Source organism: Poromitra crassiceps (genome assembly GCF_964638095.1).
Source record: "Poromitra crassiceps genome assembly, chromosome: 14".
NCBI classification, from domain to species: domain Eukaryota; kingdom Metazoa; phylum Chordata; class Actinopteri; order Beryciformes; family Melamphaidae; genus Poromitra; species Poromitra crassiceps.
In genome coordinates, this window is record NC_139633.1 from 19,499,323 (window position 1) to 19,570,897 (window position 71,575).

General features: G+C 45.2%; 3 protein-coding genes across 4 annotated transcripts; 2 read left to right on the top strand and 1 right to left on the bottom strand.

The window, feature by feature from the left end:
• Positions 1-2,041: 2,041 nt before the first annotated feature.
• On the top strand, positions 2,042-6,668 carry LOC310789050 (putative G-protein coupled receptor 21; the record flags this gene model as incomplete). The annotated part of the gene is made up of 2 exons (XM_083650653.1): positions 2,042-2,840; positions 6,391-6,668. The coding sequence occupies 2 exons, from the start codon at positions 2,042-2,044 to the stop codon at positions 6,666-6,668; spliced, it is 1,077 nt and encodes a 358-aa protein (XP_083506779.1).
• Positions 6,669-18,878: 12,210 nt separating this feature from the next.
• On the bottom strand, positions 18,879-25,145 carry cyb5b (cytochrome b5 type B). Its single transcript, XM_083650930.1, has 5 exons — positions 24,762-25,145; positions 24,117-24,245; positions 22,762-22,788; positions 21,954-21,985; positions 18,879-21,842 (listed from the first exon to the last, which is right to left on the bottom strand). The coding sequence occupies exons 1-5, from the start codon at positions 24,960-24,962 to the stop codon at positions 21,752-21,754; spliced, it is 480 nt and encodes a 159-aa protein (XP_083507056.1). The 5' UTR covers positions 24,963-25,145; the 3' UTR covers positions 18,879-21,751.
• Positions 25,146-27,401: 2,256 nt separating this feature from the next.
• Positions 27,402-52,682, top strand: dhx38 (DEAH (Asp-Glu-Ala-His) box polypeptide 38). Of its 2 annotated transcripts, none has more exons than XM_083650568.1 (27): positions 27,402-27,660; positions 29,702-30,048; positions 30,242-30,444; positions 30,572-30,718; positions 31,493-31,655; positions 32,484-32,602; positions 32,706-32,782; positions 32,876-33,031; positions 33,179-33,340; positions 33,583-33,690; positions 34,202-34,326; positions 34,490-34,627; positions 34,931-35,117; positions 36,063-36,248; positions 36,730-36,870; positions 37,819-37,929; positions 38,266-38,382; positions 38,508-38,615; positions 38,722-38,834; positions 41,216-41,424; positions 42,003-42,157; positions 42,650-42,805; positions 47,686-47,820; positions 48,340-48,465; positions 48,867-48,962; positions 49,229-49,350; positions 51,147-52,682. In XM_083650568.1, exons 2-27 carry the CDS (start codon positions 29,705-29,707, stop codon positions 51,226-51,228), a joined length of 3,786 nt encoding a protein of 1,261 aa, XP_083506694.1. In that variant the 5' UTR covers positions 27,402-27,660; positions 29,702-29,704; the 3' UTR covers positions 51,229-52,682. The 2 variants fall into 2 exon arrangements, with proteins under 2 accessions (XP_083506694.1, XP_083506695.1); XM_083650569.1 differs by having other exon boundaries at positions 30,245-30,444.
• Positions 52,683-71,575: the final 18,893 nt, after the last annotated feature.

The following is a 71,575-nucleotide window of genomic DNA, read 5'->3' on the forward strand; positions in this document are numbered from 1 at the left end:
ATACATACAGTGCCTGTGCCTGCCAGAGATAATGACAAGAATAAGAATATACTCATATGTTTTTCTGCCATAGCTACTCGTAAAGAAATCAGCGAAGAAAGCAATGTCAGCGCTGCAATTTATGACACTAAAAATATATGATCAATGCAAATTATTTAAATAAGTGATGATTTAAAATAAATGATTGATTACATTACATGATGAGGCTGAGCTGCATGTTGAACTTTCCCTGGAGATTCCTACAGAGAAGACATCCATCACTTTCTAAGAATCCAGCAGCACGCAGCAGCCCAGAGGCTGTGATAGTGAGCTTCATACACGGCACACACAGGGGTGTACAAAATATACAGTGTATATGGCCCTGAGATACGCTTTGGCAACACACTGTTCAGCTACAACACAGCTGGATCCCCCGGAGAAGAACTGCCAGCCATCTTGCCTTTGATATATGTGCTTGTCACTGTCCTAATGAGCGGATTCCTCCTGGCGATGTCCAACACAGACAGAGCCGGGAGGAGGGGATGGACTTATCGCTCTTCCTCACGGGCTAATATTCTGCCTCTCCTTCCCTCAGCGTACTGTATGCTCACTTCATTCCACAGCCGCCTGCTGCCCTGCATGCTCCTCACCTGATTCTGTCTCCTTTTAATAGGATGCGGAAAGTCACACAACACTTCAAGCACTCAAGGACTGCTGGAGCTCAGATGAAGCCAGATGTTACATGCAATGACAATAAAGCCCAACCTTGAATAAATAATTTGCCTCTAGTTATTTTACATCTTGAGTGTTTGCTTTAGCGAGCATGCTGTGCGGGTAAATAAAATGTGGTGAAATGACATGATTCAATAGTCTGTAACGTGTTGATTAAAACAAGCACAGAATACAGATGACAACCAACCAAAACCAACAGTTTGTTTTCTATCCTTATATAAAAAAGAATCCTGTGGTAGGCTACTTCATATGAGTGAAGTCCTATGAATTCATTGGACAGGAACCTACTTGTCCTATGGCAATGTATGCCACCTGTTGTACTAAAGGCCTTGTCATTACCACAGAATGTGGTTTTCCTGTGATAACACCATTTCCAAGTGCCACAAGTCATGTAACCCAAACTCCTGTATCTTCTATAATATGTCTCCCCTAGTAATTGGTGTTCTGTCAAAGTAAATAATAAAACACTAGAGATGAATGGTCAATGTGCTATGGTAAATCGTACCACACAGATACCACACATTAAACTACTCAGAGAAAATACCCATAGGCAAAACTTTTTTGCCTTTTCTCATCTATTCGTTCAGTCAGCTGAGTGGATGACTGCCAATTGCAGTCATCCACTCAGCTGACTGAAAATAATTGCAGTCTGCAATGATAGCCTAAATCGACTTATTACGTTACCCCTAGGGGCACGTGGAACTACTACAGGGGGTACTTGCAAAAATTGAAAAATGTAAAAATAAATCAGGAGGCACTAATTGCAACTCTTTCACTCCATTTCTTATTTTGTAATGTTATATTCTTCAAAAGGTGGGTTATCATTCATTCATTGCATCTATGCTACAGTTTTCTCTTGCACTTGTAGTGCAAAATGTTGTAATAGACCCTTTTCACGGGGGCCATTTTGTGTCGAAAAGGCAGGGTAAACACAAGCAAAACACTCATGAATGTTTCCAAATTCCAATCATGGTTGAAACCCTCATTAGTGTTTTGCTTGCACCTGCGTTTACCCTGCATTTTGGACACAAAATGGCCCCCGTGAGAAGGGTATATTGGGTAAAGGGGGTAGTTTGGATTCAGAAATCAGGGAAAGGGGGTTCTGACGTCAAAAAGGTTTGAGAACCACACTGGCCTAGGCGTCACCCAGCGCTGATTGCCACAATGGCGCAGGTGTGCGGCTGATTGTTGAGGCAGTAGCAGCCCTGCTATGGGTGGCTGTAGGCCAGCTTTGTAATGTAGGCTAAATCCGCATTTTGTTTACCTTTCCAGTATTTTTGACTCACGTCCAGCCTAATTGAACCAAACCAATGCCAAGCTGTAAAGGAAAATGCATGCGACGCTCAATTTCTCAACTGATGCGGACTCAAGCCTGTCAAGTCTGACTCTGGAGGACATCCAACTGACTCACCGGCCCATGAAAGTCATCATAATCACCTTCATGGGCGTGATGATCACTCTGGGAAACATCGCAGTCATCATGGTCATCGCTTCCACCGTGGCTGGCTGGTCAAGAAACTCCCGGTACTTCCTCCTCTCTCTCACCGCTGCTGACTCGGCCTTTGGACTGCTGGTCATGCCCTTGAACCTGTGGGTGAGTCTGCTGAAGGACTACAGCGAGGGGCCAGACGCACTGTGTCACGTCGTGGCCTTTTGCAATGCCACGGTGTACTCCACCTGCATGTACACACTGGCCACCATCAGCCTCGAGAGGTACATTGCGGTGTTTTACCCTCTGAAATACTCGTCTCTAATGCCAAGGAAGAGGACACTAGGCTTGATTGCGTTCGCTTGGTGCTTCCCTCCGATTTTACTACTGCCAATCTCGTTCCCAAGTGGCGTCATCGAGGTTCATTTTTCTACGGCGTCGCTGGTCTGCAATCCGTCCTACTATACAAACGTCGGGTACTCTGTAACTTTGATGTTTCTCATATTCTTGCCCTGCTCCATCGTAATGACATGTGCAAATTTGAGCCTGTGGTGCGCCGCCAAGAGGCAGAGGGTGAAATTGCGCATATATGACCGCGGTCGTCGCAGCAGGCGTGACATAGCATCCAGAGTGCTGGTGCCTGTGATGACAGCCTACTACACCTGCTGGACGCCCTGCATGGCATCTATGATCTACAATGGTAAGCAGAGGGGTTCAGTGAATATAACACCCAAGTCTAAAATTATTATGCATACATATATGCCTACTGTGTGTGTGTGTGTGTGTGTGTGTGTGTGTGTGTGTGTGTGGTGTACGTACTGTGTACATTGATTGAATATGACTAAAGCCTTATAAACCCCTTCCAACCCCCCAACAAAAGGTCGCAGTATGCTGGGGGTCATGTGGACTGCAGAGTTAATGTGATTTTGGCTGTATGCTTTGTAGGTTGCAGTTGGTGTTATCGTGCTCATGAATATGCAAATTATTGTGAACTTGAAAGAGTTAACCTTAAGCCAGGGCAAACTCTGTATTTAATTAAAAAAAAATCAAAGACACAACAATTCAATTTGCAGTGACTGGAATGATCCAAACCTACAGCAACACAATTCAATCCTAATCACGTTTCTCTGTAAAGGAAATTAACTTCACTGCTCCAAAGTTGATGTCAATGTGTAATCGCCAATGTTTGGAAGTGGATGTCTATTTTATGGATTTTCCATGAATAATAATTGTAAGTTGTAACCTTAATGACTTTAATAATATGAGCTGTGTTGACTGGTGATGGTGTTGAAGTGGAGGGGTGAGGGCACCCAGGTCACCAAACTGAACCAGTGCTGAGGTAGATGTTTGGGTTCTGCTCCTCCGCCATCAGTGCAACCAGTACAGAATCATATGAGTTGAATTGGCAAATTTGATAATATATCAATTTAAATGGTCACATTGATGTAGCTTGCACATCAGCATGATGGAACATGCGTTTCCTATAGAGACAGTCTGTGTCTCGTCGTGGACCCTGGGGTAGCTGGCTGGGGGCGTGGTCAGGGTGGCGTAAATCCCCCGTTCTCCCCATTCAGCATAATTACCATTTAGCTGCTAGCTCAGCCCAGGCAGACACAATCAGGGATTCAACCACCGCAGTAAACGCACATCTGAACAGACGTCTATGTCCCTGCTCTAGAATCCCCAATCCTGTAGTGTAGAGCCGCAGCACCGTCCTTTGGTGAGTCAGCCAGTTGTGATATATTGGGGGTTTTACCCCACCCACGCACCAGCCGTATAACATTTTGTGGGCATTTCATCTTCCCACTTTGCCTATTGATGAGCAATACCAGTGAATAAGATATAGCTTAGTTTTGACATTCTGTAGTATATCCATCTGGATAGTCTTGTAGCAATCCCCGTTAGTGTTAAGGAGGCAGGAGACTTGTGTCAGTACAGGCTTTTTATTGCAGCTTAAACAGCGACTCTTCTAGCGGTCACCACGCTATGCACCAACCCAGCTTACTAGAGATCTGCGGCTCGCTCAGGAAAACCCACGTTTTCAACAGGAAGGCTACAACCAATGTTCCGGCTGGAAACATACACGCAACCTCAGTTCCTAGTCAGACATCAACATTACCCCAAACCAGGATCGCCACATTATTAAATACTGAGAACTTCACAAGTCTATGAAAACCACTCTAGCTAAGATTTCGGTGTAGCCAGGTGCTTTAAAAACATTATTGCAGCCCTAATCTAATGTCCTACTATGTAGCATCATCCATGCTCTCTGTGCTCTCTGTATACACAAATTGTTTGGGATCCAATTTACCCTGCAAAGACTGAGAAACTATGTATGCAAAATCACTCCTAACCGCCACATAAGCACATTAAGACGTTGGCAGAGCCAGTGGACGTTGTTGCATTCAGCTGTCAAAATGTACTTGGCACCTATCTCACAGTGATGCGCACTCTCTCTGCAGAGCCACACTGACGCCAGCATCTTCCTGCGTCTGTCGGCACTCTCGGAAGCTTCGGTCCTCCTAACCTGATCAGAGGGGCCTGCAGCACAGTACAATTGCAACTGTTATGGACAAACGTGAAGACAGATTGTTGGAGAGCATTGATATGAGAGCATATGCTTTTGGGGAGCATAGGCAGCATTGGGGCAGCACAATGAATGTGTCAAGAGATGTGTTTAGATTGTAATCATTTACAAAGCAAGGCAGTTTTGTTACTGACAAGGTTTTAAGCCTTTTTAAGCCTGTCTTGTTTTCAACCGCACCAGGTGAAAACCTTCCCATGAGGGTAAAGGAAAACGCTAGTCAAACTTCAACAAGGGCTTTGTTAATATTGCAGTAGCCATTTTTTATAGTGTAAGTTTCTTATGGCCACACAGATAAGAATAGAACACAAAAGTAATTGCATATCTATGACTTCTATGCCTTTTTAAATAATACAATGAATAGCAATACATTTGATGGATGTTTTCTGTCTACAGATTTCAATGGGGAAATTAGATGAGAAAAATGTCCATCCGATATTTATGTCATCGTTTAAGCTCTGTAGCAGGAACTTATTGATTTTTCAAGGTTAGTTTTATGACTCAGACTTTTGTTGACTTGTTCTCATTAATCCCTGCCATGTGCGGCATACTGTCTCCGAGTAATGAAGAATGCAAATTGAGCGATCTGATATGCATGAAAATCCCCTCAAAATAAAGCTGACAATGTTCACTTTGACCTCATAAATTGTGCTGCTGTCCAAAGTGGAGTGTGCCTTATCGCTCATTTTGACATTTTTATTTTTTATTATAAAGTCAATGGGTTTATTATAGACCAGCCCATTATGGACTGCTTTTTAGCAGCAGGCACGTGCAGAGGGGGGTGCTAGGGGGTGCCCGAGCACCTGCCCGATTTCAATTAGCAGTGGTGGATACCTGAAAGCCACACTTGAGTAAAAGTATATATATCTTAGCAGAAAATGACTTTGGTAGAAGTTAGTCACCTATTAGAATATTGCTTGAGTAAAACTCTTAAATTATGATATTCACTGTACTTAATTATCTAAAGTAAAGTAAATGCTGCTAATAACGAGGGCAATTTCGCAATAGCTGCGACCACATATGCGAATTTCCGGACACACACACACACGCACGCACACGCCCACGCACACACACATACACACACACTTTTTGAGTGTGTTCTATTAATTATGTATGTAGCTCTTACTGTTTTATATTCCTCTGTTTTTATGTTTGGGGACTGCGGATAGAATCTAGCCTCGTGCTGAATCCACCACTTTTTACACTTTTACCATGTTTCAGGTGACTGTATCTGTTTCATGTTTTATGTGTTCATTAATTGTGCATTGTCCCGTCCAAATAAACAAATAAAGTCAAAGTTAAAGACACACTCACTCACTCACTCACTCACTCACTCACTTGACCTCTATGCCAAATTTCACCTCTACCCTTGCCGGGCTGCAATTCGAAATTTGCGAGTCTCCACCATAGACATTTTCGTGCAGATCTCTAGTAAATACTAAAGTAAAGTGTAGAATAGATACTCCCCCAAAAATACTTACTGTAACAACAGTATTATTACTTTGTTACATTACACCACTTAGTTTCACTTGTAACCCATTTTGTTAGAAGTCAAAAACCTGGGAAGTGGGAAGCTTGTCTTATGCGTTAACTAATATGTTGTCACTTCTTTATTACTGGGACACTTGCCTATAGTTATATCCCATGCTGTCTGTCTGTCCCACAGCAGTCTCAGGTAGCAGCGTACCGGAGTGGATGGAGTTTGCGGCGGTGTGGCTGCCGACCTCCAACGGTTTCCTCAACTGCATCTTCTACTTCTGGATCAACCGCAGCTTCCGCAGGAAATTCCGCCTCATCTTGCAGAGGCTGTCTCTGTCCCTCTGCCCCGGGCTGGCCAACAGCCTCGCGTGCTGCACCGCGCCACAGACCAGTGTCCATGAGCGCTCCTCCAGTGTGTCCTCCACCTGCACTCTGCTCACCCTGGCTGAGGACTATCGCAACTGAGCAGCACCGCTGGCACGGTAAAGGACATGGTCATGGTCATGGTACAGGAGATGGTTCAAGGGTTTTTCTATTGTCTTCCAAACTTCTCAGGCTGGTCAACTGAGGCCAAGTCATTGGCATAACCATGCATTAAGGCATCGAGCGTTTCAAATAGATGAACGGGTCGCTGAGTTGCTCAGGGAGATGGGTTGATACAGAGTGCTGTCAGGCTAGCAAGTCTTTGAAATAACTGTCTCCATCATCACAATTTTGATTAACTTGGATTATTGTATATTTCTTTATTGATTTATTTTTTTTAACAATTTTCAATCTCCGCAATAAGTGTTCTATTGAGTAGAATGCATGTATAATTTATAGTTTATTTTCTTTTTTTTACAGTGTTTTCAGAATTCTGTGCACTGGTAAAGAAAGCCTCTTAAATGACATTTTAGTTAATTTTATAGTTAACCATCCATCTGTATCAGCATAGCCTATGCCCTATACTGCATTTGATATGGTGTCAGGTGTTTTCACTCGTTGCTTTGGCCGCCAACATATTTCACTTCAAACATTTTACATGAGTCAATGAATTAATCACAAGAAATTGATATTTTGACTTCAATTCACGAGACAATTTTTGAACTCACGTTAGCCGATGTTACAAGCACTTTGAAAGACTCAGGCCATCCACCCCTTCTTCAATTTAAAATGCAATTCAAAGACCTTGGCATATAACAGTTGGGTCAAGTTAACCTTTAAGTCACAGTATTCCAGTGTACGCAGGGAGAACATTAATTAAGCAGCTACAGTGTAGAAAGGTCACTCCATTTGTGGCTGAGAAAGATAACTCATCTGTGTTTGGGTAACTTCTGAGGCTGAGGTTGTTTATTTTGAGATGCTAAGCATATAATCGACCTCTCTGTATGTTCTGCTATGTACTGAGGCATCAATTTGGCAATGTTCATGTTGCCATTGACTAGCTAGACTTTGCTGTCATGGTGAAGATTGATTTCGATCTGAAGTTGATCACCAGGAGTTTTCTGTAACACTGGACAAATTTTCATTTTCACAAAAACATATTTAACAAAAATTTAATTTCATAATTGACCAAGAGTTTTATTCAACTTATTTTAGCTCTCTGGATGCTGTTTGTTTGCACCAGCATTAAAGTTGGCTCACTGGTAAATAGCGGCCCTCTACGTGAAAATATAATAATGTGTTGAGCATATGGAAATATGCCACTTTTACTAAATAATGTGAGAAAATGAATGACTTTTGTAAATACGTGAATATTATTTTGTTTATAAAATCCTAATATTACAAAGAACTAAGTGATCGCTTTTGATAAGTGTTAGATTATGAATGATTCATGAAATAAAGTATTATGCCTTTGACCTGCATCTTCATTTACCGTATTCTCAGTTAAATATTTACACAATTGTCTCTTTAAATGTATAGTTTGCATATTGTATAGAAAAAAGTTTGATTAGGCCTCATGTTTGAATTACATTATAATTAGTCCTCTAGCTGCATCACATTTGTCTGCTGTGCGCTCTGTACATGTTCTTCCCACCGTGTTTACTAAGGAACCAAATTTAATTGCCTCCCTGATGAACCTCTCCACAGGCTTTGCTGTAGCTCTTGCTGTCAGAGGAGTGTTAGAGAGCAATTTAACTTCTGGTAGGAGGACCCGGCTCTCATATAGATGTTTATTTCTATGACAGTTTGTTACTGCATGAGCTGCTTGCCTCCTTGTCAGACAGAATACAGTGGTAGGCTCATGGTTATTTTATGGATCAGCTCCTCTAGTATGCATGTGGGTTCACATTCCAAACCTGAGGCTATATGTATTGTGCAGAAACTTCTGCAACACCATTGAACATTTATTCTCTTGACATCACTGATCAGTCTTGTCACAATGCCTCCTCGTGTGTGTGTGTGTGCATGCGTGCGCCCTTATGACATCATCATTGATGACATCACTGATGACATCACATTAGCTAATTAGCCTAATAATAAAAAGATCCGGCCTATCGCACGTAAAACGGCATACACTGTGGCTGTGACTGAACACAGAGCCTATGGGCAAATATTTGACATGTCATTGATTTATGACATGTCGGTATTGTTTACCCCTCAATGTTCAGTTTATACAAATTTGCATCTGATTATGAATCATTTGAATTTGATTATGCTAATTGTATAATGTAATAATGGCATGGATAATGTAATGTTGGAACAGGTTGTACCATAGATTTAAAGTAGATTCTTGAAAAGAATGAGACAAGATGACAGCATAACGTTGCAGCCTGTGCATCGTGGATGGGTGATAATGAGTTTAATTGCGTGCCTAATGTTGCCTGCAAAATCAGTTCGGTCTATTTACTATTTACAAAAAAATATGTTTGTGAACTGACCATATAAGAGCAGTTTCACAAGTGCAATCAGAGCAACACTAACCGACTTGAAGGATACCGGTAAGCTTGCCAACACCTGCATAATATGTAAAGCTATAACTAGAACGTGTGACAAGCAGTGATGCAATATGTTGATACTGTATGAGGCAGATTTGATTAGAATTGAGTGCTCACCCATGGATTCAACAATGTTTAATTGCTTTGGTAGAAATGGATTTGACAGCAATTTAGAGTAGCTTTTCCATCTGACATTCTTTGTACCAAAGCCAATATATTTAGGAGCATTAATACACTGATGTGATGTGATGTGATGTGATGTGATGTGATGTAGGGACCAAAGTGAAGACACTCGACTTAGCAGAGAGGAAGATCACTTGCTTGAGACTTGACTTTGACTTGTACTGTAATGACTTCAGTGAATACATTTAATTATTTTATGGATACTATCCTTCAGATAACTTAAAAGGTTTGGAGTCTTCTCAGTGTGTGTCCGAGTGTTTTTGTGAACCTAGTAAGAAGTTGCTGCCTGCTATCGATCTTCTTGGAGGTACTGACTGAACAGCCATTTTAACATTGGTTCTCTAACCATATATTGATATATCTCTTACCTTTCTAGCAGTTACTGCTCTACATGTGTCTATATTCTGCCTGTGGATAGATATGTAAATTGATGTTAACTTTCTCTCGGACAAAATCAAACTTATTTTGTGAATATGTAGTCTTCTATGAATATACGTGACCATTTCACCTACCTCAAACCACTTTCAGAGATCGTGTTTAGCATCCATAAGTGTTTTTCCAGGCGGTTGAGGTTGTGACTGAGCCAGTCTCCCAGGACCCTGGGAGTGTTGTGCTGTGCATTAGCAGCGACAGCTGCCCTTGAGGATGGCCCCTGATGGAACTGACAGGCGATGCAGTCATGGGGAACAATGTCTATCCGATGGCTTCATACACTCCCACAGACACGGTCAGCTCACTCTCAGAAGAACTCAGCAGTCTGCTCTTAATTGTTGCCACAACCTTGCTGACACTAACCAGACTTGGGTCAATGTGGCTGGGGGTCTATGGACTTGGGTCATAAAATTAGCTAATATCTGCAACTCTCTTGGAGCTCATGCGAAATGTAATTCAGATACAAACACACTGTCACATTTCCCATGTTAAATAGTGTAAAATTGGTTGTCCAATTACTAAAATGAGTGGCAAATGGCAAAATCGTTTCCAGATGTTTGCGAGAAGCAGCCCCATGGGCCTTTTTCACCAGCAGCCATGTTGTGTCTAAAAGGCAGGAAGTAACACAGGCGCAAGCAAACATTAACGAGGGTTTCCAACTTCCAATCCATTTAGGTGTTCCAGTGCCGGGAGCCCTCGTTAATGTTTTGCTTGCACCCGTGTTACTTCCTGTCTTTTAGACACAAAATGGCTGAGGTGAAAAAGGCTAATGGCCTGCGATCAGTTTTGCCAGAACATTGTCTCTGGCTTTTATAGTAAACCATCTGAGTGCACATGTTCTTTATCAGCATCACACAAACACTGCTACAGGTTGCTGTTTTGGATCGTTGCATAATTCATCATCTCTTTCTCGCCCTGTGTGACAACATGGTGTTTGTGTTCACTCATGTGCCATGCCAATGAAACCATGGAGATGCACACTGCTAAATTCCATGATTAATTTATTAGTGGTTGCATAAATCAGATTAGCCATGTGAGTAAAAAATATTTTCAGTGTTTCTGTTTAATGGCTAAAATGAAACAACTTGCATCATAAGATCTGCGGTTGAGGCTGTAGTGCCATCTTGTGTTCATACTGTAAGAGGAGAGGAGACCTTTTGAACAAGTTCAAACAATTCTTAAAGACCCTGGAAACCCAAAATAAATATGCATTTTTGGGCAGTTACGGTGCCGAGTAAACAAACTGGTGTCAAGATGCAATTTGATATGACACGGTTTAGAGATTCTATAGTTAACTATATTGCTTGTTTTGGAACTGGTAATAAAGCTATTGCACAGGTGGAATTTGGACTGAAGCTAGTCTGCTTCTCCCTGAAAATGTTAAAGATCTTAATGTACATATGGGACACCCAGAGCCTTGTCTAATCAACGTAAATCTCTCTACTTTTTAACTAATGTAATTTTGCAACGATTATATAACTCACATATTATCGAGTGCGGGCATTGCATTCTAAATATGTCACACCTGATTAAAATGGTTTGCCGGGCAGAGGCACTCTCCTCTGTTGAGGGCTCTTGTGAAGGATGTCGATGGAAAAGCATTAATTTCAATCACTGCTACCTGCTCCTCTCTGCAGCAAAGTGCCTGAAAGCAGCAAGCAAATGCAGGCCTCAAGTATCATTCACTCTGTACTCGTATCGCACTATCAAACGGTTACCTAAGAAAGACAAATCAGAATAGTGGGTAAGCAGCACTTCATTACCATTTCAACATCAAATCACAATGACACGATGATGAAAGCTCTCAACCAAATTGAACCTGATCATAAAAATGCATTCCTTAAATTTGCTGTTAGGCTCCCTACAAAGTGTTTTTCTTCTCACCATTAATCATGTGTTGCTTGTGCTATGTGATTGCATTTTCACACTCAGGAAGACTCGGAAGACTTGAGCTTCTAAAGGTAAAAGAGTTTATTACAAGCTTGCAAGTAATGGCACAATCTCATCTGAAGTCAGAGGAAAAATGCCCCGAACAATGTTTCACCTACAGTTAAGTCATAGTACATACTGTAGCTCCCTGAGTGTTCATCTCAATAGATTTCCATCACAGCCTACCATTGTTTTTACTCTTGATCTCTTCAATCTCATCTATATATATACAATTGAGTATGTGGACTTTGTCTGTCTGTTTATTTCAAGTTCTGTGTTTGGCCACAGCTCTGCCGTTTTACATACTGTAACGTTCCTGATACTTCACGAGGCAGAGGCTTCTTGCTGGTACAGGTTCTTTATTCACAGTTATTCATATTCACAACTCTCCGCTGTTGTCATGCTCATAGATAGCAGCTTCCCCCTAGGCAGTGCGCGGAGACTGATCCGCATGCTCAGTCTCCGTCAGGAAGTGGTCCCACAGCATAGTGCGCCCCAACATAACACTCCCCCACACAGTTCCTATCTGTAGTGGAGACACTACCATTGCTCACCACTATGTGTGTACTGCTGATTCGCTACATACTCCCCGCCCAACAATAAGGTCAACGCCCACGTTGACACCACATCACACCTCCCCTGTACCAACACTCCCAGCATCTTTTTTCTTTTTAACAGTTCTTTGTTTTTTAACCACATTTTTATGTTTCCATCTCAGGCTTTTCCCACGTCTCCTCCCCACAATATCTCATGCCATACACATCATTCACTTTACATTATAACACTTCCAACCACCATCTCCTCCTTTTTTTTTTTTTTTTTTTAGTACAACTCGAAGTTGCTCAAATGTCCTGGAGCCCTTGGCTCTCTCCGTGGCCGTGTTAGTCTCTGTGAATCTGCCGGTGGGCCTGACCCCACCTGCAGTGTCTCTGGTGCTTCAAGTCTCTGAGTGGGGCCCGCCCGGTCATGGCCGGACGCCCCTCTCTGTGGAAACAGATTCCTTCTTTCACTCTGTCTAAGTGAAACCGCTGGGCGGCCGAGATCTGGGGGAAGGGTGCACCCCCCCCGGTATGGGGCCAACCTGTCTCTGTGGAGTACCTTCTTGCCACCAAGTGGCATCTGCACTCGGTACACCACCTCCCCCATTCTCTCCATCACCCTGCATGGGCCTGTCCAGTGACAGTCCAGTTTAGGGCTACGCCCTTTTTTTCTCCGGGGTGTGTACACCCACACCAACTCCCCCCCCTGGAAATGGTTTCCCTTTGCCCTCACATCATAGTTCCTTTTTTGTTTCATGCCCGCTTTCTCTAGCTGGTCCCGAGCGAAGTTGTGAGCGGACTCTAATCGATCTTGTAGCCTCCTGGCGTACTCTCTCCCCGGGGGAGCGTCCAGTGCATCCGGTGGCTTGCCGAACGCCATTTCTGCTGGTGTCCGCAGTTCTCGACCTAACATGAGCAGGGCGGGTGTGCAGGAGGTGGACTCGTGTGTTGCGGATCTGTAGGCCATGAGGATGAGAGGCAGGTGCGTGTCCCAGTCTCTCTGGTGCTCCTCCGTGAGGATGGCCAACTGCTTTTTCAGTGTCCTATTGAATCTTTCTACTAGGCCATCGCTCTGGGGGTGCAATGCTGTGGTCCGTGTCTTTCTAATGTTCAGTTTCTCGCACATGGTGGCGAACACTCGTGACTCGAAGTTTCTTCCTTGGTCACTGTGTAGGGTCTCTGGTGCTCCGAACCTACTGAACATGCCTGTGACTAGTGCGTCGACCACCGTCCCCGCCTCCTGGTCGGGCAGCGCGTATGCCTCTGGCCATTTTGTAAAGTAGTCCATAGCTACTAGGACGTATCGATTTCCACTCTCTGAGCGTGGAAACGGCCCCATCACGTCTACCCCTACCCTCTCCATGGGGGCTCCTGCTGCTAGCTGTTGGAGCGGGGCGCGAGACTGGTCTAATGGCCCTTTGTACGCCGCGCAGAGGTCGCAGCGCCGACAGAAGTCCTGTACGTCTCTCCTCATCCTCCCCCAATAAAAGCCTTGTCTGATGCGACGGAGGGTTTTGCTCACCCCAAAGTGGCCCGCCCCTACTGTCCCATGGCAGCTCCTGCACACCTCATCTCTCAGTGTCGTTGGCACTACTTTTCGCCACTTGTTTTCTCCCGTTGCTGGCTCTTTCCAGCACTTCATCAGCACTCCACTGTTCAATCTCAGGGTGTCAAACCCTGCCCACAGCCCTTTGGTTGTGTCGGTGGCCCCCGCCACCTCCTCCCATTGCGGCTTCTGGCCCGCTTCTACCCACTGCAGCACTGGTGACAGCTCCCTGTCGTTTTCCTGGTGGCCCTTCCAATCTGCTGCTTCTGCCATCCGCAGTGTCTTGCACACTGGCCCATCTCCCGTGTGGTTACGGCAGACTCTAGCGTCTTCTTGGAGCTCTCTCTCTCTCCCCTCTCTCTTCTCACAGTACACACACCCCCTTTCCGCGCAGGGTCGTCGTGACAGGGCATCTGCATTTACGTGGTGTCTCCCTGCTCTGTGCTCTATGGTGAAGTTATAGTCCGCCATTCTCTCTAACCAGCGGCACACCTGTCCCTCCGGCTCCCGGAAGGACCATAACCACTGCAGCGCTGAGTGGTCGGTCCGTATGGTGAACTGAGGCTGTCCCAGGAGGTAGTATCTAAAGTGTCTCAGTGCTTCTACGACTGCTAGGAGCTCCCGGCGTGTGACGCAGTAGTTTCTTTCTGTCTTATCAAACGTCTTACTGAAATACCCCACCACCTGCTCCCCCTCCGGCCCTGCCTGGGACAGCACGGCCCCCATACCTCCATTGCTGGCATCAGTGTCTAGTAGGAACGGCAGTGCGGGGTCTGGTGCTCTAAGCACGGGGGTCTCGGTCAGCGCTTTCTTGAGGGTTTCGAACGCTAGGTGGCATTTTGCTGTCCAGTCGAAGTCTGTGTTCTTTTCTTTAAGCCGGAACAGTGGCTCTGCGATGTCAGAAAATCCTTTTACAAACTTCCTGTAGTAGGATGCTAACCCTACGAAGCTCTCGAGTTCACTTTTGTCTCTGGGGGTGGGCCATTCTGAGACTGCCCGTGTTTTTTCCTCTAGAGTGCGGATGCCCCCCTCGCCGATGCCATGTCCCAAGAACTCTACCCTCTTCTTCAGGAAGTGGCACTTATCTGGGTGTAGCTTTAGACCCGCCGCTGCTATTTTCTGTAGGACCTTTCGTAATGCTCCCACCGCTGCCTGAAACGAGCCCCCGTGTGTCAAGATGTCATCTAAGTATACGACGCATTCTGTTTGGGGAATGTCCCCCAGCAGTTTCTCCATTAACCGCTCGAACGTTGCGGGTGCGTTACACAGCCCGAAACTGAGTACTCGAAACTGCCACAGTCCTCTCTCGGTGCGGAAGGCGGTCTTTGGCTTGGCATCGTCGCAGAGGGGCACCTGCCAGTACCCACTGCGGAGGTCTAGGGAGGAGAACCAGGCTGACTCCCCCACTATGTCTAGTAGCTCCTCGATGACGGGCATCGGGTACGCGTCTTTTTTTGTCACTTTGTTCAACCCTCTATAGTCTACGCAAAATCGCATCTTTGCGCTATTTTTCTTTTTTACCAGCACTACTCCCGATGCCCATGGGCTCTCTGACGGCTCGATGATCCCTGCCCTCAGCATGTTTTCTACAGCTTCGTTCGCTATATCTCTTCTTGCTGCTGGAATTCGACGGGGATATGATCTGATGGGCCGCGCCCCTTCAGTGTCTATTTGGTGTTCTACCAGGTGAGTGCAGCCTAGTTCATCGTCCGTCATCGCGAAAATGTCTTTGTACTCTTCTAGTACTCTCCACAGTTCGTCGCTCTGTTGTGGTTCTAACCCCTCGCTCTGACGTTGGTGTAGTGTCCTGAGCATTTCTAACCTCTCTCTCTCTCCCTCTGCCTGTTGCATTGGCTGAGGGCAAGTGTTTGGAGGTGGGCTAGGGGCGTGGTTTTGGGGGGGGGCTGGGCCTGCTCGGTGGGGTTCATGCTCTACGGTGACGCGGTACACGGTGATGTTGTTAACGTTAGGCCGTTCCCTTGGAACGGTGGGCGGGTGGCTCATTTGGACTACCGCTCCTTCTGCAAATGTCAATGTGCTTTTTCCTAGGTCTACTGTGCATTTGTTCATCGTTAAGTAGTCTTCCCCCAGGATGCAAGGCCCCGCCATTTCTACCACCCACACCGGAAAGTCCACTGTCTGTCCCCCCACTGTTATCATTACGTGTCCCCTCCCCCTCATTGGCATTAACTCACCGGACACTGTTCTTAGCAGCTGTGCTGCTGGCTGCTCCAGGCGCATCCCCTCGGGCATCATGTTGACGTTCACCAGCGTCGCCGTACACCCCGTGTCCACCAGGGCGGCGCAGTATCTCCCCTGTAGGTAGGCTGGAACATGGCAGCCGTTCATCGCGCGCGGCCCGCTCTGCATGTTGACAGCTCCGGCGATGTCGTCTACTTCGGGGCACGGCGGAGCCCCACCTCTCTGTTGCTGTCGGTGGGCTCCCTCCTGCGACGCTGTGGCTACGGGGACTGTGGCATCGTAGACCCGTCTCGCCCCATCTGGACGGGCCCCGTACCGTTTCCCTGGTTCCACGTTCTCCGGCGGCAGTCTGCTTCCCGATGACCGGGACGCCCACATCCCCAGCAGATCATGCTCCCTCTAGCCCAGCTGTTGTTCCGCTGGGTGGGCTGTCGAGCGGGGTTGGGCTGCAGGGTCGCTCTGCGGAGCAGTTGTTCTTTGAGCTGTTGTACTGACTCGGACAGTTCTTTCACCATGTTGCCTTGTTCTGCCAAAGCCGTCTTCCACGCTGGCTCTTCTTGTATCGGGCTTTCCGCTGCCATTCTCACTACGGGGACAGCTCTCCCCTCTTCGCTGTTCATGGCCCAGCCCTCTACTGTCTCTCTTTCAAACGCCAGCTCTAGCGCTATTTCTAGTGTCTTTGGCCGTTGCAGCATTACTTGCTCTCGTAGCCCTCGCGGCGCGATAGCCTGGACGAAGTAGTTTCGGGCTAGCTCGTCCAGTGCTTCTGGCGGCAGCCGGCTGTATACACGCCGGCTGAGGATCTCAATGTCTGTGGCTAGCGCCCGCAGCGACTCCCCTGGTCATCTACGCCTGTTACACAGTTCTGCGACCATAATGCCTTCTTCTTTGCATCGTCCGAAACGCCTCCTCAGGGCCGCCATCACCACGTCTAAGTCTTTGGTATCTGCCATTGCTGCTACACATGTTATAGCTTCACCCTCGAGTGACATTACCAGATGACTGGCTCTCTCTCCCCTCGACCAGCCATTCATTTCCGCTGCTACGTTGAACATTGTGCAATATGGCTCCCATTCGCCTTTACCGTTGAATTTTGGCGGGGTGATTTCCTTTCTTCCTCGCCGCCCGCCGTCCTTCGTCTCCTCGACCCGTGTCCCGTCTTTGTCTCCGGTTCTCCCGCTAGCTTCACCGGGCTGTGGCACAGCCTCCATGGCTACAGCGGTGTTGTCAACCCGCTCGATCTTCACTCTCACCGGCCTCGGCTCTTCCGCTCTCTCCGCCGCCTCGTTAGCTTGCCTGCTAGCTCCCTTGGGCTGCGGGTTAGCTTCCGTGGCTACGGTGCTAGCTCTGTCTGGCTCGGATTTTATTTTCACCAACCCCAGGCTTTCTGTTGTTTTTCTTTCTTGGATCCCTGTGGTAGCAGCTGCGTCTACCCAGACATCATCCTCCTCGGCCGGCTGGTAGTCTACCGCGTCTACCCAGACATCATCCTCCTCGGCCGGCTGGTAGTCTGCCCCGGCTCTCGCCTCTCCCGCCTCTCGGTTGAGCCTTTGCTTCTCTTTCTTCAGGAACTTGTTAACCATCTTGCCGATTCTGGAGGTAATTCACCGTTTTAAACTTCTGACGCCAATGTAACGTTCCTGATACTTCACGAGGCAGAGGCTTCTTGCTGGTACAGGTTCTTTATTCACAGTTATTCATATTCACAACTCTCCGCTGTTGTCATGCTCATAGATAGCAGCTTCCCCCTAGGCAGTGCGCGGAGACTGATCCGCATGCTCAGTCTCCGTCAGGAAGTGGTCCCACAGCATAGTGCTCCCCAACATAACACTCCCCCACACAGTTCCTATCTGTAGTGGAGACACTACCATTGCTCACCACTATGTGTGTACTGCTGATTCGCTACAATACGATCGGGCTGAAACCTTCAGGGTGTGTAAAGGGCACCTGTGCAGGTGACCTGACGGAGCCAGATCTTCTAATTAGGCTAATTAGCTAATGATGTGATGTCATCAGTGATGATGTCATAAGGACACACACACACACACACACACACACACACACACACACACACACACACACAACCTGAGATCATCCTCAGGTTGTGCCTCAGGGAGGCATTGTGACAAGACTGATCAGTGATGTTACACACACACACAAGGAGGCACTGTGACAAGACTGATCAGTGATGCCATAGGGGGGCGTGCACACACACACACACAGATGTCATCAGTGATATCATGAGGCACACACACACAAGGAGGCATTGTGACATCACTGATGCGATAACATTAGTGAGCAACACACACACGCGTGTGCGCCAATAAGGCAGGCGAGGCCGAACTAGTTATTCAAATGTCCCCCCCATCTTATTTATATCTCAAGAGAGCTGATCGCAAATTGGTCATCAACATATCCATAAACCCATATCTCAGCTCAGCTGCTTTAGTAGCCAAGACTGACCGTATACGTGTCAGAAGAGGTGTTAAGTGTGGAATTCAACCCAGCTGTTCAATATGCATCTCTTTTATTTTTCAAATTAGCATAATAGCATCATGGAATAATATACACTATTGAGTTCATAAATATTTAAATGAAAAGTGGAAACCTCCAAAGTTGCATAAAGATGAGACATTTACCAATACACATTACACAGGACATGATCAGTGACAGTCCCTTGTGCCAAAATCCAAGGTGATCCAATTCAGATGTTAAGAGTGATGCACTACCCCACCAATGGAGACCATAGAGCAGGGTTTGGTGTGTGTCACTGCGGTTATCAAGTGGGCTCCTCCCATCACAGAGGTTTCACTGAATTAGCCCCACAACTCCTACAGGAGACTCAACAGCTATTTCTGATTTCAATAGGAATTAATAACAAGTCAGACTACCAACACTGCTTAGAAAAGGTTAATTTATTGAACGGAATTTGGACAGGAAATGGCAGATGAAATGTATTAAGATGACAATTGCGTACCCTAAAAGGTCAATCTACCAAATTCTGATGTCAATCAGTAAGTGGTAATGTACTCGAAGCATGTAAAAATAGCAGCATGTCATAATTATCAAATCTTGAGAACTGACTAACTTCAGGCTGAATATGTAGGTGGGTACAAGGCAGATAAATGGGTTTCAATTTGTTTTGGTCTTTATACTGTTTTTTGTACAATGTTTTTTTTCTGATCGTGAAATGGAATAAGATCATGGTAATTTCAGTCGTTTAGAGCAATTGTGTTAGTGCTATGCAAAACATGTTCAGTGGTGCTGCTATATCATTAGCTCTAAACAATGTGTTTGAAAAAAAATGCAAATGTGATCAGCAATTGAAATAACCACATGGTGACAAACTGTAGACAGATAGATACCTATCCATGCAAGCACCGCAGTTTACCAACAATAGTGAAACAAGAAACACACATTAGACTTGATGGAATACAATTCAAACCCCCTCCAGCGACAGTGTTAGCACCATTCTAAATATACGACGAAGCTGACTGCATAACAATGAAACAAAGTTCAGAAGAAAAATAATTAAATACGATGTAATGAAATGCACAGCGAGCAGTCATACAACTTAAAAACAGAATCATCAAAACAAATGCTTCTCTTCCTTCGAGGGTTTGCATTCGAAAAATATTCACTCTCAAATATTACATACTGTAGAATACCAGTTAAATTAATGTGTGCATAGTATGAGACGGATGTTCTGTTAAAGAAACACTCCACCGATTTTCAACCAGCTTTGTATCATTACAGAATCAGTAGTATATCCGAAAACTGTAAAGTTATGTCATTCCTGCACAAATGACATCACTGGTCCACAACTGAACTCAAATCAACTCTCAATAACTGTCAAACTAAATGAATGATTGCAAAACTGTTTACAGTTTTCACATATACTATACTGATTTTGTAGGCTCGCTTGCCAGACTCTCTCCCTACAACGGGGGAGAGTCTGGCTGTACTGGCTGGCACTCTGGTATAGCGGGGGGAAAAGGCTGTTTACGTTCACATTTATCCACCGAAAGTAACAAGCGGGCACAATACAGATCCAATCATTTCCAGCATATAGCAACAAGCTAGCAGTGTGGATGATGTTGTTTCACAGCGGCGCAGGCATTTGAGATAGACAGATTCGTCACAGAGGGAGCGGAAAGGAAATCCATATATGGGCGCACCCGGTCAGCCAGAGCGGGTCGGAGCCAATGGCAGAGCTTGCAGGCAGCGGAAAGAGACTGGCTGAAATGGACGGCTCCAATGGGAGAGCTTATGCCAGCAGCCTGTTTCCATGCAGCCAGACTTCTCTCCCGGCAGGGAGGGAAGTCTGGCAAGACTACTGCTTTTGCAATGATACAAAGCTGGTTGAAAATTGGCAGAATGTTCCATTAACAACTCAGAATGTAAATACTGTATGTGATTGTTACATAAATGTATATTGATCTCATGATCTGTTTTTTTTTTGCATACACAAATAAGCATTTGATTCTTGATAAGGTAACTGTAGGGAAAAGAAACAAGTTAGAACACACTTTACCTTAAATAATCACTGATGCAATATAATTAATCACCAATTTAAAAAAGGATAGAAAGATTTGACATTGACTTTATATATACATATTTGAAAGATACATAAATCAACCATTGCTTAACGCCAGAACTGTGCTGTAATGAGTGAATTAAATAAACGGATAGTTCCTGAACCAACAGTAGTATTTTGGGAGCTGGGACTAAATAAGACACTTCTTACACTCAACCAAAACTTAAAGGAACTATTTGCCACTTTTGAACCTCATCTCTGACTACTGAGGGTTTCAAACTTCCATGATTGGAATTTGGAAACCCTCATTAGTGTTTTGCTTGCCAGGTGTTTACCCCGCCTTTTCGACACAAAATGGCCCCCATGAAAAGGGTCTATTGTATTTATAAATTGTTGTGGATGCATGGACAGTTGGATCAGAGCCTTAATGAGCCATACCAGTTGGTGGGGGCGGAGCTTCTGTCAGTAAATGAACCGGGAGCTCTCGATGCAGGCAACATGGAGGGAAGGTAAAGCAAACATCTGCATATCTTACCAATATTGTAATGATACAAAGCTGGTTTAAAAGTGGCAAATGTTTTGCTTTAAGAAATTAAAGTTATAATTCAGTAGCTTGTAAAAAAATATATTTCCTTTTACATTATTACCCCTGGTTCTATTACCTTTCTCAATACTAACTTATCATTTAATGTTTCCATTCTGTCTTAACTGTGTAGAGTTGGTTTTGATAAAGCATGCCGTTAACAAAAACACTGAAGTGGGGTCAGCGTTCCAAATTAGCACCAGCCACCAGCCAAAATGCTGGTATAATATGCAAGTGGCTGATCACCAGCAAAACTAAACAATGGTAATCTATTGAGTGGCTGGTCAAATTTGAACATTCACAGTAGCCATTTGGCCGGTGGACAAAAAATAATAATTTTGGACCCTGTGTGGGGAAATGGGAAATTAACATGGAGACCAACTCTTGTTGAATGCATATGAATGGGCAAGTTAAAGACATGTGAGTGACAACAGGCATAGTGAGAGAAAATAACAAAGAAATTAATTAAAGGCAAGACATTTTTATTAAATGTCTCTGCCCAACTGCTGATTGGAGGAAGTCTACGAAATTAGATGTAGATATAGAAGGATAAAAGTACATCCTCGTTGCAAAAGGATCCAGACACTCCCTCATTGTGTGCGTTCAGCATGATTAGGTTTTGGTCAAACATTTCTAAGGCCTCCATATGAAAAGAATGAGATGAAGGGAAAGCCAGCACTCAAGAGGACTTGTGCTCTAGCATATAATAGCGATATATGATTCCCACAGCGACTGCAACAACAGCAGGCAACAACCATGTGGTCCAAGAGCTATGGAAAAAAGCAGAAAGGACTTTTTGGGCCAGGACAATTGAAAACAAAAAGACACAGCATCAATGATAACCATGATATGAATTTGATGACCTAATAATCATGACTGACCTGGACTCTCCTGACGAGGAATTACATACGTCCTGTAGGAGAACATGCACAAGGAACACAGGTTTAAAAAGAGATTTTGAGTTGGACACTTGATGAAAAACAATAATCTACCACCAAACTAGGGATGTCACGATAGTAGAATTTCTACTTCGATACCGATACCCAGGAAAATATCGATACTCGATACCATTTTCAACACCACGCAGCGAGATGACAACACATCAAGAGGCATAAAAAATGAACAAAGACAGATGGACAGACAGATGCATGCTTCTCCATAATCTAGGCCCAATAAAACTCATTAAAAACTTTGACCTTACACAGCAGATTACCCCTGCTCTAGTCATCAGCCTATCATAACACAGCAGATTACGCCTGCTTTAGTCATCAGAATACTTTGAACTTGTTGAAGCAAAAGATACCCACCAATGACAGGGAGGGACAAATCAGTGGTATGTTTGATTTTTCATTAAGAGAAAGCACTGTTGATATTGATACAGTTGCAAATGAGTATTGTATACGTTTCAAATTTTTAGTATTGATACTTATCGATACCTGTTGCAAATGAGTATTGTATCCGTTTCTAATTTTTAGTATTGACTTTTATCGATACTATCGATACTTTTGACAACCCTACACGAAACTAGCAAAAAACAAACAAACAAAGAGAAACGCTACATAGCAGACACAAATAACGGTATTACAATATACGTGCTTTATGTTCATCTAAAGCACTTGCGACTACAGTAAAGAAAAGGTGAGATATGTAAACGGGATAAATTATTAACACAAGTAAAATGGCGCTTACCTTGGAATTATCTTTTTTTCTGTCATCCTAAGAAGAAAAAAAATAATTATTAGCAGATTCACATTACTATCTTCACGCTATCTTTAATGTTACACAGGATTTTGATGTCATGTGACTGTGATCATAATTGCTGATCTACTTCTGAGTAATGCAACTGGCAATATGTTGTATCAATCAGACTCTACACAGCGTTCTAAAAATATCCAACCCCGGAGTTCAAAATGGACTGGATTGAGTTGTTTTGGAGAGAACAGATTGTTTTATCAATCTACACAAAATACTCCCCAATTTACAAGTGTAAACATGTCAACACATCTCATTGAAATATTCAACCCCATGTCATGCTACATTATTCTTGGATATGTCTGTGTCAGCTGTGTCAGCTTGGGACAGTTTGATAAGGCCACAGAATCTTTTGCCCCATGCTCTCTGTCTTCCACGTGTCATTTGGCAACTCTAGGCGTGGTTTCATTCTGGCCACACTGCCTAGAGAGTTGTAAAGTGCTGCACTGCCTGCCTGTTGTCCTTCTGGCAAGATCTCCCAGTGCAGCTAAGGAAGTCTATAGTGACTGGTGCACAAGTTTAGTTACAAAATACATGAATCAGTGTTGTTGGCACGGGCGGTTAACTGACGTAACAAGATGCTAATGATTAGGCACTTGACTTGATTCATCAAACTATGTTTAATTTAAAATGTTGGCTTATTAGTGAATTCCTGTCTTGCCTTTCCAAATCTTTGCCTCTAGCATTCTGTCAGTCCCTGAGAGAGGGCCTGAACGAGCGAAGGATATAACAAAATCAAGAGCGCTGAATCATCCCTCGGCTACACATTTTCTGCAGTTACGCAAGAAAACAATAAGCTTTTCACAGAGCCAAAGTATTTAAGCTAAGATTTTAAGTTACAACACAGCATACGCAAGTGGCAAATTACGAACAGCCACCAACCAAATGTTTTTGGCTGCTGACGTTTAATTTGTCTCCACTACCAGACACTCTGGCAAGTAACTAACCATCATTTGGAGGTCCGTCTATTCTAAAAAACATGTTGTTGGCTGGTAGAATTGTGAAAGAGTCTTATCAGTTTTGGCACTTACCAGCCACTGTGTTGAGAATGGTAGTCACTGGTTGCGAAAGTACAAGCTTAATTCTGTATGGTTCTGTTTTCTGTTTACACACAGGTCTTAATTTCTCTGCATTTACAAATTCCAACTACACCTCACATCACAACATGGTTCTAATACAGCCCTACAGCTGAGCACATGTATGTAACCTTTGATGTGTCCGTCTTTAACAATGTAAATGCTGTTTTTGATAGAGAAACGACTCTTTAGGAGCTAAAAGAGACCTGGCATTACCATATGAAGCTCGCCAATGTAGTACTGCTCGAGCATCTCTCTGGCATCTGTGGAATGGCCCACATCTTCAAAGCTCTCGGTGGCATCTGTACCCGCCTGCTCCAGCAAAACCTCCTCACCTCCTGGATGCTGAAACCACAGAATGGGACAAAGTTAGCTGGTTAATGACCTGACTCTACTCTTCCTCGTCATGTGCAATCAATACAGATGTCACTGCTTGGTTATCTTGCCTTTAAATTCAAGCATGGTTATCTCTGAAATATTCTCAGCAACAACTATGACACTTCTAGCGAACAGCAGGCTACCTCAAGAGTGGGAACCCACACAGTATAAGCAGTGTACAGTATAGTTTCTCTAATTAGCCAGCTATAACTGACCATGTCTTAACCTGTACAACCCCGAGGTAGAGATGGTAATGTCTTACCCGGGTCTATTTTAACAGTATTGTTGTGACGAAATGTTTAAATAATCCAAAGTTAGCACAGTCTGTCAGGGTGGGTAATACTAATACTATACGTTTCACGTCATTTCGAATTCCAGGGAATAGTCCCAGGGGCATTGATGTTACTACAGGTAAGGTAACCTAAACCTAAAAGGTCATTACAGCTGAGTTAACCTCAAAGGTTAACCAGAAAGGGCTCTTACCTCTTCAAGGAAACCCGTGACGTCATATACTTTATCGTGGATGATAAGCCATGTATCCTTGCTCATATTATGTGATCTTATTTCTTCGAGAGTGTAATATTTTACTCCACTTTCTATCGTTTCGCCGTTTTCTTCAACATTGGCGTTATTGGCAGATATATCCTCTGTGTTGATAAGGTTGTCGTTGATTTCCTCGTCCATCCTGACAGCCTGCAAGTCTCTCGTTGAGAAGCTAGTTAGCGTTAGCTTGTGTTAGCAGATATGTCCCCCAACGTCTATCAGTTTACCCAGTTTCAAATGCTAACATTACCCTGCTAACGCTAATGCTCGAAATTACACCGTAGTAGTAGGGCGACTTAACCTAAACAAACACCAATGTTAGCACAGATGCTAACGCTGGGTTGCGAAAAAGCCACCCTAACCGGTACATCATCAGACATGTGAAACGGGCCAATGACATTAGCATTATTTTGCCATCCAATGAAAACACGCCGAGTTCTCCAAATGACCAATGAAACAGAGCGATTCAGAGTGGTAACCAATAGAAATAGACCACTTGATGATCACGAGACTTCGTGTAGCATGCAAAGGCTGTCAACTCTGCGCTTTCATTGCGCATTCATGATTTTTTTTAAGGACAACAATAATAATATAATAGACTAATTAGCCTACATGGAAAGAGCGCGTTAGCTAATAATTCAGTTCAATTTTTGCCAAAGCAAACAGGGAAAATACAGTTTTTAACATACAAACAATGCTAACATTATAGTTCAAAAACATCAATCATGTCAACAAATTATGCATACAGCTATGCCACTGAATCATTTCTTGAGCGTTTCACCCTGTCTGTCTGTGTGTGTGTGTGTGTGTGTGTGTGTGTGTGTGTGTGTGTGTGTGTGTGTGTGTGTGTGTGTGTGTGTGTGTGTGTGTGTGTCTGTGCGTGGATGTAGGCTATTATGGGTAGTTTAAGTAACACATGAGGTAACTTTGGTGGTGTATTTAGCTGCTGTGCCTGTTGCCAAGTACGTTGGATGGGATCTGCACTGATAGCGATAGGGGCCTGTGAAGCATATGTACACTACTGATAAGTCAGAGGTTCAAGATGCTTAGTAGCCTATGTTATTTTTTATGGTGACCTCTTAACAAAATTAAATGAAATGTTAAGGCTTCCACTGAGGTGCCATTACCTACCACTGAAGTATCACTAGCTACCAATGAAATTCCACTAATTTCCACTGAAATGCCACAAACTTCTACGAGGTGACACTTCATGACTAGGTCTGATACCCCTTGGAGCACACATGCCATTTAGTCAGGCCTCATTCACAGAGTTGGCATGTAGCCTCTCCTTAGTGGCTTTCATAGTCCACTTTCCTGGCTGATTACAACTCTGCTCAGGTGTGCTCCACTCAGGGCCGGCCAACCCTATATGCGAACTAAGCGGCTGCCTAGAGCCCCGGGAGTTGCCAGGGCCCCCCCCCCTTTTTTTTTTAAATAAACATAGGCTATAATATTATAGGCTGTGTGTGGTAGTTAAAACATAGGTTGACATTTATTTATGTTTGTAGTTTAAACAAAAACATAAATACTGTAGGCTACATACAGTACAACACAAAAGGCTGTTATTTACCCTTTGTCGCCACCTGGTGAGTAAATATATATGTAACTAAAACCATTAAAATTGACAACCGGTCCTGCATGTATCTACCGGTCCTTGGCACAAAAAAGGTTGGGAACCCCTGGTTTAACTGACCTGGAAACCCCTATTGCTGCTAGGTTCTACACGCTTGCTTGACACTGATAGGGCTACAAACGAGCGTCATCATCGTCACATTTGTTTGTTTTAAATATTCCTCTAAATATGGCTAAAAGTAAAAAAAACTTCAAATTTTCTGCCCTGGCGGGCAGCACCAAGACTCCCCTCCTTACAGCACCCCCCACTTAAAGGTACCTCCAGCGCGGATGCCCCCAAACCCCCGCCCCTGGGAGGGGGCCCCTAATCTATGTCCTGCTTAGGGCCCCCAGATGGATAGGGCCGGCCCTGGCTCCACTAGTAGGCTCCCAGACATAGAGCTCCGCATCTAGCCCCCCCCCCTCCATTGAGCCGACCCGGGTCAGATCCACCCCAAAATGTAATGTATGGGTTCTTCCTTGGCCCATGCTACACACTTCCACCTCTGTTTCATGAAAATCGGCCCAGTAGTTTTGCCGTAATCCTCCTGTCCTGCTAACAGACAAACGGTCAGACAAACGGCACCGAAAACATCACCTCCTTTGTGGAGACAATGCCAATTTTGACAATGTTCCACTACTGGGATTTTCTGGGATTTTTAGTATGTTAAATTGGAAGGTTTCAAGAACTGAATACAACAAAAAATAATTTCTGTTGCAATTAGTTTAAGGTTGGGTCATTTTTTCTAACAGATTAGACTAGTATGCTACCCGTACTGTTAGGTTAAAAAACATACATAGTATGTTTGTTCATTTATGTGTAAAACCTAGGTAGGCTATAACCATCGATGCAGATCTGGTACTGTAGATCTTCCCTTGGCTTATGTCCCTCAAAACTCTGAGGCGGGCTGTGTTTGCCGTAAACGTAATCCCGTGGAATTGTGGGATTGCAATGGCAGCCCCCTGGTCTGTAAACAATACGCCGTCTGTACGATAGCCACAGTGTTGGCTAATTTAAATCAATTCGAGTGATAAACACAATTCGGTATTTACTGAATTACTTCAAGGAACGTATGTTATCTAAAATTCTTAACTTAATGTAAGCATTTCTAGATTTGTGAACCCAAGACACGCGGCTAACAGAGACTGCCGCTCGGCCCTGTCAGGATAGCGCCTGGTAGCTTGCTGGCTAGCTAACGTTAAGTTAGCGTTAGCTGCTCCAACTGAGGTACGTGCCATTTGTATTATATTACTAAAGGCTAAATACATTATTTAGAAACAACTGGGTAGTTGTTCGATTTTACTGTCAGTGCCGTGGGCAACATGGCTAATGTAGGCTAACTGCTATCATGTGTGTACCCGGGAAGTAGTTTTCACGTTATATTAGCTGACCAAAATAATTCCATAATAAGTTATTTACTAACATTAACCTTACATCACTGACTGCCTATAGTGCAGCTGTTCTCAAAGTGGGGTCCTTGAGGGGGTTCCAGGGTTTCCCCAGCAAAAAATAGTTTTCACTATTCCACATTCACAAGTAACACAATGACAGAAAGACAGTTATACCTATTTTGGTCATGGGTTTCATACACTTTCTGTAATAAAACATCTAAACGCAGAAATGTTTATCAGATGCGGGACCCTGGGACAAAATCTTATTAAATGGTGGCCGTGGTCTAATTTGTGTCAGTTTAGTCAAGTCAAATGTATTTATACGCATATTTCATACAGAAAGCAACACAATGTGCTTCACAAAGCAAGACATGTATAATAAAATAAAATACAAACATGCATATCATCATACATAAAAACAAACAAATATACGCAATTAGCATGCACATACACACACACACACACACACACACACACACGCACACACACACACACACATGGATGACAGAAAATTTAAAATGCATATAAATTCAAGTATAATAGGAGGAGACAATTGCTCTGAAAATGCAACATCAGTGCGTTAAACGGCCTCATTAAAAACAACAGTAAATAAAATCTTTAATATAGTGGGGGCTATTCAGAGCCTTAATAGACAAGGAGAATTTTTAAATTAATTCTAACATTAACAGGAAGCCAATGCAAGGATTTAAGAACAGGTAAAATGTGAGCGTTTTTCTTGATCCTTGTTAAAATTCGAGCAGCAGCATTCTGCATAAGCTGTAGTTGCCTAATGCCTACCCCACACTACAGGATAATTTGCAAGATTATGGCCAAGATTCCCCCCTCCCGATTTTCTCGGGGGTGCTCGCGATTTGAGGCGCGTCGGGCAGATAATCTTCCCAAAAGATCCTGTAGTGTGTGGGGTTCAAAGATTCACAATCGGGAAGACTGCCTCTTCCCGATTGTGAATCGGGCATATCTAACATGTTAGATATTTACAACCCGACAGGCGATTGCATCTTGAGCAGAGAGCCAGTAGTAGCTGCGTTTCCATACAGTTTTTCGCAAAATAATCTGGTCCGCGTCCGCCCGCAGCCCCGCACAGAAACAAAGAACGAGGAAATTGTCATCGAGGTGAAATACCCGTGCGTCTTTGAACGGGACGGAAAACTAATGCTATACTGCAAAGCATGTAGCCTACAACAAGCGCTTAGATCGGCGAGTGTCCGCACGGAAAAGTGAGTCAAATCAGCAGACACGCCCCTCCACAAGGCACCTGTGCAGACGGTTTTCGCCTGGCCGTGCACAGTAGAATGGACGCGGCTGGGCGGACAAAGTGGAGTTTTCAAGACTTCCGCGAGCAGAAAACCACACAGTGTATAAAAGCTCCACACGTTTCCTCGTCAAGATTCATTTTAAAAGTTAACGTCGAGCCCTGCTTCCAAGGTGAATCTTCAGCATAATCTTCTAGTGTGTGGGGTTGCGTTTGAACAGACGCGATTGTGTGTGTGTCCCAAGATTGAAATGTTAAAAAATCGGCTCTCTCTGTCCTGTAGTGTGTGGGCTCTCAAGATTTTTATAATCTTCAAGGATTTGAAAATCCTGTAGTGTGGGGTAGGCATAACAGTATTTTGGGGGAGCCCAGAAGACCATTACAGTCGACTCTGCTTGTCACAAAGGCATGCACCAGTTTCTCAGTGTCCAGTTTACACAGAAAGCCTCTGATCTTAGACATTTTTTTAAGATGATAGAAAGCTGATCTTGTGACATTATTGATGTGACGGTTAAAGTTAAGATCAGCATCTATGGTAGGGGTCCTAGATGTGAAAAAGTTTGAGAAACACAGGCTTAATAATACACATGCTATTTCCCCACAGATAATGGACGATGACGTGTCCATGCACAGACTGGAAGGAAGCGATGCAGATGCTCAGGTCGGTGGGCTGATAGTGAAGAAGAAGAGTGCTGCAGAGGAGCCCCATGTTTTCAGAGCGCCCACTCCGCGCACCTCCTTACTGGGCCTGGACCTGCTGGCAGCCCAGAAGAGGAAGGAGCGTGAGAGCAAGGAGCAGGCAGATGCTGCTGGAGATGACACAGCCAGGAAGAAATCAAAGGTTTCCTCCTACAAGGACTGGGAAGAAGGGAGAAGTGATTCTGGGTCTGATGATGATGACGATGAAGATGAAGATGAAGATGATGAAGAAAAGGATGCCAAGAAGGAGAGGTAAGACTGGGTGTTTTCACAGAGCTTGTTACAAGAAACTTGATTGCGGATTTTTTTTTTTTTCTGGACCTCTTACTACCTGGATTACTGAAATGAATCAACACAGATATACTTAAACTACTATTTTATTTATTGCATGTCACTCTGGAAAAGCTGAGTTCCTACTGTGCAATATTTTATTTCCTCTTGACAGCAGGAAATATCGTGTGACTGGCTCTGAGACGCCCTCCAACCCAGGAGGGGTCAGCGAAGAGTTTCGGCGCAAACACCAGCAGAGGGAGAAGGACAGGCGTGAGCATGGAGTGTACGCCTCGTCCAAAGAGGACAAGAACAAGGAAAGGGACAAAGAGAGAGAGAGGAGCAGGGATAAGGGCAGAGACCGACCACGCGAAAGAGGTAATTAAAAATATCTTTTGGATGTCTTTGTCATGTAGTGGCATTGCTGTTAGTTTCATCTTTAGAGCGAGTCACCGATCAGCAATCAGGTTGTTGAGAGTAACTGTCCTGTTCTTTGTTCTGTCAGATGAGCGAGAGCGCAGCCGCGGGAGCAGCAGCAGCCGGTCAGAGCGCGGGGAGCGCAGTGAAAGGAGTGAGCGCTCACCCTGGTCCGATCGCATCAGCCGGGGGAGTAAGAGAGACGAGCCCCCTACGCCACAGCAGCGCCCCAGAGGTTGGCTTATTCTTCAGTTTTCAGAAGTTTAATTGGACAAGGGACAGTAGAAATAGTCTGGGGTAGGAAAGGTTCCATCCACAGAGTCGTAAAGATTCAAAACGTATATATGTAATCACAATTTATGTATAGAGCTGCTGTAAAGCACACGTGGGCACACACCATTTTTTCTTCTAATGTTGACTATTAATTTATCAAGTAAAAATGACAAACATTTTGTTTGTTACAGGTTCATAACTTCATACACGGTTTGCTTGCTTTTCTCAGTTTTATATCACTAGGCATCGAGCGCCAGCGCGCTTGATTCCTAGGCTTGCCCGCAACGCGGGCTCACGGGATGACATCACCACTGATGACATCATCAGTGACATCATCACTGAACTAGCCTTGTGTGTGTGTGAATGAATTTATGACATCACTGATGATGTCATCAGTGGGACAGACAAACAGACAGAGCCCTAGCTCCTTTTTAGATAGATAGATACATAGATACATAGATATATTATAAATTGAATAAATAAATACATAAATAAATGAATACATGAATAAATAAATAATGTTGGGTTGGCTGCTGGTCAGGCTAAATTAACTATCACTTTGGGCTCTGGTAATGTGATTGGTATTGGTTATTCCTTTTGCGATTTTATAGACAAAATGATTAATAGATGAATAAAAATCAATATAGTGACCATTCCTTTCAGCTCTACTTATGTACTTACTGAGGACACTGAATGAAAACACCATCTCCCTCTAATCCACTTCATCTTCATACAGATTCCTTCACGCCGTCCCGCTCCAACTGGGAGGAGGATGACAGTGGCTATGCCAGCTCACGGCACTCCCAGTGGGAGTCTCCATCTCCCGCCCCTTCAAACAAAGAGTCGGAGCGCTCGGAGCGCAGCCCACGCTCTGTCCGTGACAGCGAGAGGAGGGACAGGTACGCAGCTGGCATTCACTCATTTTCATCTGGCATCTTCATAGAGACACTGCATGAAATAGGCCACGCCCATCACGGGGGAAAAGCTCCGTTCATTTCCACACACTAGCGTCATTTTCCTTCAATTAAACATAGCTAAAAGCTGTTGTGTGGTGGGCTGCGCAGACAACAAATGTAAAAAATCGCCAGTTAAAGTTTTTCTGTACTCCCGAGCAAAACAAGGAAGCCATTGAGAATTGGCGAGAAGAAAAATGTGGATGTTGCTGTCGATGAATAAGTTGGAGTGTTCATCTTCCGTAGATACGATCTTTTTGTGCAACACCCGACCATGCACGCGACATAGGAGAACGCCAGGATTGGACGGGAGTTTGTGTTTTCCCCCGTTTTGGGCGTGGTTTCTGAATGATGACGCGCTCCGCAGTGTCTCTATCCCCCTGGCCTCAAAGCCTTAGTTCTATTGTATTTGAAGATCTTTATATAATGTTAGTCATTATACATTTCTGAGAGGGAAGTCCTGATTTAGATTATTCATCTTATCCTTCCCTTGGGAGGAGTCCGTTTTAATGTCCTTACACACCGGGAGTGTTTTTTTCATGCGATTAATTCGCACGTCAATAATATTTTTCGAACCTATATCTGTGGATGCAACCGTGCACACGGTTGATTTTTCAGAAATTTGCGTCCGACCTTTACACATCGGTTGCTGTGGTTGACAGGTGGGTCTAAATTCGCATCGCAATTTCGTGCTGCATATTCGCATCGCTCTTGGTGTGTAACAGCCTTTTACTCTTGGCCTGCATGCTGAAGGATTCTCTGCTCTGCCCGCAGGTCAGTGAGAGGCCGTTACCCTGACGACACGCCCCTGCCCACCCCCTCCTACAAGTATAACGAGTGGGCCAATGACAGGAAGCATTTAGGTTCTACGCCTCGTTTGTCACAAGGGAAAGGTACTATTTGCAAAAACATCCGCACACACACAAAAAATCTGTATTGACACAAAAGTTTTGAATGTGTCCGATAAACATTTATTGTTCTGTCTCTGTGCTTCAGGTAAGAAGGGCGATGGCGAGGAGGGCATTATGTTTGACAACGAGGATGAGAAGGAACAGTGGGAAGAGGACCAGAAGGTGAGGAAGGAGGTTAATAGATGTCTTTTATATTTGCTACAAGGTTTTTTCTTCCTGTCTTTTTAACTGTCCCGACTGTTTGTGTTTTGTCAGCAAGCTGACAGAGATTGGTACATGATGGATGAAGGCTACGACGAGTTCCACAACCCCTTGACTGCCACCTCTGAAGAATACGTGAAGAAGAGAGAGCAGATCCTCCAGAAGCAGACACAGAAACGGATATCTGCTCAGAGACGACAGATCAACGAGGTACTGTACAGCAACACTGTGTGTCTGTGTGTGTGTGTGTAATGTATTGTGTGCTATGGTTGTGTGCCTACTTGTGTATTTGTCTTGTTGGCGCATCTGTCTGTGTTTGTATATGTGTATTAACAGGCTGTGTTTTTGTTCCGTCAGGATAACGAGCGGTGGGAGACTAACCGTATGCTGACCAGCGGGGTGGTGCAGAGGTTGGAGGTGGACGAGGACTTTGAGGAGGATAATGCCGCTAAGGTTCACCTGCTGGTCCACAACCTGGTCCCTCCCTTCCTGGATGGAAGAATAGTCTTCACTAAGCAGGTAAACAAGACCAGAAGAACAGTTCATGTTGAAAGGCGTATATCGTTGAGGTAGACGTTCAAGTCGCTGCAATAATTCTGATGACATGTTGGTGTGTTTGTGTTTGTTTGTGTGTGTGTGTGTGTGTGTGTGTGTGTGTGTGTGTGTGTGTGTGTGTGTGTGTGTGTGTGTGTGTGTGTGTGTGTGTGTGTGTGTGTGTGTGTGTGTGTGTGTGTGTGCTTGTGCCTGCGTGTCAACTGCAGCCAGAGCCCATCATCCCCGTGAAAGATCCGACGTCTGACATGGCCATCATCTCTCGTAAGGGCAGCCAGCTTGTCCGTAAACATCGTGAGCAGAAAGAACGCAAGAAGGTAGGCTTGCTGTGTGACACTCAACAGCCTAACTGTGATATTAATACAAATATAGATGGATGTACACCAGTATAAGAGGGGGTACTGCAGTGTTTCCCATACGTACAGTCTTACATTTTTGACTGCTCATGTAAATGTATAAGCATCAAACCTGATAGAATAACATGTTGATACTGCTTCAATATTTGCAGGGTTAAGACATTTGGTAGGACTCCTTCACAGAAATTCAGTCTTTGTTTACTTCATTAGTAAATAGTTGTTTACTTCATTAGTAAATAGTAAGTCTTTCAGCCTATATTTAGTGACTGATTGCCTCTGTAATAGTGGATACTGTAATACTCCTCACAGTACAGTTGATCACACACCATGTGAATTAGGTTTTGTGGAGTTCAACAGCGCCTGTCTAATGAAGGATAGCGACTGGATTAGACTACAGTACTTTCTTTTAAAAGTGTGTTTCTTCATCATCATATGGTGAAATGTGTCTGAATGTTTTCTTCTATGTCTTCAGGCACAGCACAAGCACTGGGAACTGGCAGGTACAAAGTTGGGGGACATCATGGGCATCAAGAAGACAGAGGATCCAGACGGCAAAGAGGGCAAGCCAGTAGGCGAGGACGGCAAAGTAGACTACAGGTAACCAAGTTCTGATGATGTTCGCCTCACCTGCTAAATCACACAACAGGTTTAGCTAAATGTTATTTACATTGAACTTTATTCTTTAGTCAAACTGTCGTGTCAGTCTGTCTGCTAACCCGTCGTATCAATTCTCACTGATTTGTCTCCGTCTGCCTTACAGAGCAGAGCAGAAATTTGCAGACCACATGAAAGATAAGAGTGAGGCCAGCAGTGAGTTTGCCAAGAAGAAGACCCTCCTGGAGCAGAGGCAGTACCTGCCCATCTTTGCTGTCAGACAGCAGCTTCTTAACATCATAAGGTACTGTTACCACGTCTGTGTTCATTGGTCTCTTTTCATCCCCATCATCACTTAATGAGTATTTTATACGATACCAGATCTATGATACTTGGATGTATCCCATCAGTATTTACCTTTAGGACCTCCCTCACAGGTCACAGAGGATAGAACTGTCATAATAATTTGTCATTCACCAATTTTTTTACTGACAGTCTGCGTAAAAAACAAAGCTTTCTAAGATTAGTCTTACACATCAACTTCCCCTGAGATTTGATTGAAACGTTTTGACTTATAACTTCCATGTTTGCTGGTATCTCTCTGCAGGGACAACAGCATAGTGATCGTCGTGGGGGAGACCGGCAGCGGGAAGACCACCCAGCTGACCCAGTACCTCCATGAGGACGGCTACACCAGCTACGGCATGGTGGGCTGCACTCAGCCCCGCAGGGTGGCAGCCATGAGCGTGGCCAAGAGAGTCAGCGAGGAGATGGCCATCAACCTGGGAGAGGAGGTGAGCCAGCTGGCCGCTGCTTGAGGAAGCGCTTCATACTGGGAACACCGCTACTGTGTGGGGACCCTTATGAGCATCTGGTATCGACTCAATATGAATGAATTGGTGGAAAGTATTACAAGAGTTCACTGGAGATATATATATAAGGTGGGGAGAGAGAGTGGGGATGATTATACGGCAAAGGACCACGGGTCGGATTCGAACCCGCGTCAGCCGCGCGAAGGACTAGCCTTTGTGGTACGCGTGCTACCAGGTGAGCCACCGTGATGCCCCCCACTGGAGCTATTTTAAATTACCCCCGACCCCTTTCGCATTTGTCTATTTTGTCTATTTTGTTTTTACAGCATAGTATATGATTTCAGGCTATAGGGGATCAATTGCTTTATGGAAATGACTGAACTATAGGATTTGATCACTGATTTTGACAGCTTTTGCGACTTTCATAGTGATTGGCATAACTCAGAGAGCCATAGCGCTGTAGAGATTATGAAGGTTTGAAATGAGATAGACACTCATAAGTTAAGCTATTAAACCAATTTTGAGTAAATGATCAACAGTCTGAATACACACATACATGCGTGCACAGGCTTTTACAGTGGTTACTTGTCTACAAACTGACCTAGGCTACGCTGTGTAATGCTGCCATCTAGTGGTGAAAGTGCAAACAAAGATAAAGCCACATGTTTGAGTGGGCAGACATGAGATGAGGAACTTTGGGGAGCAACAATAAGGGGTTAGACTGGAGAAGGATAAACTTAAACTAGTCAGAAAGTACAATGTTGGTAGGATGACTGGATTTAACTGGTACATTTGATTTAAATTAGATGTTTTGTTTGCCTTTTTTCCTGATGCCCGTGCATGTCACTCTCTAGTAAGGTTCTTTAAATTGTCAGCCATACAGATTTCTTTTTTGTTAGTTGATTATTTTGACAATTTCCCCTGCAGGTGGGCTATGCAATCCGTTTTGAGGACTGCACGTCCGAGAAAACGGTGATTAAGTACATGACAGACGGCATCCTGCTGAGAGAGTCCCTGAGGGAGTCGGATCTGGACCACTACAGTGCTGTCATCATGGACGAGGCTCACGAACGCTCCCTGAATACTGATGTGCTGTTTGGCCTGCTACGCGAGGTAAGGGCACGCTATCCAGTATCCAACATCCACTACGGATTTTTAGCTGCGACCAGCAGCTCTATAAGTGACTCGGTCCACAAAAGGTTTATCACCTTTTAGCGGGCACAGTTTTCGCCCTAGGGGGCTAACATTTGGCATGGAGGTCAAGTATTGTGTGAGTGTGTGAAGGTGTGTGTGTGTGTGTGTGTGTGTGTGTGTGTGTGTGTGTGTGTGTGTGTGTGTGTGTGTGTGTGTTCATGCCAATTGACTAGGGGGGGGGGGGGGGGTTCTGCATTTCGGAACTTGGCATATGTGGTCACAGCTATTGAAAATTCACGCTTGTTTTTTGTTACGTCAAAAACAGACATAACTATTTCTGCTGCATGTTTGCGACAAACTATTGTCTCTAAGAAGTCGTCATTTCCTTTTCCATCTGCGATGTAAATACGCTATTGTCATAAAACCTTTTTTAAATTCCTACGTGTCTCTTCTCTCCCAGGTCGTAGCTAGACGCTCTGACTTGAAGCTCATAGTCACTTCTGCAACTATGGACTCCGACAAATTTGCAGCATTTTTTGGCAACGTGCCCATATTCCACATTCCAGGAAGGACATTTCCAGTCGACATCTTGTTCAGCAAGGTATCTTTTTTTTCTTCTATTGTACTTCATTTCACTGTTCACATGTTTGGCCAAGGCACTACATGGCCTCTTTGTAGCACCAGTGTAGTGATGCTCAGTGGATGGCCACCTAACTGGCCATTCATAAAATTTGGGAATACATTCATTTGTCACCTATAAATGCAGCAATAGAGCCCAGTTAACAACACAAATCATAATAGTAGTCTCATAAAGTCTCATATTAACTGGTATAGGAATGATAAGTGTATTTAATCTTTAGAGTATGCATTTAATCTTACGAGCAGATTTATTTATAGATTTATTATTTATTTATTTATTACCTATCCACCTTATTTTTGAATGCCCCACTGTAAAAAAGAATTCTGGGTACAAGGTCCGGTTTAGCGTGACTCATTGTTGCCGCGACCCGAATTATAAACCGGAAGCTGGAGTCCGTTATAAAAGTTATAAATATAGTCACGTTATAAACAACTAACCAACGCTGGAGGTCCGTATGGAAACTCGAAATGTGTGTTACTCCAAATGGTTAAAAGTTAAATCAATTTGGTGGCGTTTTACTGCCATGTAACATAGCTAGCTAGCCGCTAACATTAGCCACAGTTAGTAGCCGACTACCCACAATGCATTACGTTATCCCAGCACCCGAACGCAGAGCAGAATGGCTCTGCTGTAAAAGGGTAAAATCCTCTAGACGTGTTTTTTGTCGGGGGCTGGGGATTATCTAAATTGGTTACACCGGAAATAGAACCCATAGTTAACGTAAGGCAAAATGGCCGCCAAAAATAAGGTGGATACAGGCACCAGGTTACAATTCTTGTTTTAGAAATTAAAATAATAATAATAATAATTGAGTGTATTTCTGTTATTACAGACCATTTTCTTTGAGTGTTTTGAATATTTCCGTGTGATTAGCTATTGGACTGACTTGGTGTGTTGTGTGCTGGGCAGACTCCTCAGGAGGACTATGTGGAGGCAGCAGTGAAGCAGGCGCTGCAGATCCACCTCAGTGGGCTGATGGGAGACATCCTCATCTTTATGCCCGGGCAGGAGGACATCGAGGTGAGCGGCCCGTCTACTAATACCACTCACACCGTATATAGGCACAAACCCCACTGCCATAGAGATGTTAACATGTACATTAGGAGTTGTCCTTAACGTCGTGCAGGTTAGTTACAAAGATATTCTGAATTTACATGTTACGCTCATGATTAGTGCGAAAATACCCCCCAAAACAATCTAACAGGTTGTTACTTGCATTACATTCTGTCGCCTCTTTAACCTATTTATTGTCACAATATCAATCGAAAGATGCCTTTAAGTCACATTGGAAATATCAATCAAAAGATGAAATAGACAGAAAAATAGATGGAAATATGGATGTCCCTGTCCCTCCAGGTGACGTCGGATCAGATCATAGAGCGGTTGGAGGACTTGGAGAGCCCTCCTCCTCTGGCTGTGCTGCCAATCTACTCGCAGTTGCCTTCTGACCTCCAGGCCAAGATCTTCCAGAAGGTTTCTAACCACAACCTAATTTTTTTCACAAAACATCACTGCATTTTATCTTTATGACTTGTGAAAGATCTTACTTAACCGCTAGTTAACCTCTTGCTAACAGCCTTTATGTTGCCTACTACTAGGCCCCAGAGGGAGTGAGGAAGTGCATCGTGGCTACCAACATTGCGGAGACGTCTCTCACCGTGGATGGAATCATGTTTGTCGTGGACGCAGGATACTGTAAACTAAAGGTACTCCCTCAGCCCTCGCTGACTGAATTTGTACTTTGATCATAGGTCCTTCTGCACATTATTTAACCAAGCTTCACTCTTCACTTCCTTTTGTGTCTGTAACCAGGTGTTCAACCCTCGCATTGGAATGGACGCTCTGCAGGTTTATCCCATCAGCCAGGCGAATGCCAACCAGCGGGCTGGCAGAGCTGGACGCACAGGACCGGGGCAGTGCTACAGGTAATGCCCCCTCACCTGTCTGCTGTCATTCAGCCATTCGCACAACATACACATATACCAGCGTTTCCATTGCCGGTCCACGTGTCCTGGAAGATTTCAGTATCCCGAACAAATGGGAGAAATTCTGGACAAATATTATGTGTTCATTGAGCTTACACAATTGATAAGTAGGCTAAATAAAGAATTGTACAATATATATATTTTTGAAAAGTAAAGTTCTACTTTATACATAATATTAATTCCAAATAAAATAAGTCCCGTCAATAGACTCAACATGCATAGGGTGTGTGTTTGTTGGGGCAGCATGTAAACACAAATCATTTCCTCACCTTTAGACCTACATATTCCCAGATCAAATAATTAAAAAATGAACACAAAAATATTAATAACCATAAATATATCTTAATGCTGGCTGGCTCATAAAATTGTAATTATTACAATTTCACGGGTCTTCCAAACACACAAAGGTTTTGTGTTTAAGTCCCACTGTCCAAGGCTATTCTCTCGGCTGGTAGCTGTCAGTGTCAAGATTCTCAAAAGAGAGAGGAAATTCTCATTTTGTCGTCCTCCCTTACAGCCTCCTGCTGAGGGCTGGAACATCCCCTTGAATGTGCATCATCTTCCCTCTTTCATGCCTATCTTACCCCCATGCAGAAATAAACCACCTGAATTAAATACACCCCCCATTTAGCCTCCTACCTCATTGCATCCCTTCTAATGTTAACATAACTGCTGGTAATGCTGCCATCAGTGTGTTTTCATCGCTCAGCCGATTGAGATCAGCGCCCTCCTCTGGATGTGCGACATGACCGCGCTTTCAAGCCAGTCAGAGGCAGGAGGCAGCAGGAGGGAGGGGAGAGAGAGAGAGGGCCAGCCCAGAATCCTAATCTCCAGAGGATTTCATGCAGTTTAACTCTGTTTACAGCAGGGAAAATGGGTCACAAAAGACCCTGTGAGAGGTTTCACATGACCTCTCTCCCTCCTTTGCCACATTTACTTCAGCAGAGAGATAGAGTGACACATAGAGAGGCAAAGTGACCGCCTATTTCCTGCTTCAGCACTGTACCAGAGGTTTTTATCCGCCATTTATTTTCCCATAGACATTTTGTAAAATGCTTATAAAAATAGTTTTACTTCGTCCAACCAAACGGTTCAGCTATATTTAGAATCGGGAGAGACCATAGAATATTTAACTCGGACCAAAACTAAAAAAACTACATTGAAAAAATATTTTCTTTATATCCGCAATTTTTTTAACGTTTTGGTCAGAGTGAAATGTTATGTGCTCTCTCCTGTTTCTAAATATAGCTGAACCGTTTGGTTTGAACAAGTAAAACAGTTTTTAGAAGCATTTTACGAAATGTCTATGGGAAAATAAATGACGGATGAAAACCTCTGGTACAGTGCTGAAGCAGGAAGTAGGCGGTCACTTTGCCTCTCTCTACACACATATACACACTCATACATTTTGCATTGCTAATGAGCTAGGATGCTTATGAAAGCCCACATATTTCAGGATTAAATCACACCCCGGCACACATACACAGGAGCTCGCCCGAATCTGTGAACAATCAGTTTGTGAGTGGAGCTTTACTTTAGTAGAGTCAAGGTGTTTGAGTGGCAGTCGATGTAGAGAGAGGAGGAAGTAAGTCATGCTGGCTTTCTCCGCTTTGCGTGGAGAATTCCCCACTCAAAGAGCCTCTTAGCCGTGACCACACACACACATGCACACACGCACACACACATACACACACACACACACACACACACACACACACACAAATCCTAATTATTCTGTGATAATAAGCACACACATCAGATATCTTTAATGGCGAGAGAGATGTGTTAAGTTAGGTCGTTCACTTTATTTTATTTATTTATTCATTTATTTGACAGGGACAATACGCATTGCTACATTTATATAAAGTGTAACCGATGCACTGTATATAGGACTTAGCTAATAGCTAATTTGCAGCCCTTGTCCCTGGTTAGGCTTTTTGAAAATACAAACATATACAGTCCTATAAAACAATATAATACATAATTAAAAATAAGAATTAAATTAGGCTTTGGAAGTTTCCCTAAATAGATTGTAGCTTGGTCCTTTTCACCAGGGTTGTGCCTAACCTGTGCCTGAAGTACACTCGCATTGTCATATTGGCACATATATATGGAGAGGAAAATAATTCCGATTGGAGTCATACAATTGAGTGTAATGAGATGGCCCAAAGGAGCACGTTCCTTATGGCCATGTGTTTCAGCTCATCATAAATAAGTGTTTCAGTTTACAATAATTCCATTTTAGAATTTAGAATTCTTATTTCATTAGATTCACTTCATATTCTCATCTGGTCTGTCTGTGTGCTCTCGTCTCCCTTCAGGCTGTACACTCAGAGCGCCTTTAAGAATGAGATGCTGACCACCACCATACCAGAGATACAGAGGACCAACCTGGCCAACGTCGTTCTGCTGCTCAAGTCTCTCGGCGTCCAGGACCTGCTGCTCTTCCACTTCATGGACCCGCCACCCGAGGACAACATGCTCAACTCTATGTACCAGCTCTGGATCTTAGGCGCTCTGGACAACACAGGTGCGTAGCAGGTTTCTCCAGGACGAGACCAGTCTTGTATTGGGGCCATGTGGAAATCAACATGGATCTCCATTTTAGACGAAGATGAAGCTGTGACAGAGAATATTATGTGTGTGAAGTTGTGAGCTTTCGCTAGTGGAATAATTGCCTAGTACCTGATCTTGTGTTTGATTTGACTGGTTGGGTCTGCTCTCTGTCTCATCTTAGCCAGATTCCTAGGGATTTAGGGATTTGCGGATAAGGGGGGACTTTTGATGATTCCCTGTATGGAGTGTTAACAGCAGATTATCTCTGATTAAGGCTTACCTGCGCCAAACTGGCTCTCTGCTCTTCCTCCTCGTAAGCTTCTTACACTCTGTCATCTAATCATTTAAATCAGAACTGGCAAAGTTTTTGATCAAAGTCTCCCCCCCCCCTCCTCTTACAAGTATTCTCAGCTGTCAGCAGTTCATCTTCCTCTCTCTAGAGACAAACAAGTCATGCCAGCAGGCTCTTTAAGGACAGGAAGAGTTGCACCTGCCTTGTGCTCCCCCCTCCCCCCATACGTCATGTCTTATAGACTTCTATCCTCTTTTCAGGTTCTCTGACACCGACGGGCCGTCTGATGGTGGAGTTTCCCCTGGACCCCGCCCTGTCCAAGATGCTGATCGTGTCCTGTGACATGGGCTGCAGCGCTGACATCCTGATCATCGTCTCCATGCTGTCCGTGCCTGCCATTTTCTACAGACCCAAGGTATATATTGGATCAAAAGTCAGGCCTACGTAACCGAGGCAGGTCATATTATCATGACAATATGTCATTAATGTAGGTGAGAAATGGATTCAATGGTGCAGCGGTGATGTTCTATCCCTCTATTTGAATGCATTTTTTTGTCTATATTTTTTTAATGTAATTCTGATGTTACAGTTGGCTACATTGTTACAGTGGGCTACATTGTTACAGTGGGCTACATTGTTACAGTGGGCTACATTGTTACAGTGGGCTACATTGTTACAGTGGGCTACATTGTTACAGTGGGCTACATTGTTACAGTGGGCTACATTGTTACAGTTGGCTACATTGTTAGTTATTTTTGCCGACAAAACAGTATTCTAACATCCAGAGAGGTGATCACGATGATAGAAGGATAATATAAATACAGCAGTACTTGTTTTGTTGTTGTTGGGGAGAAAACTGGGAGGAAATGAGGGAAGCTACATCAGTTGTGTGTGTTTGTCCCTCTAGGGTCGTGAGGAGGAGAGTGACCAGGTGAGGGAGAAGTTCGCCATCCCTGAGAGCGACCATCTCACCTACCTTAACGTCTACATGCAGTGGAAGAACAACAACTACTCCAGCATCTGGTGCAATGAGCACTTCATCCACACCAAGGCCATGCGCAAGGTCCGACTCCCACTGCTAGACCACTGCTGCCTCTCCTTTCTGTCCCCACTACTGTCTCCTTTCTGTCTCCACTGCTGCCTCTCCTTCCTGTCTCCACTGCTGCCTCTCCTTTCTGTCTCCACTACTGCCTCTCCTTTCTGTCTCCACTGCTGCCTCTCCTTTCTGTCCCCACTACTGTCTCCTTTCTGTCTCCACTGCTGCCTCTCCTTTCTGTCCCCACTACTGCCTCTCCTTCTGTCCCCACTGCTGCCTCTCCTTTCTGTCCCCACTACTGTCTCCTTTCTGTCTCCACTGCTGCCTCTCCTTTCTGTCTCCACTGCTGCCTCTCCTTTCTGTCCCCACTACTGTCTCCTTTCTGTCTCCACTGCTGCCTCTCCTTTCTGTCTCCACTGCTGCCTCTCCTTTCTGTCCCCACTACTGCCTCTCCTTTCTGTCCCCACTACTGCCTCTCCTTTCTGTCCCCACTGCTGCCTCTCCTTTCTGTCCCCACTACTGTCTCCTTTCTGTCTCCACTGCTGCCTCTCCTTTCTGTCTCCACTGCTGCCTCTCCTTTCTGTCCCCACTACTGTCTCCTTTCTGTCTCCACTGCTGCCTCTCCTTTCTGTCTCCACTGCTGCCTCTCCTTTCTGTCCCCACTACTGCCTCTCCTTTCTGTCCCCACTACTGCCTCTCCTTTCTGTCCCCACTACTGCCTCTCCTTTCTGTCCCCACTACTGCCTCTCCTTTCTGTCTCCACTGCTGCCTCTCCTTTCTGTCTCCACTGCTGCCTCTCCTTTCTGTCTCCACTGCTGCCTCTCCTTTCTGTCTCCACTGCTGCCTCTCCTTTCTGTCCCCACTGCTGTCTCTCCTTTCTGTCCCCACTGCTGCCTCTCCTTCCTGTCCCCACTGCTGCCTCTCCTTTCTGTCTCCACTGCTGCCTCTCCTTCCTGTCTCCACTGCTGCCTCTCCTTCCTGTCCCCACTGCTGTCTCTCCTTTCTGTCTCCTCTGCTGCCTCTCCTTTCTGTCCCCACTGCTGTCTCTCCTTTCTGTCTCCACTGCTGCCTCTCCTTTCTGTCCCCACTGCTGCCTCTCCTTTCTGTCCCCACTGCTGTCTCTCCTTCCTGTCTCCACTGCTGCCTCTCCTTTCTGTCTCCACTGCTGCCTCTCCTTCCTGTCTCCACTGCTGCCTCTCCTTCCTGTCCCCACTGCTGTCTCTCCTTTCTGTCTCCTCTGCTGCCTCTCCTTTCTGTCCCCACTGCTGTCTCTCCTTTCTGTCTCCACTGCTGTCTCTCCTTTCTGTCTCCTCTGCTGCCTCTCCTTTCTGTCCCCACTGCTGTCTCTCCTTTCTGTCTCCACTGCTGCCTCTCCTTCCTGTCCCCACTGCTGCCTCTCCTTCCTGTCCCCACTGCTGTCTCTCCTTCCTTTCCCCACTGCTGTCTCTCCTTTCTGTCCCCACTGCTGCCTCTCCTTCCTGTCTCCACTGCTGCCTCTCCTTTCTGTCCCCACTGCTGCCTCTCCTTTCTGTCTCCACTGCTGTCTCTCCTTTCTGTCTCCACTACTGTCTCTCCTTCCTGTCTCCACTGCTGCCTCTCCTTCCTGTCCCCACTGCTGTCTCTCCTTTCTTTCCCCACTGCTGCCTCTCCTTTCTGTCCCCACTGCTGCCTCTCCTTTCTGTCTCCACTACTGTCTCTCCTTCCTGTCCCCACTGCTGTCTCTCCTTCCTGTCCCCACTGCTGCCTCTCCTTCCTGTCCCCACTGATGTCTCTCCTTTCTTTCCCCACTGCTGCCTCTCCTTTCTGTCCCCACTGCTGCCTCTCCTTCCTGTCCCCACTGCTGTCTCTCCTTTCTGTCCCCACTGCTGCCTCTCCTTTCTGTCTCCACTACTGTCTCTCCTTTCTGTCTCCACTACTGTCTCTCCTTTCTGTCTCCACTGCTGCCTCTCCTTTCTGTCTCCACTACTGTCTCTCCTTTCTGTCTCCACTACTGTCTCTCCTTTCTGTCTCCACTGCTGTCTCTCCTTTCTGTCTCCACTGCTGTCTCTCCTTCCTGTCCCCACTGCTGCCTCTCCTTTCTGTCTCCACTGCTGTCTCCTTCCTGTCCCCACTGCTGCCTCTCCTTTCTGTCCCCACTGCTGTCTCTCCTTTCTGTCCCCACTGCTGCCTCTCCTTTCTGTCCCCACTGCTGCCTCTCCTTTCTGTCTCCACTGCTGCCTCTCCTTTCTGTCCCCACTGCTGCCTCTCCTTTCTGTCCCCACTGCTGCCTCTCCTTTCTGTCCCCACTGCTGCCCCTCCTTTCTGTCCCCACTGCTGCCTCTCCTTTCTGTCCCCACTGCTGCCTCTCCTTTCTGTCCCCACTGCTGCCTCTCCTTTCTGTCTCCACTGCTGTCTCCTTCCTGTCCCCACTACTGTCTCTCCTTTCTGTCCCCACTGCTGCCTCTCCTTTCTGTCTCCACTGCTGCCTCTCCTTTCTGTCCCCACTGCTGCCTCTCCTTTCTGTCCCCACTGCTGTCTCTCCTTTCTGTCCCCACTGCTGCCTCTCCTTTCTGTCTCCACTGCTGTCTCTCCTTCCTGTCTCCACTGCTGCCTCTCCTTTCTGTCTCCACTGCTGCCTCTCCTTCCTGTCCCCACTGCTGTCTCTCCTTTCTGTCTCCACTGCTGTCTCTCCTTTCTGTCTCCACTGCTGCCTCTCCTTTCTGTCTCCACTGCTGTCTCCTTTCTGTCTCCACTGCTGTCTCCTTTCTGTCTCCACTGCTGCCTCTCCTTTCTGTCTCCACTGCTGTCTCCTTTCTGTCTCCACTGCTGTCTCTCCTTTCTGTCTCCACTGCTGTCTCTCCTTTCTGTCTCCACTGCTGCCTCTCCTTTCTGTCTCCACTGCTGTCTCCTTTCTGTCCCCACTGCTGCCTCTCCTTTCTGTCCCCACTGCTGCCTCTCCTTTCCGTCCCCACTGCTGCCTCTCCTTTCTGTCTCCACTGCTGCCTCTCCTTTCTGTCTCCACTGCTGTCTCCTTTCTGTCCCCACTGCTGCCTCTCCTTTCTGTCCCCACAGCTGCCTCTCCTTTCTGTCTCCACTGCTGCCTCTCCTTTCTGTCTCCACTGCTGCCTCTCCTTTCTGTCTCCACTGCTGCCTCTCCTTTCTGTCTCCACTGCTGCCTCTCCTTTCTGTCTCCACTGCTGCCTCTCCTTCCTGTCCCCACTGCTGCCTCTCCTTTCTGTCCCCACTGCTGCCTCTCCTTCCTGTCCCCACTGCTGCCTCTCCTTTCTGTCTCCACTGCTGCCTCTCCTTTCTGTCTCCACTGCTGTCTCTCCTTTCTGTCTCCACTGCTGCCTCTCCTTTCTGAATCCACTGCTGTCTCTCCTTTCTGACCCCACTGCTGTCTCTCCTTTCTGTCCCCACTGCTGCCTCTCCTTTCTGACCCCACTGCTGTCTCTCCTTTCTGTCCCCACTGCTGCCTCTCCTTTCTGTCCCCACTGCTGCCTCTCCTTTCTGTCTCCACTGCTGCCTCTCCTTTCTGTCCTCACTACTGCCTCTCCTTTCTGTCCCCACTGCTGCCTCTCCTTTCTGTCCCCACTGCTGCCTCTCCTTCCTGTCCCCACTGCTGTCTCTCCTTTCTGTCCCCACTGCTGCCTCTCCTTCCTGTCCCCACTACTGTCTCTCCTTTCTGTCCCCACTGCTGTCTCTCCTTTCTGTCCCCACTGCTGCCTCTCCTTCCTGTCCCCACTACTGTCTCTCCTTCCTGTCCCCACTGCTGTCTCTCCTTCCTGTCCCCACTGCTGCCTCTCCTTCCTGTCCCCACTACTGTCTCTCCTTTCTGTCTCCACTACTGTCTCTCCTTTCTGTCTCCACTACTGTCTCTCCTTTCTGTCTCCACTGCTGCCTCTCCTTTCTGTCTCCACTGCTGCCTCTCCTTCCTGTCCCCACTGCTGCCTCTCCTTTCTGTCTCCACTGCTGCCTCTCCTTTCTGTCCCCACTGCTGTCTCTCCTTTCTGTCTCCACTGCTGCCTCTCCGTTCTGTCTCCACTGCTGCCTCTCCTTTCTGTCTCCACTGCTGCCTCTCCTTTCTGTCCCCACTACTGCCTCTCCTTCCTGTCCCCACTGCTGCCTCTCCTTTCTGTCTCCACTGCTGCCTCTCCTTTCTGTCTCCACTGCTGCCTCTCCTTCCTGTCCCCACTGCTGCCTCTCCTTTCTGTCTCCACTGCTGCCTCTCCTTTCTGTCTCCACTGCTGCCTCTCCTTTCTGTCCCCACTACTGCCTCTCCGTTCTGTCTCCACTGCTGCCTCTCCTTTCTGTCTCCACTGCTGCCTCTCCTTTCTGTCTCCACTGCTGCCTCTCCTTTCTGTCTCCACTGCTGCCTCTCCGTTCTGTCTCCACTGCTGCCTCTCCTTTCTGTCTCCACTACTGCCTCTCCTTTCTGTCTCCACTGCTGCCTCTCCTTTCTGTCCCCACTGCTGTCTCTCCTTTCTGTCTCCACTGCTGCCTCTCCGTTCTGTCTCCACTGCTGCCTCTCCTTTCTGTCCCCACTGCTGTCTCTCCTTTCTGTCTCCACTGCTGCCTCTCCTTCCTGTCCCCACTGCTGCCTCTCCTTCCTGTCTCCACTGCTGCCTCTCCGTTCTGTCTCCACTGCTAGACCACTGCTGCCTCTCCTTTCTGTCCCCCGGTGGAGACTTGTCATTCTGTTTTCATTAGATCTATTCTAGCATATCGGCATTGTCATGTGGAAACCTTACAGTTTTGGTTGTATGCTTGTTTTTCCCATTGTTTGATTGATTTCTGCAGATTGAAGTTCCATTTTTGATGATACAAGGTTTTCATATGACAGCTGTGAATACATTTTTGGAAGCCCAACCTTTAGTTTGCTCTCAGCAGTTAGGCCTTGTTGTCTCATGCGTACTGTTTGTGTGCAGGTGCGTGAGGTGCGCTCCCAGCTGAAGGACATCATGGTGCAGCAGAGGATGAACCTGATTTCCTGTGGCTCCGACTGGGACATCATCAGGAAGTGCATCTGCGCCGCTTACTTCCACCAGGCCGCCAAGCTCAAGGTGCCGCCCGCCCTCCAGGCGTTTTCCCCCCAGTTAATGCGTTAGGGCAGCAGGCCTAACACATGGTCGTGGCAGATTTATAGCCGCGTGATTACAGAGTCGTGAAATATCCCATCTGGCCCTTACATTAATGCAGTGCTAAAATCTGAAGGGGAAGTGAAAAAAATTACTATTTAATCAAGGCTTCTCCGTTTGACTTATGACCAGCCAGCTAACCCAAGCCCATGGCAGCAATATTAGATACTTTTTATTTGTTTTTCCGTTGTCTCGGCCAGGTGGAGGAAAAATAATTAACCCACATAACCTTGCACATTCACACACACGCACAGGTTTAGACCTACTCTTAGGTAAGCTGCAAATAGAACAGGGTGTGTTCTATTTTCCTAACAAGTTTAAACAAAATCTGAGGTGAATATTTAATTTATTTGTGTGTGCGTGCGTGTGTGTGTGTGTGTGTGTGTGTGTGTGTGTGTGTGTGTGTGCGTGTGTGTGTGTGTGCATGCGTGTGTTTGCTCCTAGGGCATCGGTGAGTATGTGAACGTGAGGACTGGCATGCCGTGCCACCTGCACCCTACCAGCTCCCTCTTTGGTATGGGCTACACTCCTGACTACATCACCTACCACGAGCTGGTCATGACCACCAAGGTAAAGACATGGCCGACATAAACAAAAAAAAGAGATGAGTGATATGTGTTAGGGGTGTCAAAATTAATAGTTTAATCGATGCATCGTGATGCGAACCCTAACCCTAAGACGGATGAATCGTTGAATCGTTTATGTTTAAATTTCTGTTGACATTCAGATTTTAAAGCACTTTCTAACTGACTGCTTGTATTAATTGATGAAAAAGTAGCCATGTGCAGTAATAATATAGAAAATTGAGGATTTGATACTTGGAGCTGCAATACTTTGAGCTGTATCAAGATGCATCGTGGAATCGAATCGAATCATTGACAGATGAATCGTAATCGAATCGTGAGTCCAGTGAAGATTCACAGCCCTAATATGTGTGTTGTTGATGTTTAACCTGTGCTTGCTCTTTTTAGGAGTACATGCAGTGTGTGACGGCGGTGGACGGAGAGTGGCTGGCAGAACTTGGGCCCATGTTCTACAGTGTCAAACAGGCAGGGAAGAGCAGACAGGTAAGACAATAGGAGACTGGTATCTCTGTAACCTTGCACACCTCATACTCTCCTCCACTGCTTCCCCCCAGGTAGGGGGCGGGGCTAAGGAAAAGGGGTCACCACTAGGGGTAGGAAGGTCGTGGAGAGTTGGGATTCGAGGGGCGGGTTAGGGGGAGTTGTTAAGGGGGTGGTGGGAGCTGGCATGGTGCCATAAGGCTGAATGGCCACACCACTCCGCCGTGGGCTTAAAGGTATTTATCAGCGTGTTTGTGTGGCTCTTCCAGGAGAACCGTCGGCGGGCCAAGGAGGAGATCACTAACATGGAGGAGGAGATGTCTATGGCCGAGGAGCAGCTGCGATCGCGCCGAGACGAGCAGGAGAAGAAGAATCACGCCGGCAGCATTAGGTGAGCAGGCGGCCATCTTTCCTCCCTTCGCCTCCGCCCATCACACGCAGCCCCTCATCTAACAATGGCTCCCTGTGGCCCTCATTTTCCGTACGCAGTCGAGATAGAAACTGTTTAATTTACCTAGCTTGCTGCCCGTCCATATCTTCTCTCTCATTCTCCCCTCCTCTCCCACTCCCTCTACTCCACCTCTCTCGCTCTTCATGATGAGCTTTTCTCACCTCTGCTCCCTCCAGACGAGACAAAAAGAAATAATATTGACTCCTGGCTGACCCCCATTACTGCAGCAATTTAAATTGTGCCATAGCAGAGCAGTGAAAGGAGGGAACATTCATTTTCAAATTAGACCAAAAAAATTAATTTCACACCCATCCTCAAGCTTTGCAGAAGAGAAATAAGACCATAAAGATGTAGATAAAAAAAAAAAGTATATAATTTATATATTGTTAATTAATCGACTGGTTTATCTATCCGAGTTTGTGCGACCACATCTGTGACAGATCCGTTGGAAATAATCACACTCGAGGTGCAGGATTAAGAATTAGATTAAGCAGAGGGAGTTGGATGTGTGATAATGACGGTGTCTGCTCTCCTGGGCTTCTGGTTGCCACACAGTGCAGTGCCTTCATTGACCAGCATGCAACGCTCCATCCGGCACGCCTTAATATGCCTGCTGCAGCCTATCACCTCTCTCTCCCATTCTCGCCAGCACACTTCAGGGGTGTGAATTAGCAAAAAGCCTGGGGCCGGTTGCACAAAACACCTTGAGTTCAGATTTTCCTTAAAGTCCGGGTTAAGGTTTCCATCAAATAAAATCGGTTGCACAAAACACACTTAAGTCTTCTCCTTAAGGTTAAACATTTCAAGGAAACCTTAAGGAGAAGACAGACTTAAGGGTATCCAAATGTTTTGGAAATAAAGAAATGCATTACTTTTTCAAATTCACTGTGTTTACATGTGTTCTTCCATATGTACAAAATTTGATGATCATAGAAACTTGTTTTTATACAGATCATATCGACATCGTCAAATATCGGTTATCGGCCATAAGAGCAATGTTAATATCGGTTATCGGCATCGGCCAAAATGTTCATATCGGTGCATCCCTACTTAAGACCCTGTAGAGCCAGATGTGTGTCTGTCTTAGCCCCCTTACTCCTGCGTGTGTGTGGGCGTGTGGGCGTGTGTGTGTGTGGGCTGTGCATCCAAGTACTCCTCTACATTTGTGTGCATCAGTGTTATCAGGCCAGTGGTGTCCTTGTCTATAGAGAGAACCAGTGTAATTTTACCTGAGGAGAGTGAGAGGATGGGGGGGGGGGGGGGCAGGACAGAAGGGACACAATGACAGAGGGGGGTTATGGCCTGATGGCTGTAATTGCTGCAGGTGTGTGTGTGTGTGTGTGTGTGTGTGTGTGTGAGAGAGAGAGAGAGAGATGAGGGAACAGTGTGCAGTGTCGGGGTGTCACGCTGCTGTAATTAAAGATGATAGATTGTGCTGTCAGAGGCGTCAGGCTCTGCGTTACGTACCAGCGCTCTCCACAGAGGCACTGACCGGCCTACTCACTCTGTTCCCCTCTCTCCTGCTCCTCTCTCATGCTCACGTCCAGCACCACTGGTCAGTCCTTCTCCAGCCTCTCTTTACTGGCCTCTTTCAACCATTAGCTTCAGACCAGGAGATGATGCTGAGTGACCTTTGACTCCACAGAGCAATGGGATGCACGATGAAGCCGAACAATAGTACTTATGATGACAAATTCCCACAGCAAATGATACTTGTGGCTTTTCTCTTGATATAGGGCAGTGAAAATCTGCACTCCGGGAAGAAGAGAAGAGGCCCCCATGACCCCCAAGCGCACCCCAGCCCGCTTCGGACTGTAGAACTCCCCCCCCCCCCCCCCCCCCCCCCCCGGACGTTAAAAACCCTTCAAACCCAGCGACCGCCTGGACCCCTCCTCGCTCAGTATCACACCGGACCCGAGCCGTACGAGCGCAAGCAAACGCATTCTCACAGGGACCGGGCGTTGTCCCTCCCAACATGGCCATGACTCATTTGCAGTTCATCCACAGACCACTAGAGTGAGAACTTGTATAAGGCTTAAGACTCCCAAGACAACCCTTCCTTCAGCTCCCTTCAGCTCCATAAAAATGCCTCCCTCCACCATTATCAGCCCACCGCTATCCATTATACAATGTTATCAGCCCACCGCTGTGTCCATTATACAACGCAGGTTTTCATTTCTTTGATGTTTTGTGAAAGAATAAAAGAACAATGACGTTTTGTGTACATCCACTATTTATTCCCTGGTTTACTCATTGGATGTGATCATCACTGAAAAGTATTTTTATAGATGGTAGGACTACATAGTGATTTTGCCTGAGCTGGAAATGTTTATTTTTCCTTATTCTGTTGCACTCAATCTCCATAAGCGGGCAGCTGATAGTAAATGACCTAATTTGATCGTTCTTTGCCTTTGTGTCCTTGCGATTGCTTTTTGGGTGTCATTTTTGGATCTTTGTGAATTCTGTGGCTGTTTCGCGGCTCTCATCTCACCTTCAACAGATCAATTTGACATTCTGCATTTGACTGACCCCCGCTCCCCGTTGTGTTGTGGGCTGAGCCGTTATGAAGTGCTCCTCTACAGGCTGAAGCACTATTCAAACTGTGCTTGTGTGTGTCTTCAGAGTTGTATTGTAAGACCCATACACACACACAATCATGCAATTGACCTTTTCCTAGAGTTAACCTTGCTCCAACAATGTAATGTATCACAACCCATGTAATGCACCACTATGCAGGATTAAACTCATAAGCAGCGTTTCATTTTCATGCTCCTTGTGTTTTAAAATAGCAACCAGTTTTCATTGAGATTGTCCTACAAGTGATCATTTGCAGAAATGTCTTCTATATGGGGAAATGCTGTGTGTTTGTGCATGTCTGCTGTCTTCAGCCCCCTTAACTGCTCACAATGTCATACATCTAAGTTGTCAAAACAAAACGGCTTAGCACAGGCCATATTTTCAATAGTGATAGTGGTTCTGTTTTGTGCTTTTCACACGTCAGACCAGTGAATATTGACCAGTGGCTTGCATTTTTTCTCTCACAACTACTTTTGTAAATGGGAAAATAAATGTCGCTATTTTTTAATCCAAGGTGTTCTCATCTCATATTGTAGCTACTGATGTGTTGACTTTTTGTGCACTCCAAGTGCAAATTGTCCATAATGTGTATAGTTTGGAAACGTAGAGGCATATTTTTTAGTTTATTATCTTTTCGTTAGTATGGCATATGAACACTTTGGATTTGGGAGATCAATAAGAGGTGAACAAATAAAGAACAGTGCTAACTGGTGAATTAATTTATTTGCAGTTCTTTGGTTTTGCACCCACTCAGACAAGACAAATCATTTATTTGGCACAGCCAGACAGTATGTATTCAGGTACTGATCAGGTCGAGAGGTGAGGTGACACTTTCTAAACATAAACATGAAGATTGATTCTTTTTAGTCAAGAAAGTTGGGTCCTCCTGCATTAAAAACAGCTGAGAAAACTTGTCTTAAGTCTGACCTGATGGCACAGAGAGTTGGTTTGCGGCCCAGCAGTATTGAGGCCTTAGTCACCGATGTTCCCGGTGTTCTCCCCCCTGACCTCTGCAGAGACATGAGCAGACGGTTATGAGTCAGAAAACCACAGACATCTGAGCTTTTACTGACATGGGGAGTTGGTTTTGTGCTCAATGTGCGTGTGATGCTTGACGAAACCTTTGCAAAAGACATCTAGACTCAGTCTGGGATCTGTCTATGACGTGTCTGTAGCAGTAGGGATTCCAGTAGAGTCTGTTGCTCTGGATCTCTTTGCAGTCTGTCCAGTGTCCATTTCTGTGAATTGCCTGTAGGAGGCGCTGTGTCACTCTGTGTATCTGCCAGTAGGAGGCGCTACGCTGCTCTGTCAGCTGGTGATGTTAAAGACAGGGCAATGCTGTAATAGAGAGCCCCAGGGATGACGTATTTTTGTAGTCGGAATGCGGAAGTCGCGGACTTACGGGTTCTTCACTGTTTCTGCCTATGGGATTTTTGAATGGGTTTGAATGCTTCAAATAAGGTTTGTGGGTCCTTAATGTTCAGCGGGATAATCTTCACACATGAGGACCACTTTCATGAGTTTTGAAGCATAAATGCGAGCCCTAGAAGTAAAAAGCTCGTGCTAAGCTAATCCAGAACTACACACAGTGTAGGCTTCCCCGTCACGTCACCACTCAACCTGGAGTGTCGTTGATGTGTGCGCTGCTGTGCACTGATTACCCCGGGTTGAACCAGGTGAGCGAAAGAGAATTTCCATGTTCATCCTTTGAACTGATGATGTTATTGACGTATCAACAGTGTAGTCTCATTTAGCCGTTTGCTAGCTAGCCGCCCTTTTAACGGCACGTAAAAGCTTAAAAACTCATAAAAGTGGTCGTCATGTCTGAAGATTATCCCGCTGAACACTGGTTCGCGTTTGATTAAGCTTGCGATTTCTACACACTGTGTTCACACTGACAACAACACAGAGCATAAAGAGTGAGATAGATTGGAATTAAACAAGTGAGCAGCTGTTTATCTGACTGAGCTAGAGTCAGAGGCTGACTAGACTCCTACATCAGCTTATTTCTATTAGTGTTCAAACTACTGATGATGATAAAAGATCGCATCACTGGTGCTGCCTGAGGCAGGGACACGTTCATCTGAGTGAGCTATAGCCCACTTCCTCTTGTAATGCTTTCATTGTAGCTTTAAACCGCGATCTGTGACTGTTGAAGTAGGTCTGGCAAGAAGGAGATAAGAGAGGAATATGAGTGTGCGATTTGAAAAAGAAAGTTGCACTTCACAATTAGGAAGTTCTTTACCGGACTTAAGAGCCTGAAAATCTTAAGTAAATATCCTGCAGCTCAGTCAGATAAACAGCTTCTCACTTCAATTCCAACCTATCTCACTCTTTATGCTGTGTTGTTGTCAGTGTAAACACAGTGTGTAGAATTCATAAAATGAACTCCGACCAGCTCATAGCTCAGCAGGATGAGATGCTGTGTCTGTGTCATTACCTGACAGGTGGGCTATTGGTTTGATTCCCGATGGAAGAGCCATATTACAGCACCACCCTATATTTAAAGTTACAGCACCACCCTATATTTAACGTCACCAGCTGTTTACGCCTAGTGGCCAACTTTAATATCCTCAAACTAATTAGAAGTGTAATAAAAACTAAAAGAAGATTGTTAGGCCTACAAATAACTTTGCTGCCTACAAAAAACACAGATGAAAGTTCAGTATTTTGGCTGTGCACATCCAAGATGAGAGCTCACAAACTCTCTCTCTGAAGGTAACTGACATACACAGTGAACCACAAAGGCACTGCCGATGCTGTATTTCTTTCTGTATGACTTTTGAAGTGCCTGGCTATAGGTCAAAATCTGGAAAAGGCTATATTTTAGCTTTTAGTCAATTTAGAAATAGTTAAGTAGTCTCGGTTATGGCAAGAGATTAAATTTCTGGACTTCCAAACATCAATTTAGACTCTAGATCACCTTTCTAAATTGATTAAAAGCAACAATACAGTATAACAATTTCCTGGTTTCAGCCTCACTATTTATATAATTCATGCTAATTTCCAGTTTTGGCAATTAATTTGTCCCACAATCCCGCTGTAAAAAGTTCGACCTGTCTATGAAAATAAAATATTGGGGGGAAAAGTTCGACCTGTCTTTCACAGTGCACTGTCTCATTAACTTTTTACAGTGGGATATTCACCAAAACCTCTCTCTCTCTTTGTCTCTCACCCAATTTCAGCGCTCTCAACCAATTTCAGCTGTAAAGCACCTGACTTTAGTGTCAATATAATTTAACTTAATTTATTATTTAGTGTTGTTATTACTAAAAAAAACTATGATTATGCACTGTCAAAAAATATTATGAGTTATGTAAGGGATAATGTATATTGAGGCGGTGATTACGGGGGAAATAATGACCGACAGGTGGATTGAGCCCGACGCGCCAGCGGAGGGCTTAATCGTTCACCTGAAGGTCATTATTTCCCAGTAATCACCGCCTCAATATACATTATCCCGCTTAGAACACGGCCTACAACTAAATCATTCAATAATCTGACAAAAATAATTATTCAAATAGATTTTTTAATAGCGTTTTCAACGACAAAGTGGTTTCATTCGTAATTGGCACACAAGACACCACAGCTGCAACTGGTTGGCCTAATTAGTAGTGTCCTGCTGACAAAAAGCTCTTATCAACTGATTAATCCAGGTGTGGCAGAGCAGCGGTCGGTTGTCGAGAAATAATGACCGGTGAATATTGTTGATTGACCAATCAGAATCGAGTATTCAAGAGAGCCGTGTTCTAATTATTATTATTATTTGACTAACTTGACTAAATAAAATCATGATGAGGTTGACTAAATAAGAGCTTAAGAGAAAATGGATTATAGCTCACTCAGATAAACATGTGAATGTTGTGTGATATGCGAAGGTTGTTGGTTCAATCCCAGCCTCAGGCAAAGTACTCACATTATAATCAGCAGCAGTGATCCTTCTTTATCATCACCAGTAGTTTGAACACTGATAGAAATAAGCTGATGAAGAAGACTAGTCAGTCCCTGACTCTAGCTCAACTCACTGGTACAAATCTCACCTGTCTCACTCTTTATGCTCTGTGTTATTGTCAGTGTAAATACTGTGTGTAGAAATTTATTTTTACACCTAGCAGCAGCAAACCACACCCAAGAAAACAAAACATACTTCCGATGTCAGTAAAATTTCAGCTCTCTGTGGTTTTCTGTCTCATAACCCTCAGCTCATGTCTCTGCAGAGGTCAGGGGGGCAGAACATCCCCCCCCTTAGATCCAGGCAGTGCCAGCTGAACGGGATTAGAACCCACAACCTCTGGCCCCGGTGTCTCTGTGTGTATTATTCCTTCACACCACCAGCTGCCCTTCACACTCAAGGCTCTTCTCCGGGTGCTCTTGTCTCTTCCCTCTGCCTGTCACCATTGAAAACTGACTGAGGCTCGAACCCACGACCGCAAAAGTGGTTAAGGTCTCAATATTGCCAGGCAGCAAGCCTACTCTCTGTGCCACCAAGTCAGACTGATTGAATGAGGTTTTCTCAGGGCTTTAAATGACTCTTTCTTCTGCCTGGACATTCAAAACTGACTGAGGATCGAACCCACAACCTCAAAAGTCACTGAGGCTCAAACCCACAAGCTCCAAACTGATAAACAGCAATCCAACTCTCTGAGCTAGTGGGTCATAGTCATTAAGACTAGAAGATTAAAGTATAGTCTTTATGCATCTTAAAATATGTTTTGAAGGGACCTTTTAAGGTCATGTAAGTTGAATAGTATTTGAATTCTATTAATATGACTATTCGCCTTGCACAGAAAACCTTTTACTTTTATACTTGAGTACATTTCAGAGCCTGTACTTTTTGACAAGACACACAGCCTGCGCTGCCTCTGATTGGCTTGCCCTGAGTTTCTTACCATAACCTTAACTCATTGAGTGCCAGCCACTTTTGGAGAACGGACGCTCCCAGTGCCAGAGTTTCAGAGCGTTTTCAGTGATTTCTCGAGGCCCACAGAATATTGTGTGATATTACTATGTAAACACCGAACACGCACAAAGAACGATGAGACTCTCTTCTATCATCTGCAAAAAAAGTTTATTGATCCCATTTTCCGTTCTTTAGTTATGAGCCGGAGAAGATAGGCTGTTTTGAGCAAAAAGACACTTTTCAAATTAGAAGCTGAGTTATTCCGCCTTTTGTGAAATGCAGCATTTCAAGCACATTCACTGAGTCTGAAGATAATATTTTCTGATGTAGTGACGTGGTGTAGTTGTGTGGTGCCTGCGTGCCCCACCCCCCTCTCCCCCCCTCAGCTGCAAACTCCTCCCCACACTAACACACAGCCTAACACGCACCCAGTCTATTTTCGGAGCGCTCCGTTTTTTTGCGCCGGCTCCCAGCGCGACAAGGAAATGCCAAACCGGACTGCAGGGAAAGGTTTGGCCCTTCGGCGTCGGGTGCTGCCTTTCTGGCGGCTAATCGTGTGAAGAAACTATGCAGACAGACAGACAGAGGCAGAGGGGCTCAGTTGTGTGCGCGGATTGACTGCTGTTCGCAGCCAACATCAGCTGCAAGTCAGAGCCATCTACTGTATATGGCTCTGGCTGCAGCATGAGCGGTTTCTCTTTGATCACGGGGGTTTTTCCTGCTGTTTTCGGACCTTCCTCTAATCTGGAGAGCACTGTCGCCACCTAATGGGTCGGTAAAATAGGTTATACACATTCAACATGCCCCAATATTTTACAGGAGATATATTAGGCTTTGATCCACGTCCCACCGTCAAAAAACGCAATTGACGACAATCGTCGTCATTGGCACTCTACGTCACTAAAGCAATTGACGACGATTGTCGTCATTGGCACTCAATGAGTTTTAACCAATCCTAGCGCAAGACACAGCCTATGCTGCCTCTGATTGGCTTGCCCTGAGATTCTTACCCTAACCCTAAGTGTTTCCTGTTCATCTGATAAAACAAAACCCAGAAGAACCCAGATTTGTTTACAATAACATACATATCTATATATATATACACACACACACACACACACATAGAGGCATATTTTTGCTGGCATTGCACTTTTTTGTAGGCCATTATATTTTATTTCATATATCACACATGTACATTGTCAATTTAATGCTTTATTTTACAAAGTAGTTTGAAATACTTTTTCTGCGTAGCTTGTAGTCTCCTAAACTACATTTCTCCCAGGGTAGCTTTGCTGTAATTCCAACTACTTCCATGGTGAAGTAGTTGGTAGCTTCCTAAGCTATGCTTTCAAAGTAGCTTCCACAACACTGTCAATATCATCAGCTATAGCCTATTTCACCTGTATCTTCTGATTGACACTAAATGGATTAAAATGGCACTATACTATGATCGGTGATATCTGTCCATACATAGAGTAGCCGCACGTCTCATTAAATCACAATTGCTGCTGTGCATACAGGAATACAATTTCAATCAGGCTCAATATCTCACCAGATCGGGTGATAAAAAGTAAATATTGCAGTTTTATTTCAAACAAACTAAGTTGTGTACAAAATTATAAAAGGCTGAACTGGGTGGGGGAGGGCAGATAGTTTTTTTGGTGTGTGCAGGGGGAGGGCAGAGAGAAAATAATCTAAATGTCTTTTACCCCACCCCACCCCACGTAAATATCGGACAGTCCCTAACTCATACCCATAGCTGTATGTTGAGTCTTTCCATTCATGTGATTGGGCCAGTGGGTAAGAGTTCAAATGTTTTAGCTACACAAGGTTCAAATAGAAATGTTCAGTAAGCTTTGTTAAGCAAGATAACTGAGCTGGTCATTATGACATGTAGACGATGCAGTCTTTGTATTGTCGGTGTCACAGCTGTGTGAGCTGAGGCAAAGATCAGAGACAAATCAGAGATCAGAGACAAACAAAAGACTCGGTCCATCCCTCCCTTACACACACGTCACAGATCTACACCACGAGTGATCCCAGGGCTTTGGATCCTCTCCGATGTAAAGATGTTGATGTGCTCTAGATGAAGAGGCGAGCTATGTGGGTGGATGTCTGGCTTTATTGAAGCTGTATGTAAATCACAGGTCACAAGAGTGTTGGGGGGTGGGGGTGTTTTCATCATGTTCATGCTGACATTTCTTGATGTCTTGTAGCTGAGACCTTTCTTACTAGTTGGCAGCCATTTGGAAGGCAAGACAAAAAAAAAAAAGCTGCACGGCTGTGGTTTCTTCACAAGTGGTGCACAACTACTGGCTGGTTTCACTGTGCGATGCAGCAGCAGATTTCCTCTGCAAGAATCCTTTCTTGTTGGTCAGTGTTGTTCTCTGTCTCACTGTAACCCTTATGCAAATAGGGATGATTATGAGCGTTCGTGTTCCCTCAAACCCCTCAATTCGCCAAGTCGCCTTGATTGAGTATGGCAGGCAGAGGAGGGGACGCATATAATGGACTCCACCAACTTTAATGAGACATATCTCAGCGATGCGGGCTGACATTTTGAAATAGCCCTTGTGAATGACAGTGTCAGCAGGCACCTTTACCAACGCTTTCCAGGGAAGGTCCCTGTAATGATGGAGGGAATTAAAATGGCCTCCAAGGCGATGGAGATAGGAGCCACAAGATTAGGGCCTCTCAGATGAGCCACACCCCATACAAACAAGCTGTCTTTTAAGAGTACAGCTCGATCATGTCCCTCCTCAGCCTGAGATTTGATAGGATTATGGTGTATGCTAGTTGTTGTGAGAGTTGATAGGATTATGGTGTATGCTAGTTGTTGTGAGATTTGATAGGATTATGGTGTATGCTAGTTGTTGTGAGATTTGATAGGATTATGGTGTATGCTAGTTGTTGTGAGATTTGATAGGATTATGGTGTATGCTAGTTGTTGTGAGAGTTGATAGGATTATGGTGTATGCTAGTTGTTGTGAGAGTTGATAGGATTATGGTGTATGCTAGTTGTTGTGAGAGTTGATAGGATTATGGTGTATGCTAGTTGTTGTGAGAGTTGATAGGATTATGGTGTATGCTAGTTGTTGTGAGATTTGATAGGATTATGGTGTATGCTAGTTGTTGTGAGATCTGATAGGATTATGGTGCATGCTAGTTGTTGTGAGATTTGATAGGATTATGGTGTATGCTAGTTGTTGTGAGAGTTGATAGGATTATGGTGTATGCTAGTTGTTGTGAGAGTTGATAGGATTATGGTGTATGCTAGTTGTTGTGAGAGTTGATAGGATTATGGTGTATGCTAGTTGTGAGATTTGATAGGATTATGGTGTATGCTAGTTGTTGTGAGATATGATAGGATTATGGTGTATGCTAGTTGTTGTGAGATTTGATAGGATTATGGTGTATGCTAGTTGTTGTGAGAGTTGATAGGATTATGGTGTATGCTAGTTGTTGTGAGAGTTGATAGGATTATGGTGTATGCTAGTTGTTGTGAGAGTTGATAGGATTATGGTGTATGCTAGTTGTTGTGAGATTTGATAGGATTATGGTGTATGCTAGTTGTTGGCCGCTGTGAGATCTGTTGAGATGTACCGTCCCGCCCATTAATGGCCCAACCCTTTCCTCTTCCTCCTCCTCGTCTCTCCTCGCTGTGCGCGTCTGGTAGCAGATAGGGACGAGCTCTGCTGTCATTACAAACTTAATAAGAGCACAAGTGAGATTGATGAGGAAAAACAGTGGCATCAACTGCTCTTTTAATTAACTCCTGTCCCATAACAGTGCCGGGACAGAGGCACGGAGCGAAGAATGAGACATTTTCTTTCTGTTTTGTTGCCTCGCTCACCCCCGATAATGAACAGCCTTCTGGGACCCAATTACATCCAAGGCTGCATTAGGAGCGCAGCCCAGTGGAAACTTCAGTTGAGTTCCCCCCCCCTCATCTCCCCCCTCCACTCCCTTCCTACCCTGCTGGGGATGGCCTTCACTTGATTGAATTTCTAATGTTCCCCTGTGCTCCCCCCCTCCTCCAGTCCCCTACCTTCACCGCTCCTCAACCCACATGTTGTTTACGATGAAGACAGGAGGCAATGTATGCCTGCCGTTAACTTGTCCTTCACTTCCCACTGATAGAGTGGCTTTGTATACAATGTGGAATGGGCCGATTGGGTTGGTGCACCAAAGCATGCTGGGAATCCCCACAGAATCCAATGGCCGTGTGTTGGGCACGGCAGCGAGTGTCCTTGCAACATTATAGCCTGTGTTAGGCCTTGTGGAGGGAGAGAAGGCTTAAAACCAGTGAACTGTAACCTTGTGCTTTTTAAATGGAATAAACACTATGATGGGATGTGGTTTAAGAATCCATTCAGGTCAGTGTGGGTCCACAGTGAAGTAGATAGGCCTACTCATGGTGAGTCAATCTTGGGAGTTGTGCTCTTTGTTGCTTCAAGGAATTTCTCTTTCGATCAGCAGTGAACTGAAATGGGAACGCCGTTAACACAACGAGAAGGGCACTCGGAGAGCACAGACCTCCGCCAAGGTTTGTGCTATTATTGCGTGTTTGTGATCTGCTCCAACATTTAAAGAATCATTTTGCTGCCGTGAATATGGTTTATTAAAACTAGGTCACCTATGTAGTAGAAATGTGTTTTGTTTTGTTTTTAATTTGGAGCCCTATGACCATGAGTAAATTGAGAAAATGCTGTAAAAGGCGCGTCACTAACTCAAGTGATATGTTCACGGCCTTGCTGTTAGTAATGACTATTATTATCTGGCTAGCTAAGGAAATGAGGATGAACAATAACTACAGCCGCCAAGAACTTTTACAGATCGGTACAGATCGCATAGACCAACAGTTCCCAACCTTTTCAAACTCATGGCCCACTTGAAAATCTCAAAAATGTTTGCAGCCCACATCCGACCGTAAACAGTACGGAGGCCAAATAATGCGTTCACAGAGCACTTTTTATTTGAACGATAAAAGGAGCTGTCCGTCAGTACCACACAGAATTCAGAAACTAAAAGTCAGGGGCTGTCTACAATAGGCTAATTAACAAATAATTGTTTACAAATTAAATAATGGTATCATTCAACAAATTAGAATTGTATTAGAATAATTAGAATATGTATTCTCGTAGATAATAATTTCATTTCCCCCCCACAAAAATCACAATGTTTTGCAAATGATCTGGCGGCCCACTTGCAATACCTTCACAGCCCACTAGTGGGCCCTGGCCCACAGGTTTGGAATGGCTGGCATAGAACACTATTTCAGTACAGTAACAACGCAGCAGCAGATCCTCAGACCACCAGAACTAATGTGGATGCGTAGCCGCATCGCAAGACTCAGCCTGTTTCTCATTCTGAGTCTGGGCGTAGCACGCCGTATATGCACTGCGGGCTCCATTCACAAAGGCCCTACTTTTTCATACATGTAGCAATCACAATACAACTACTTTCCTTAAACACAAGCTTGTTGTCCATTGAGTCGCGCTATTCATGTATTGCGTCGTTTCCAATTCACAAGCCGTTTTTGTCATGCCAGAGCCTGTAATTTCTGTTCTTCCGCCTGTCTTTTCCATTGAAAATTGCCATTGTTGTTCTTCTTCTTCCCAGCAGGAAAACAGCGCCATCTCTGCTGTGTCTATGGGTGAAAGCCTGTAAGTACACTTGTGGAAGAACAGAAAATATAGGCTCTGGCATGACAAAAACGGCTTGGAATTGGAAACTATGCAATATTTGAGAACACAAATAGCCTGACTCGATGGACAACAATTAAGTGATTGATTGATTGCTACAGTCAGGGTTCCTACACCCTTTCCATTTCAAAATTCTATACTTTTCCAGACTCAAATTTCCCAAATTCTCTGTCAGACCATATTTGACATCTGAGTACACAAGGGTGTCACTTTGTGTTTAAAATTAGTGAGAACATTGTAAATGACACCTATGTCCAGATTGTCCACACCACAATTTGAAGGTTTTGGGGTTGAGCCTCAGTGAAAGCTTGGACTTTGAAGAACTTCTCAAGTGAAGAGTGAAGCTCTGACAGAAATGACTTGACCTTGTGGCTCAGAGTTTGGGGCGGAAGCGAACTGGTGGGAATAGTGTGATTACTGTATCCCATGTGCTACGTCCTGCCGGTGAAGCTTCCCGATGTCAGGTAAAGAGAAGCAACTGGCAACTGCACGTGTCGGAGGAAGCATGGTGCTAGTCTACGGCTCTCCCCAGATTGGCAGAGAGTGGAGCGGCACCCGGGGCAGCAGGGGGAAATTGGCCAAGTACAATTGGGGAGAAAATGGGGGGGAATCAGAAATAATAATAGTAATAATGCTCCTTGTCGGAGGTAACTAGCAGACATTAAAAAAAAATCTTCATATTCAGAAATGATTGTACATTGACTGTACATTAGCTTTCAGTTTCCTGAAACAATGGGTGAACGTGGCACTGAGTCCTTCTTTGTGCAACTGAGAAATGCAATTGAAAATTGTAAAATACACAAATAAATTTATTCAATGCCTTTCTTGTGCTGTGGAAAATCCAATTGATCAAGGAGGCACGGAAATGTGCAACTTTAAATCACTTTCATGGTTGAAAACACTCCACAATCAACACAATCCACTTCTCAGCATGCGCTCTGAACTGCACCTGTCATTAAAAACACATTATCAGGCAATCTGAATAAAAGAGGGCATCTCAAATGCTTCTTCAACACCCACGCATGATGTGTTTACATATGTCAGTATGTATTCATGCACACTTTGTTGCAGCCTGGAGGGCATTAGTGGGATCTGTATGTGATGGGTGAACGTCTGTAAGACAGGAGTTACACGTAAACGCAATGCTTGGGGATATCCAAGGCATTAATAACAATTATTGGTGTTCTTCAGTTTCCTCAGACACCTTAAGTGTTGTGTATTGACTGCTATGCTGGAAAGAATGTTGCCTATTGATTTGACCGAGGCAGAAAGGATGGTGTCCTCTTCCTGTATGGCCGGGATTCATCCTTACCGGCTCTCAGTGAGCGAACAGCTTGACCTCCATCCAAGTGACTGGAGAGGCACCTCGGAGCTTCTCTGCGTTCCTCACTGATGCCTTGTGAAGAGTGAAACAAAACAAGGCACGGCTGCAGCCAACTGCCTGGAAGTGCAGGTCACGACAAGAAGAGGAAAGACAATAGCTGCAATTACTACAGAGGGCATGTGATGGAGGAATGCTCTGGATGTCTTTTGTATCGATCAATAATGAAATTATTATCTACGAGAATACATACATGTATTCTAATTATTCTAACACAATTCTAATTTGTTGGATGATACCATTATTTAATTTGTAATCCAATTACTCGTTAATTAGCCTATTGTAGACAGCCCCTGACTTTTAGTTTCTGAATTGTGTGTGGTGCTGATGGACAGCTCCTTTTATCATTAAAAGGGGGGGTCATTAATCTGTATTCCAGTTGGAAGAGTTACAAGAGTAGGCTATACTCACTACTGGTTGGTATTGAGTCAAATGGAATTTTAACATAATAACAGTCAGATAGTATTTAGTAAATGTAATGGTTGAGAGACAATCAAGTGTGTGACTATACCATGTAATATGACATGCTTTGTTTTATGTACTATTCCTTATTGTATATGTATTTTATGTGATTGTATGTGATGTTGCACTATAGGTACAGTATTGCTGTTCCTGTCTGAATGTACTTTTTGTTTTAGCAGTTTCTACCACCTTACTGCCCAGGGACTACGGTTGAAAATTAGCCAAGCTGGCTAAACTGGCGCATTTACAGAAATGTTTATTAATGTGCACTGTCCCTGTAATTTTAAACTCAATAAATAAATAAAAAATAAAATAATGTTAAGACATTGCAGTATTGCAGTATCCAGTAATGTTTTCACTGTTCTATTGTCTTATCCCTAACCAACACTTTGTGTATACTGTGTACTACCATGCCTGCTCTATATCCCTGTGGACTGCATGCTTACTAACAGCTCATCCACTATTGCTTAGGGGTCTTATTCTGTTGTAGAAGAAAGACTTTATACTGTCAAACTCAGACATCCCATGTGATTGAAGGCCGGTGGGCATGGAACTCTCAGAGCTGCCCTCAAAGCTGCAACAATGTAGCCAACTTCTGCTGGGCGGAGGAGAAGAACAAAGGCAGACTTGTTAGGGTTTAGATGCCTTTATTATTATTTTATTTGGCTGCAATTTCTCGTCTGTCTGTCCATATTCATTAAGATTTTGGCTACATGGGCTGGTGGGATCATCGCTCAAAGGCTAGTTATGTGAATCGCGCTTAAACATTTTCAAAAGAAAATCAAGCACTTTGTAGTATCTCTTTTAGAAATCAACATAAATAGCAAATTCATAATAAAATGAATTCGATTAATATCCAGTTCAAGGGTTGAAACCCTGACATGATTCAATAATTTTAAACGGGGGGAACAATTGATGTGACTTAACATCAAACAGGTGGGGTCCAAAATTATTCCTACAGCACTTGATACCTAGATCCAGTCTATGATTGTCTGCAAAATTGCAAGATTCTTCCATCTAATATAACATTTTGAAATAGTTCAGATTAGAATCACAGTGAAGTACTGTAACAGTGAAGGCAGCGTTATAACAGAAAACTCCAAAATGAGACGGCTACATAGCTCCAATAAAATAACAAAACTGTGAGTTAAGTAAACAAAACGCCATTCATTTGATACCATCATTCATGACAACTTAGTGAGATGGACGTTCAGCAGGTCCCCCTCTCACGGTCCAGAGCTGGTGATCATCTGGAGATCAGTGTCCCTCTCTGAGATTGGGAAGGTGCGATCCTTCTCAGCGTAGAGAGCGGAGCTGGAGTCTGCCTTGGGCGCTGGCACAAGGCCAGGGGCCATGTCTCTCTCTCTCTCTCTCTCTCTCTCTCTCTCTCTGCAGCCGACGTGGGCGCTGGGAACACGCAGGCTAAATGTGCTGGGGGGGGGGGGGGGGGGGGTGTGGGTGCCAAGGCTTTCCTCCTCCTCCTCCGTTTGTTCGCTCCTTGACCAATCAGAGCAGGTCTAGAGCACAGGAGAGTTGATTCAGACAACACTTGCAATACATGGCTCCAAAAACACACACACACACACACACACACACACACACACACGCGCGCACGCACACATACACACACACACACACACACACACACACACACACACACACACACACACACACACACACCCATCTCAAAACACATCCTCCCTTTATTACATGATTGGGCAAACGGTTTGATAGCTTTTTTTGTAAACAGCTCTCAAACAAGATGCAAATTCTAACAGAATGCAAAATGTGCTCTGTTTATTCTGGCCAAGCTTCCGCAATATCCCAATCGCTCTTAAGCCGCTTGTTGACCACGTCTGCCAGCTTTGTGCACACGACAGCATCGTTAATGTCCGCCCCTTTGTGCCGCTTAATTCCACTGGGATAAACAGACTCACAAATGCAAAATTATTTCCCTAACACAGATAATTAGCTGAAGAAACAATCCCGGATATGAATAATAATCCACCTCGGAAAACATTATAACTTTTAAGCATGGGAATAGGAGGGATTTGAACGCCGAGGGAAATGAGCTTATCAAATAAAGCCGGAGAATGTGCAGTGAATGAAATGAGTCAATCATCTTCATGTGAGACGGGAGCCCTGAGGAGAATAAATAAGCAATCGTCACATCACGCAGGGAGAACAAATGAGCATGCTACACAATTAGGCTGGGCCACATTGTGCCAGGGCCGTGGAGTGAGGAGTGCACTAACGAGCTGTGAGTGTGGGGTGCACTAACGAGCTGTGAGTGTGGGGTGCACTAACGAGCTGTGAGTGTGGGGTGCACTAACGAGCTGTGAGTGTGGGGTGCACTAACGAGCTGTGTGAGGCCGCCTGTGCGTCTCTCTGTGTCTTTTTTGTGGAGAATCAGGAAGATGAAAAAGCTGATCCCTAACAGCCCTCAAAATTCAAACAAACAGGCTAAAAGACAGCATACAAGTGGCAATGAAGAGGTGGGCTATCAGTGGACTTGGCATCTGGGGCAAGTGGACATGCAGCCAGACAGCGATGGGCAGGTAGGTGGAGCAGCCAGCCAGACAGACAATGAGACGAGAAGTGATTCACGAGGACCAACGGCACAGGCTTTCAAAGGCATAGTTATTAACTATTCAATCATATAAAGGAGAGCTGAAGGCGTGAGAGGTTGTGGACCGAGGCACTTTTGCTTCAGTGCATTAAGAGCCTGGTCCAGCACTCTGGCTGCGTGAAAGAGAAATAGATTGCCTCCCAGGAATATGACTGCTCAAAGGAGTTGCCTCCCCCCCCCCTTAATAACAGCAATCTGCTGTGAAAATCTAATCCCGACTACCATTTACACTGAATCCAGATCACTTCTGCTCGGAAAAGCGTACAATATGAATATTTCATTCCCTGATACACAAATAAACAGAACAAGCTCCCCCATCAATCAGGGACGTTCTCGAAGGAAGTCAACTGGAAGAGGAAATTGCTAACGAACACCATGCTGCAGGAAACGCACATCGTGAAACGGCCAATTGGCCAAAATAAATTCAATTCTTCACAAGAGCATAAAACCCATTTGATCGTATGTACGGGAGTGCACTTGACCCTTATGATCACAAGAAGAAGAAGAAGAAAACATGGAAGTGAGTGAAAACACTCACAATGTTGATGACCTGCATGACATATTCACGACAGCATATCAAGCATGAACACGCTGTCCCGAGCTCCATCTTTGCCATTAAAGTCTGATATGGATGCACCCCTTTAAGCCCCCCGCTCTCCTCCTCACTGGCCTAATTCCCCCTCCTCAGTGGTAGATAAGAGGGATCAGAAGTCCATCCATATGCATGTCCAGCTATCTGCAGAGAGGATGTCAGGTCTGAGCCTGGTCAGCTTTCTCAAAGTACTGCTAATGACACTTGATGAAAGCTGGGGAGCCGGGCCGTGCGTGTAGCTACTCCCCAACCGCCCAGCCCGCATTCAGCACAGGCCTTCAGACGCCATGAAGAAAGAAACGTGCTGGGTGAGAATGGATGTGCTGTTCCCCAGCTCCTCTGCTGTCATGCACTTATTTATCTATTTATTTGGAGTTAGTCCCCGGCTCTCTGGCTCGCTTTCAGCCCACCTCTGTTCTCCCAGCAGGCTTTTCCTACGTCCCAAAACATTAGCTGGACTTCACTCCAGTCACCCTGTGGGCTCTAACATTAGCTGGACTTCACTCCAGTCACCCTGTGGGCTCTAACATTAGTTGGACTTCACTCCAGTCACCCTGTGGGCTCTAACATTAGCTGGACTTCACTCCAGTCACCCTGTGGGCTCTAACATTAGCTGGACTTCACTCCAGTCACCCTGTGGGCTCTAACATTAGCTGGACTTCATTCCAGTCACCCTGTGGGCTCTAACATTAGTTGGACTTCACTCCAGTCACCCTGTGGGCTCTAACATTAGCTGGACTTCACTCCAGTCACCCTGTGGGCTCTAACATTAGCTGGACTTCACTCCAGTCACCCTGTGGGCTCTAACTGGACTTCATTCCAGTCACCCTGTGGGCTCTAACATTAGTTGGACTTCACTCCAGTCACCTTGTAAGCTCACTCCAGTCACCCTGTGGGCTCTAACATTAGTTGGACTTCACTCCAGTCACCCTGTGGGCTCTAACATTAGCTGGACTTCACTCCAGTCACCCTGTGGGCTCTAACATTAGCTGGACTTCACTCCAGTCACCTTGTAAGCTCACTCCAGTCACCATGTGGGCTCTAACATTAGCTGGACTTCACTCCAGTCACCCTGTGGGCTCTAACATTAGCTGGACTTCACTCCAGTCACCCTGTGGGCTCTAACATTAGCTGTACTTCACTCCAGTCACCCTGTGGGCTCTAACATTAGCTGGACTTCACTCCAGTCACCTTGTAAGCTCACTCCAGTCACCCTGTGGGCTCTAACATTAGCTGGACTTCACTCCAGTCACCCTGTGGGCTCTAACATTAGAGTTGGAAATAGAGGAAGGGGGGAGGGTCTGGTTGCAGTGACAGTTGTGTTGAGGAAGAGGAGGAGGCTGCTGCAGCTCAAAGTCAACAGAAGGAATGAGGCTCTTCTTAGCACAAGCTCCTCATCAGTACAGTCAACACAGAGCCCTGATTGGGTCCACATCTCTTGCCCGTGCTCTGCCTCTTCCCCCTTCCACCGCCAAAACCTATCCCTTCAATCAGCCCCCATTTCCCTCCTTTCGGTTTGAGACGATATCAGATAGGAATGTATTACAGGCAAATGCCGCGGAACACAAATCTGGCTTACTTTGAGGCAAGCTGGTATTGGCCGGGCAAAATGAGATGGCTTCAACTGTCAAACAACGATGTGGAACACCATTTCACCAATAAATAACCTTCTCTCAAGCAACACATATAAAATTCATATTCGATTTAGAAAAAGATAGCAGTTCCCATGGTGATGCTTGAGTGACACATCTTTCCGAGAGCATCCTATCTGGTCTCAGTAGACAGACGTGACTAACACCTGTCTGTCTTCCTGCCCGTCTGAGTGTCTGGCCAGGGGGGAGAACGTCCTTGGGTCGATTGGGTGGAAGTTTGGCTTCTCGTGAGGCCCAAAAAGAGTTTTTTTTCCCCAGAGCTTGTCGTTCACTGTGCCAAGTCCGTGACTCCTTCGGCCACCGTCAAGCGTCAAGATGTCCCGGCTAACTGCACAAATGTGTCTTCAGTGTTAACAAGCTATAGCCATCAAACCAGGCCGAGGCGGGCAGGCGCTGGATGAGTCGGGGGTCAGTGGAGGGTCATCCTGGGTGGATGAGGCCGGTGTGGAGCAGATTGCAGTGGGGGGTCAGTGGGGAGGAGTGGTAAACATGGCGGTATGTAAAGGAGACTCTCTTGTCTGTGAGATGGAGAGAGTGGCAGAGACGTGGCCCAGCGGGGGGCCCAGAGGCACAGCACGGGGGGCCGGGGGACTTGAAACAGCGATGTGCCGGCTGTTCAGGGCTCTCAGGCTTGCTGGTCTCACAGCCAGACAACACAGACCATTAGCCCCAGAAACACACGGAGGCCTATGGTAATCCCAGAACAAGACCAAATCAACATGACAGCCAGTAAAATCCTGGGAGTTCTGCAGCAGCTTTGCTTCTCAATGATACTGTGTGTGATGTGGTGGCCAGTGTTTGTATTGACCCCGTGTTTTTAGACGAGCCACTCCAGAAACACTCAGGTTCTGTCTGAGAGCTCACTGCTTTGTCACTGACACGTGTCTCTGGAGCCAGGCAGAGGAGAAGCAGGGAACATGCAGTCACCAGGGCCTGTCTTCACCTTATTATTTGCCCATAAGGACGCTACCGCATAACGTCATTTTGTAATCGTTCTTCGGTTTTAGACCCGGAAATAGATTACTTCTACCTTTTTTTCATTTTCAGACTTGCCAAAAAGCTGTTTTCAAGCCAAAAAACAAACTGTTATAAAGTTTTAATATTGTTTTCGGATGAGATCGTAACATTCCAAATATGTGACCAGTTAATCAGAATAACGCCTATTTGGACATTTTTTTTTTTTTTTTATATTTTATTTAGCAATTTAGATTTTTTAGAACACAGAAAAACAAACCAAAAACAAACACAGATACAGTAAAAGAAAAAACATACATACACTAGTACCACCAGTTACAGCTTGTAAATATACATAAATTATGCTTGCAAATATATATACATATATACAAATGAGTGGGATCCCACGCGAGGGAGGAAAACCGGCCGGGCGAGTCACCCATCACCCCTAACCTCGTCAAGGTAGGCCAGAAACGGGTCCCAAATAGTTTGAAATCTCCCAGGTGAGTTGGTCCTCAAGAACCTGAGTCTCTCCATTCGTATGATGGAGATCATGTCCGCCAACCACAACTGAAAACAGGGTGGAGTGGGGGACTTCCATTTCTGCAGAATGAGTTTCTTGGCAACAATTGTCCCCTGTGACAGAGACTGCTGCACAGCTGTAGGGAAGTTCAGAGAGGACTCCGAGCAGCCGAAGATGGCGAGTTCTATTTGGACATTTTTAACGAGCAGCGAGGACTGAGAGCGCTGGCTGTGCGACCCGTCGGACTAGCTAGTATCTGTCAACCACTACTGTAGGCTTACTGGCAGTGAAAACACTGTCGATGTGCTTTTGTAACTAACGTTAAATGCCGACCGGGTACAGCCATCGGCTCCTCGCAGCAGTAACGATATGAGCATGTAACTGAAGTTGGCCGCAGTGTAGCTGCTGAATGTTGCCAAACTTCATCCATAGTTTACAGTTTATCGATGATTACCGGCCGGCTAACGCTGAACCGGAAGAACAAATACAATTGCGTCTTACACGGAAGAGAAAAAGTGGGCGTGGCAACATCAAGGTATCAAGGTGAATAGATTTGCAGCGTTTCTTTTCAAGAGCTGGGGTGGTTTTGCCAGGAGTGAGTTTCACACAGAGCAGAGACGAATGATCAGAGGCAAAGCTACGCGTCCACCAACTCTCTCAGGTCAGAGTCTGCAATGTCTGCCTTGTAAACGTGGTCAAAGGACACAGAGGGTAGGAACAGACGACTGCTGTGCATCAGCATGCGGGCCTGAGTCTGTGCTCGCTATCAGACACTCACTCTGTGTTGATC

What these genes read in the sequence shown, in the direction of transcription:
- dhx38 (XM_083650568.1), top strand. Translation starts at nt 29,705, where the DNA reads ATGGACGATGACGTGTCCATGCACAGACTGGAAGGAAGCGATGCAGAT. An exon ending in AGTGGGAAGAGGACCAGAAG is followed by an intron (nt 32,783 to 32,875) that starts GTGAGGAAGGAG and finishes GTGTTTTGTCAG; the next exon opens with CAAGCTGACAGAGATTGGTA. An exon ending in ACACCAAGGCCATGCGCAAG is followed by an intron (nt 42,806 to 47,685) that starts GTCCGACTCCCA and finishes GTTTGTGTGCAG; the next exon opens with GTGCGTGAGGTGCGCTCCCA.
- cyb5b (XM_083650930.1), bottom strand. Translation starts at nt 24,962, where the DNA reads ATGGACGAGGAAATCAACGACAACCTTATCAACACAGAGGATATATCT. An exon ending in ACATTGGCGAGCTTCATATG is followed by an intron (nt 22,789 to 24,116) that starts GTAATGCCAGGT and finishes TTTTCTTCTTAG; the next exon opens with GATGACAGAAAAAAAGATAA. An exon ending in TCCTCGTCAGGAGAGTCCAG is followed by an intron (nt 21,843 to 21,953) that starts GTCAGTCATGAT and finishes TTTTTTCCATAG; the next exon opens with CTCTTGGACCACATGGTTGT.